The 72,089-nt window shown below is 34.4% G+C and overlaps 1 protein-coding gene across 2 annotated transcripts; it reads left to right on the top strand.

Annotated features, from left to right (window-relative positions):
* Positions 1 to 17,877: 17,877 nt before the first annotated feature.
* Positions 17,878 to 42,102, top strand: LOC124919680 (bromodomain and WD repeat-containing protein 3-like). Of its 2 annotated transcripts, none has more exons than XM_047459992.1 (24): positions 17,878 to 18,026; positions 19,965 to 20,308; positions 21,542 to 21,696; positions 22,651 to 22,887; positions 23,244 to 23,353; positions 23,448 to 23,525; positions 23,603 to 23,703; positions 23,781 to 23,875; positions 23,954 to 24,081; positions 24,200 to 24,300; positions 24,375 to 24,452; positions 24,661 to 24,739; positions 27,522 to 27,690; positions 30,743 to 30,813; positions 34,189 to 34,269; positions 34,358 to 34,428; positions 34,767 to 34,863; positions 34,952 to 35,011; positions 35,164 to 35,218; positions 35,293 to 35,660; positions 35,817 to 37,130; positions 37,555 to 38,115; positions 38,213 to 38,271; positions 41,688 to 42,102. In XM_047459992.1, exons 2-24 carry the CDS (start codon positions 20,043 to 20,045, stop codon positions 41,881 to 41,883), a joined length of 4,530 nt encoding a protein of 1,509 aa, XP_047315948.1. In that variant the 5' UTR covers positions 17,878 to 18,026; positions 19,965 to 20,042; the 3' UTR covers positions 41,884 to 42,102. The 2 variants fall into 2 exon arrangements, with proteins under 2 accessions (XP_047315948.1, XP_047315949.1); XM_047459993.1 differs by having other exon boundaries at positions 17,892 to 18,026; positions 19,973 to 20,308.
* The last annotated feature ends 29,987 nt before the right edge of the window (positions 42,103 to 72,089 follow it).

Here is a 72,089-nt window from a genome sequence, read left to right as displayed (position 1 = left end):
CATACAACCTGATAGAATCCTGGAAACCGAGATAACATCTGACATACCCTCCAAGACCAAACAGCTCAAGGAGCCAGTTCAAGAGTTGACCGAGGAGGAAGATGCCCAAACCCAATATCGAATAGCCGCATAGAAAAGATCCAGTGAAATGGTGAACAGAATGTGTAGTTATAATAGACACCCTAAGTGCATGTTTGGTCTCGGATACAAAAACAACAGATCCAACAACCGGAACCACTTCGACAAAATGAGGCTCACAAAGGATAATCTCCCCTTTGTAAGCTTTGTCAAGAGTTCCTTAACCGAGGAAGAGGAACTAAGTGCCTCATATCCGGAAGACAAACTAATCTATGTAGGTCCAACTGATTCCGAAAAATGGCTTCACCCTGAGAAAAGGAAAGTCAACCGGTCCAAAGGTAGGCAAGCCAATTCACGACCGCATAGGATAAACCAAAGACCACCTCCGAGTAAGGCCCTCTTAGGGAAGCAGAAAGACTCCAAACCGAGTGTAGGAAAACTAGTTAAAACCATAACCGGGAAAGTCGTCCGACTTATTAAAGTCTGGATACCTAAGGGACTAATCACCTGTGGACCCAAGTAAATGTGGGTACCAAATAGTTGTAAATATGTATATTTTACAGGATATGAAGAAACGGCTAGGAAACTCTGAATGGTACCTGGATAGCGGTTGCTCCAGACACATGACTGGAAACAACAATCTTCTAACAGACATCAGAATAGAAACCGGTGCAATGATTACCTTTGGTGATAACTCAAAAGGTAGAACTGTGGGCAAGGGTAAGATTGTCCATGGTAACTTAACAATTGATAATGTACTCTTAGTTGAAAACCTTCATTTTAACTTGTTAAGCATTAGCCCGATGTGTGATGCTGGATACACTGTAGAATTTCTTAAACATGCATACTTAGTTAAAAATTCCCAAAGTATCATACTGCTAACCAGAAATAGGTTAGGAAATATTTACAAGGTAGATTGGAAAAATGAAGTAGAACATCCTGTTTGCATGGTGGCTAAAACCGATCAAACCTGGTTGTGGCATAAAAGGTTAAACTACTTAAACCTGAAAACCTTAAACTATATCCGCGGTAAAAAGCTAGTTGAAGGAATTCCCGATATAGTATTTAATAAGGATAAGGTCTGTTCATCATGTCAAATGGGTAAACAAACTAGGTCAACCTTCAAGAGTAAAGGACACATTCAATCTAATCGATGCTTAGATCTTCTTCACATGGACTTATTTGGACCGATTAGGGCCGTCAGCCTAGAAGGTATGCTTTATACTATGGTAGTTGTTGATGACTATTCTAGGTATACATGGGTAATATTCTTGGCATCCAAACGTGAAACCGCATCAAATTTGATTACATTGCTTAAACGTTTGCAAAATGAAAAATCAACACGCATCAATAGCATTATGAGTGATAGAGAAACCGAATTTACAAATAGTACACTGAATGCATTCCTTGATAAATCTGGTATTAGACACGAGTTGTCTAGTGCTAGGACTCCTCAACAGAACGGCCTGGCAGAGAGAAGAAACCGAACTCTCAAGGAAGCCGCAAGGTCCATGATAGCCGATTCGGGTATTGCTATGAAATTCTGGGCTGAGGCTATCAATACTGCATGTCACACATAAAACCGGTCTCTGATTAACAAGTTCCACAACAAAACACCATATAAAGTATACTTTGATAGGATTCCTAATCTTAAGTATCTTAAAATCTTCGGTTGTAAATGTTACATTCACATAAATGGCAAAACCTACTTATCTGCTTTTGATGCAAAATCCGATATTTGGATCATGTTAGGTTACTCAGCAGTTAGTAAAGCCTATAGAGTGTACAATACTAGAACTTTAACCGTGGAGGAATCACTTCATGTCGTTTTCGATGAATCGGTTGAAAGAAACATTGCATCATCTTTTGATCTACACAACAGATTAGAAAACAACAATATCCATTATGATAGTGAAGATGAGATTCCGGTTTTCAGACGGTTTGTCCATGACCAAATGGGTGACAATGAAACCCAGCCGGATCAAGCTGTCATACGGCAGGAAGCTGATACCTCGGTTCAAACCGATGAAATCGGTCGGTCTGACACTCCTGTTCAGCCTACCGATATGTCTATCATTGATCAAGTAAACAGTGATTTGGTAGACACCCCTGAACCGAATCTCAAAAGAAACACAAATTATCCTCCTGAGCTAATTATAGGTGACCCTTCAAAACCTGTTCGAACTAAGAGACAAATTCTGGAGGAATACTTTAATTCCGCTTTCATATCCCAGATTGAGCCGAAAAAGGAGGATGAAGCATTGTCAGATCCGGATTGGATCTTTGGAATGCAAGAAGAGTTGAACCAGTTTGAGAGTAATAAAGTCTGGTACCTAGTCCCTAGACCAAAAGATCAACCAGTCATAGGAACAAGATGGGTATTTAGAAATAAACTCAATGAAGACGGTTTGGTCACGAGAAACAAAGCCAGATTAGTGGCACAAGGCTACAAACATGAAGAAGGCATTGACTTTGAAGAATCATTTGCCCCTGTAGCTAGGATTGAAGTCATACGGATTTTTCTGGCTTTTGCTGCTTTCAAAAATTTTAAAGTTTTTCAAATGGATGTCAAAAGTGCATTTTGAATGGTGAACTACGTGAAGAAGTATATGTTGAACAATCACCCGGTTTAAAAAATGCTGACCTGCCCAACCATGTATATCGCTTAAACAAAGCTTTATACGGTTTAAAACAAGCCCCTAGAGCCTGGTATGATACACTAACCGCATTTTTGTTAAAACATGATTTCACCATAGGTTCGGTAGACAAAACCCTATTTAAATTTGAGAAAAAGGAACATATCCTACTTGTTCAGATATATGTAGATGATATCATTTTCGGTTCAACCGATCCCAAGCTATGTGATAAATTCTCAACTTTGATGACTAACAAATTTGAAATGAATATGATGGGAGAATTAAGCTTCTTCCTAGGTCTTCAAGTTAAGCAACTCGAAGAAGGAACCTTTATAAGTCAACCTAAATATACAAAGGATCTTCTAAAGAAATTTGGGATGGATACATGCTCGTCAGCCGTTACCCCAATGAGCTCATCGGTCAAATTGGACAAGGATGATGATGGTCGGGCAGTAGACTTGACAGCTTACCGAGGAATCATCGGTTCTCTCTTATACCTAACAACAAGTAGACCGGATATACTATTCGAGGTCGGTGTGTGTGGGAGATTCCAGGCTAATCCAAAACAGTCTCATTACACAGCCGCAAAACAAATCTTGAAATATCTAAAGGGAACCCCCGAAGTCGGTCTATGGTATCCAAAGGATTCATCTTTCAACCTCACAAGTTATTCGGATGCAGATTATGCAGGTTGTAAAGTTGACAGTAAAAGTACCAGCGGAACATGCCAATTCCTAGGTGATCGGCTTGTTTCATGGCACAGCAAGAAACAAACATCGGTTGCCACGTCAACCACAGAAGCTGAATATCTGGCAACCGGAAGTTGTTGTTCACAACTTTTATGGATTCAACAACAACTGAAGGATTTCGGTATCACAGCCAAAGAATCTCCGATATTCTGTGATAATACAAGTGCCATAGCAATCACATACAATTCGGTCCTACATTCTAGAACCAAGCACATCAACATAAGGCACCACTTTATCCGAGAACATGTCATGTTGAAGCATATCCGTTTGGAATACGTCTCAACAGAACAACAAGTGGCCGATATCTTCACAAAGCCCCTGCAGGAAGCTAAGTTTTCTCACTTCAGAAACATACTCGGTTTAACCGATCTTAGTCAGCTCATCTCTTCACATGCCTAAAAGGGAAATCGGTTCGAACAGACAAAACCAGTAGTTCTTCCTAAACTGTCGAAAGCCGAATTCACCAAGGTATCTATTGAAGAACCGCTTTGTCTATCAGTCACAATAAACCGACTGGTTACTTAGTGCATGCACCAATTAACCGCATCGGAATGAATGACTGAAAACCAACCGGTTTGGAAATAGTTTACTTTGGATTATTTGGCCTCCGAATAAAAGTGGAATAATTATCTGTGTTTAAACTTATCTGTTCTGAAAAATTACCATTTCAAAGCAAAATGGTCATACCTCAAAAGACGTGAAGATATGATATCTTTCACCGTCCAGACCTATGACTCACATCCTAGGTTGTAGACATGCTTATTTCATGCAATATGTTTTACCCTATGGTTAATGGACCTTATCACATGCTATACACTGGATAATAATATCATCCCTCTACTAATATATAAGTTAGGTAAACCTTAGTCAAAACATTCACAAATATCAACCTACCCTCTCACTAAGACAAAATGTCTCAGTTTCCAAACATCCTTCAAGTGGATTTCGATTCAGCTCAAGGTACAGATCACTATGAAGTCTTCAATATGATTAAGTCACTTGATGACACCGGTCTAAAATACTTTCTAGATGACAAACATGTCATCTTTCCAGAAACAGTCCTGGAATTTTTCTACAACGCCAGGGTTTTCTGAGGTACACCTCACTTCGATACCCACATTCAGTCCAAGGTCGGAGGAACCGTGTTTGATTTCACAGAAAGTGACTTCGCTAGATGCTTCAATCTTCCGAAGCAAGGGCTCACCGACCTAAACGTTCCGGCTGAACTAAAGGCCGAAATTTCCTTAAGCTTTTCTCGGTCAAACCGTCCGGTTAGTGACCATGGCGCTAGGTCATCGCTGAGGGCTGAATACCAGCTACTCAATGACATCATCGGTCGAGGCATCCTAGGTAAGGATGTGACCAACACCTACTATGCTACAGTTTTTAACATGATGACTGTCATTATAACGAATACGCCAGTTAACTGGTCCAGATTGTTGTTCGATGTCCTGATCTGGATGATCGGCATTCGCCAAACCGGCCTCATTCCCCAGATCAGCTGCCTACTTTTGGAACTTGGGGTTCCACTTTGTCCGGGTGAAGGGTTGAACCAGGCCCAGGTCATAACCTAGGAAGTTGCCGACTCATATTATGAACGGTTCGAGAATGCATGGAAGAGGAAGAACCGACACCTCAACTCCTCCGACAATTAAGTCACTCCTTACTACAACCGGTCATTTTGTTGTACGCACCGGTTGTATTTTTATCCTACTCCATTATGATCATTTCAGTTTAGTCTATATTCTTCTCAGTTTTAACTATGTCCCTTTCGGTTTCGTGTACTTCCCTTTCATTAATGAAAAGTAACTTTCAACTTCCAACTACATGGGAAATTACACAAACTTAGTTACTTTCTAACTAGATTATCTACCTCGAGCTCCGCAACCGGACAAAAGTAAATCCTTCCCAAGGAGTTTTTGAAACATAAATATTCCCTTCATAAATAAGACAAAACTGAATTTCAGCATTAAATGCCCCTACTTTCCCTCCAATCTTAATTCTATAAGGAACCTCCCCTTAACAATTCAACATACCTCAAACAAATCAGAACGTCGTAAACTCTCTCTCTTAGAAAAAATTGAAAGCATGTCGAGTCGCACACTAAGAAACTATCTGTGCATTGATTTTGACTCAGTCCTTCAACATGATGATCTGGAAACGAAGGAACTTATGTTTGAAACACTAATCGACACCGGCCTTCGTAACATTCTCGAAGAATCTGGACCTATGTTAATTCCAGAAGTACTGGAATTCTTCAAAAATGCATCTATGAGTGGCGATCTCATTGTCTCCACGGTGAGAAGACGCACCGTTTTTCTAAACGAAACCGCATTTGCTCAAATGTTTAATCTACCCACTAAAGGGTTTTCCGATTTCCCATCCCGGGTGGGAAGCACAGCAACTGATTATTCGGAACTGTTCTTTGGAACCGAGGTGCCGGTGGAGAACCACGGTCTGAAAACCCGCCTTTGACACCACATCCAACTTCTTCACGAGATTGTCAACCGATCCATCATTTGTCAATCTCCGAACCAACACTACTCTAAGCGAGTCTTCGACATGATGACCTACATTGTCAGCAACACTCCCATAAATTGGTCATCGGTCCTCTTCCAAAACCTGAGGACTATGGTCGAGACAAAGAAAGGTCTCGGCTACGCCCCCCACATAAGCCGGCTCCTTCTTGCACACAGTCCAGACTTTGGACCGGGTACACCGGCGTGCCCATCAAATGTTCTCACTGAGGAAGGGATGGAGGACAAGCTCTCTAGAATAATTATTACATAAGTTATAATTTTGTATCTTGTGTATCCTAAACCGATCAATGTATCGGTCTCTGTCATGTTCCATTTTCATTAAATGATTATCTGAATTTCTAAGCTTGAAAACCGGGTCAAAATCGCACTGTTAGAATATCTATCTAAATAACTAAACGGCTAAAAACACTAACTACCTCATTGAAAGACCGATCAAAATCGCAAACCGCTTGATCATCGGCTACATAACCGCTTCGCTTCATAATCGGTTACAAGTCCAAACCGTCTCATCGACGGCTAACCACATCTTTCGGCATTGTGTACTTTCCATTCATTAATGAAAAGTAACTTTCAAATTCCAACTACATGGGAAATTACACAAACTTAGTTACTTTCTACCTAGATTATCTACCTCGAGCTCCGCAACCGGTCAAAAGTAACTCCTTCTCAAGGAGTTTTGGGAACATAAATATTCCCATCATAAATAAGACAAAACGGAATATCTGCATTAAATGTTCATATTTTCCCTCCAATCTTAAAGCTATATAAGGGACCTCTTTCATCCATTGAGCATACCTTCAAACAAATCAGAATTTCTTTAGCTAAACTCTCTCTCCCTCTTAGATTTAAAAGTATGTCTAACCGAACTCTGAGAAATTATCTATGCATTGATTTCAACTCCGTCCTCCGGACTGGTAATATTGCGGTGAAGGAATTCCTCTTCGAACCCCTCATCAACACCGGCCTTAGTGACTTTCTCGAGGAAGTCGGACCCGTCTACATTCCAGAGGTAATGGAATTCTACAATAATGCAATCATATCCGACGATGCCATTATTTCCATGGTGAAAAATCACCATTATGTTCTTCGCGAAAGCGAATTCTCCCGGATGTTCAGACTACCGACTGAAGGGTTCTCTGATTTCCCATCCCGGGTGGGGAGTGCGGCAGCTGAATATGCCGATATGTTCTCCGGAACCGTAGTACCGGTTGAGAACTACGGGCTAAAAACCCGACTCGCCCGTCCCATCCAACTCCTTCACGAGATCGTCAACCGATCTATAATTTGCCAATCTCCGAACCAACACTATTCTAAGAAAATCTTCGACATGATGACCTACATCATCAGTGATACCCCCATCAACTAGTCATCGGTCATTTTCAACAATCTGAAGACAATGGTCGAAACAAAGAAAGGTTTCGGATATGCTCCTCACATTAGCCAGTTCCTTCGTACACACAATCGACATCTTGGACCGGGTACTCCGGTGTGCTTCTCAAGTGTTCTCCACAAGGAAACGGTGGAAGACAGACTCTCTAGAATAGTCATCACATAAGTCTATTCTTTTACGTACTGTAAACCGACTCTGTATCGGTATCTGTTCTGTCGTTCTTTTTTTTATGAAATGATCACTTAAAATGTGCTCCAAATTTGTTTTGGTTCGGAATTGCGAAATTAAAAAAAGGTCTAACAGTTCAACCGATTAAACATAATTCAAGTCATTTTTGGTTAAATAACCGTCTCGTAAATAGAACGGTCACATTACATAACCGCCTCTTCACGGTTAAATAACCGCTTCATAATCGGTTATAAGTACAAACCGTCTCATCGACGGCTAACCGCATCAAAAGCCCGCTCAAAGTTTCCCGCCCATCACTTGCTGCCCAAACCATTTTGGAGGGAAAATTCCCGACCAATCCTAATGACGGTTCGCGGCGATTGAAACTCCAACCCGCGACTATAAATAGGGTCCTTAGCCATTTTCTTTCATTCTCACGCAAATCGGCTTTCTCTCTCTAGCTCTCAAACCTTCAAACCTTCGATCTCTCGCTTCATTCAAGCTACAATGGGTCACGAATCAGTGCTCTTCAACCACATCGTCCAAGTCGACTTCGATGAAGTTCGAGTAAATGGATCGGCAGAGGCAAAGCGGGTGTTAACCCAGATCTCCGAGTACGGTCTCAAACATTTTCTGAACGGGCCATTCGTCTTATATCAGGATGCGGTCAACGAATTCTTTCAAACCGCCATCCTCACCGAAGGGACAATCATTGCAACTATATGCAGACAACCGCTCAAACTGACGAAGAGTCGGTTGCTGAAGTACTGCATTTGCCAACCGAGGGGAGCGACTTCTCGGTGGTCACAGACGAGGAATCTTTCCAAGCGGCTTGCCGGGATCTTTCAGATGCGGAGGTTCCTATCGCGGTGTCCGGTAAGAAAACCTCACTTAACCTGGAGTTTAGACCACTATGCGATATTTTCACCAAATCGGTTCAAGCGCGAGGAGGCAACTATGATAGCCTCACCCGGATAAAAATTGAGATGATTGTCGGTTTGGTCAACGGCATCAAAATTAACTGGGCGAATGTGGTTTTCACAAACTTATGTGAGATGGTGGATCCGACATCTAAGCGGTCATGGGGATACGTCATCCCACTCGGTAAACTGATGCGTCACTTCAACATTAACACCGGCCTTGGTGTCTTCCTCGCCCCCAACAAATTTATAAAGTCCCATCAATTTATTAAACCAAAGAACAAGCAAGGCAAAAAGAAGGCCTTCGGTTCTACAAGCGGCCGAAAGAAGAAAGCAGCTAGTAAGAAAATGGTTTCGGCCAAAGAAAAATCCGGAACCAAGGGGGATAACCAACCAACCGGATCGGTTAATCCGTGGTCTGACATCCTCAACACTGAAAATTCGGTATCCAGCTCTGGCCGAACCGCTTCACAACACACCGGAGAAGATCAAACTGGCAAAGGGAAAGGACCGTTGGTCGAAGAACAATCGGTCCGACATGATGATGTTGATGCCGACTTGAACAGACTACAGGAGGAAGATGATTCCGCGGATGAACACACCCGACAAACGGCCGAGGAACTCGTGAACCGAATCATGGAAGAAATTCATGAGCAGGCTCACGCGGCAACCGACGTCTATTATCAATGGGCCTTGAACCGGCACGAAGTATTCTACAACAACATGCTACCGGATCTGACTATTGACCGGAAATTCGAGAAGCTGGTTGAGATGGAGGCGGAGGTAGTCAACCTCACAAAGGCTCAGAGCGTCATGACCGCCCTACGACGAAGTAGGATGGTCGAACCGCATGCTCGGTTACTGGGGCTCACCGAACACATCCGACGTCTCCAAGGAAAGCATGTCCCAGGGACAACGGACTCTCAGCTTGAGCTCTTGGTGTTGGACATGCTAGCGGTCAAGGAAAGGGAACTGACCGAGGAGATGACACAGCTAGAAGTAGAGCCCGAGCACCAGGAGACGTCGAACTTCTCCAGATCCCCATCTTAGGATGATGGCGGTCCGAATCCGACTAATAATGAGCATTCCTCTCCTCCACCGGAACAGGAAATCAACACCACCAACCTTGGAACGGGTACATCGCCCACCGACCAGCGAGTCTCTACTCAAACCGGGGATTCGGTACCAGTAGTAACAGAAGACAGAGTAAAGGCCCTCATCGAGGAATTTGTCAATGACGCCATTCGGTCGTGGCAAAAGAAGATCAAAGAAACCGCGGTTAAATCCATCGAGATGGTTGAGTCGACAAATAAAGAGCTAAAAACCGCGGTCGACTGGATCACGTCCGTTGAAGACAATTACGGCATGACCGATAAGTTGTACAGCGGCAATATTGACAGAACTAAGGCATTGGAAGAGGCAACTAAGAAGCTGGTGACCGACCTCGCTCTTATCAACCAAAAGGTCGGTATGACGGAACAAACCCAATCAACAACCGATGAAAGGTTGAAGAAGATTGATGGGGATCTGGCTCAATCCGGTGTCCAAGCCGACTCTACACTTGAGAGGGTGGTAACGCTTGAAGAAAAGCATGCCAAAACCGAGGCTGAACTAAAGGCGGTCACAGAACAGGTGGCGGAGTTGATAGCGGCAAAACTGGCAGCCGATAAGGCACTTGAGGCGGCAAATGAGCTTGCGGCGGCAAATGAGCTTGCGGCTAAAAAGCTTCAAGATGCCTTGGACGAGTAAATCCGACTTTTAAAGGAAACGACGGAGAAAGATGCGAACCTGGCCGGACGACTACAGACATAAGAAAACATGGGACCGGCCATTGCGGTTCAGCAAAATGAAGATGCGGCTCGACTAATCGGCCAACAGACTGCATACAATGATTTCGCCGAAGCTCATCACAAGTCCAAAGAGGCTGCTCCCCCGTCCGGTCCGACTACAAGAAAGAGAAAGAATTCTTCTAAGAGGGTGGTGGTTTCAAAGTTATTGGACAGAGTTACTGACACGGTTATCGAATCTCCAAGCAACCCGGTTTCGCAGGAAAATGTAGATCTCGAGGACGAAGGCGTACCGCTAACCAAAAGACCGCGAGGTCTTGACGTAGCTCCAATCAGATCATTTGCTCCACTGGCTTCTCCTTTCACCGGCACTTCAGGTGGTCAAGGATCCTCATCCAGGTCGGTTCCAGTAGTCAAAGGAAAAGCAACTGATGAACAGCTGGAAAAATTCTTGCCGCCCAGATCAAAGAAATAAGGGCTTTCTTTCCTTATATTTCCTATGTTTATTCTAGCTTAACTTTATATATCTCAAGTATTTTTCCTTCGTATATTTCTATATATATATATCAAGTATTTTTGGAAACCGGCCTACATTTGCATTCTTACATGGTTTTGAATATTTAAAATAAAATAATCAAAAAGGGAGAAATTGATAAGATAAAATATAAAAAATTTCAAATTTTTTTCTCAAAATTTTCCAAAATTTTTCGAAAAATTTCCTAATTCAGTTTCCAAAAATCCGGCCAAATAAACTCTTAAAAACAACCGGGCTACATTTGCATTCTTACATGGTTTTGAATATTTTAAATAAAATAATCAAAAAGGGAGAAATTGTTAGATAAAATTAGATCGATTAAATAGAACTTAACAAAAACAAATTTCTTGTGCAGAAACAGTTAAAGAATTCAACCGGTAAAGTTACTCAACCGGTTAAGAAACTCAACCGGTCAAGCAACCCAACCGACCAAAAACCTGACCAAACAAGAAGACAAGACCGGTCAAATCAGAAGGCCAAAATCATTGAACATTCGGTCAATCTGAAGTTATGAAAAAACCGGAAGTCATCCGGTTAACATAAACAACCGACCAGTACAAATAGATTCTTCGAGTATCTGTTGAGGATGATACCGAAGGGACAGACTTCAGTATTGCCATATTCATATAAGTCTGAAGACAGTATGCAGGCTGCAGAAGATCGTCCGACAAGATCTTTCCACTCCAAGATAAATCAGAGGCGCAATCCTCCAAGTACAGGCAACTGTCCAACCGACAGTTGCCATATTGAGTAAAAGACAAACCTAGCCGCTTTGACCTACACACTGGAAGCCTAGACCGTCAGGTCTGAAGACTAGACCGCCAGGTCTGAATCACTAAACCTCTACTCAACCAATCAGATTCAAGGAAATGAAATGTGACCGTTGGCACATTTCACCTATAAAAGAAGGAGCTGAAGAGGAGTAAATGCAGTTACCAAGTTCTAAGAGTTTTCAACAACCCAAGTTCTGATTGTACGGTTAACAGTTTTACCAACCACAAGCTCTAAGATTTATTGCTCTACAAGATTTAGAGCTTAAGTGTCTATTTGGAGTGTGATTACAATTTCGGTGAGAATTATACGAGTGTTTATCGAGCAGAAAATAAGTCTCGATCGGATTGTGTTTGTGTATTCATTAGTGAATATCCTTCTCGCGGTTTCGAGAGGAAGGAGTGACGTAGGAGTTTTATCTCCGAACATCCATAAAATTCTGCCTTGTTATTTACTTTCTGTTGGCCTTGTATTCTAACCGATTCTACTCAAACCGACTTACATCATCCTAACCGAATTACCGAATCCCAAAACCGACCCACCAAATTCCAAACCGACCTTATCCAAATCCGGTTCCATTCATCCTGTGTGTGTGCCGCTTCAACCTGAAACAAACCACTTCCGCACTTGAACTCGGTTCAAGGGTTTGTGACAGTTTGTGTAGTATTGAAACTCCGGTGTTAATCTCTAACCGGATTAAACACTAAACCGTTGAGTGAAAGGCGCTAACCGGCCAGACCCCGGTCCGCCAGCCGCGACCTAGATCCTAACAAAAACATTTGGATAGAACAATGTGAACGCACACATGCACCTTTTTTAGTGTAATATATTTTGAATCTAAACAGACACAAAAAAATAAAAATAAAAATAAACACAATAAATCTGAAGGACATAAATAAATTGAAAGGGATTCATTCTCCAGGTTCGTCATTCTTGAGCAGAGCTCAATAACAGCTTATCGGGTTTCAATTTCGCACAGATTTTCTTCCCTAAATAGCACTAGGATTAACAGTTGATAAACCAATAGGTAAAACAAGTATACATAACTCTAACTTAACAAGTTGTTAACAAATTCAAATATTAACAAAAACAACCAAACTCAATCCAATAACAAACTTTCAAACAAAACAATTATGATAGATAAGTAGTGAATATAAATTCAAAGGAAGACAACAAAAATTAACTTGAAAACTGATATTATATAAGAAAACAAATCTTATAGTGAGTTTTCAAATAGATTTGAACAGCTACAAAGGAAAATCTAAGCTAGTACTCTCGTTCCTGAAATCTCACAATCACTCTAAAAAAAGGGAATACTTTTAGAAAAGCTTCACTGTCCATAAATAGTGAAACCTGCGCCGAAAGTTCTTGTTGGTTCGGGATCTCTCTCACTCCGAGAAGAAAAAACTGAAAGAATCCTCTCCCTTTCGATCTGGCTCTATCTCTTTTTTATAGGCATGTTGAGAGTTGGTTTTTATTTGATGCGGTCTTCTCAGCGGCATTGGGAGACCAGATCTACCAAGACGTGGCTTGAGGAAGTCGTCGAATCTATCAGAATACCAGATCTACCGATCATGGCTTGAGAGGGAAGTTGCTGCATCCGCCCTTTTCACTGCTACATCGTCGTCTCGTCTCATCGGCCAATTGAGGTGGAGGGAGACGGAGTTAGAGAGAGAAGATAGAACATCGCTCTCTCTTTGGAAGCGGCAGGCGAGAATGAGGGGCGGACATGAGATAATTTTTTTTTAATTATCTTTAGTTATCGTCTGAACCTTTTCGAATTGGGCTTCTCTAATTGGGCTTTCTTTGTTGGGACTTATCTCTTTTCTTTCTGTAAAAATAAGATGAAATAATCATAATAATATCAATATATATATATATATATATTATTTGTTTGGATTTTGTGTATTTTTTAAATTAAATAATAATTAATAACAATAAATACATTTACCTTTATTATTATTTTTAATTATTATTCTATTCCAAAATATATAAATAATACCAAACTAGCATGTATCCCATGCATTTGCACAAGTAATAATATAAAAACAGTGAGAAAAATATTACGGTAAAAATATTTATGGGCGGATCAACCCATAATCTGACCCCAAGTATCCATTTACTCTCACATATATATCCAAATTAACCACAGCTCTCGACCCGACAATCTGGACATTTTAAAAATTAAGCATCATTATATATATATATATATAGATTAGTTAGTTAAAAAGTTGAACTTATATTGTTAAAATTTCTCGCACTAATCAAATTTTGTGTTGAATTTAAAATATAAAGTGTTATTTGCCTAGTTGGTTAAAATGTTGTACTTGTTTTGTAAGGTTGCAAGTTCGAACCATACCTATAACATTTTTAGTTTTATTTTTAACCGTTTTAAGTTTATGGGCGGGTCAACCCATAATCCGACCCAAGTATCCATTTACTCTCACATATATATCAATTCTCGACCCGGCAATCCGGGCACTTTAAAAATTAAGCATCATTTTATATATATATATATATATATATATATATATTATTAATGAGTTTAATTTATTTAAACTAAACTCATTAATTAACTTTATATTATTCTCCAAATATATATATATATATTTTGTTTTTGAAAGAAATGACATGGATATATTTATCAAAAATTTCTTATTGTGAAGAGAAAAACGCCATATTTCTCATTAAATTCTCATTGTATTAAATGATAAATTCATGGACATTAAATATCAATAAGAGAAAAACGTTAATTTAATAAATGATAAATTAATGGACATTTGACATAGATAAGAGAAAAATATATAATAATGCTTAATATATATATATATATATAATGATGTTTAATAATGTTTTTTTAAATTTTATATACTTCATGAATTTAAAAATATAAATAAACATTAAATTTGAATTAAATTTAATTTTACAAATTAATGATTAATTTAATATATTTATATATTAGGTTTTAAAATTATATTTACTTTAATATTTGATTCAAATTTCCAAATAATTTATTAAAAAAATATTTTTATACCTTAACTGTATACTTATTATTTATATAATTAATTAAATTTTCTTTTATTCATTATATATTTTATCTATTATTAATTAACCATGATTAAATATTTATACATACATAAAATTTTAAATTAAATTCAACAATTAAAAGAGGTCTAATAGTTAAATTTTTCATATTTAATATTTGAAACCAGAGTTCGAGTCTCAATTAATGCAAATTTATAAATATTAAAATGAATGTGATGTTAAATGAGGGTGTGAATTGTAAATTTGAGGGAAGGGTGAATAATGGTACTTATTGAGAGTGGATACATACTTGATGTGATGGCATATGTGAGTCTTTACGTAAATACGTGTGTGAATTTTTGGCCGATGAGAAGGCCAAAGTAAATGTAAAATGGCATATGTGAATCCTTACGTAAATGTGTGTGTGAATTTGTGGTTGATAAATGTGTGTGTGAATTTGTGGTTGATGGGGAAGGCTAAAAGTAAGAGTAAGATGACATATTTGAGTCCCTACATAAATGCATGTGTGAATTTGCGGTGATCCGGTGATAGAGAAAGTTAAATGTAAGAGTAAGATCACTACAAATAACTCATCGAATGGAGGTCTATAATGAGAGATTTATTAAAGAATGCTTAAAGTGAGATCTGAATATTAATAAATCAAAGTTTATTTTGGTGAAATATTAGTTGTTTTTAAATGAAAATTTTAAATATAATAAACTGTTTCTAGATTTTTTGAGATGATATAGTGGAAGCTGAAACAATTATGCACGAGATTGAAAAACACAAACATATATTTCGTTCAAATATTATTTTCGCCAATTTGAGATGATATTGTGATAATTCACGTTAAAAATAATAAAAAAAATAAAATTAAATCAATAGAACAAAAAACTAAAATTTTGAACAAAATAACCATATTTCCAGATTTTATTTTAGTTGTCTTAATCTCAAAAACAAAATTATAAAAAAAAATTTATAACAAATGTAAGATTATATAACTTCACAAAATATTAAAAAAAAAATAGAACAATAAAAGAACAACATACACACAATATTAAAATTTCTCAAACTTATAGATTTAGTAAAATTTATGGAATAAAATTGAAATGATTATTAATTTTGTATAAATCATGTGTAAAATTGTAAATTAAAAAAAATAAAATTTAAATGTGTCATTTTTTATATTACAAAATTTAATTAAGGTGAAAACAATTTTTATTGTATTGGATTAATTTTTTTTTTAAATTATTAAATATAACCACCATTGATATATTATATTAATATAGATAATTTTTTTAGATGAGAATTTATAAGATTTTTTTCATTTGTAATCTCATTTACTCAATTGTCATTTTATATTTTTTCATGAAGAAGTTATGGATTGTTACAATCTACATGTAATATTTGTTTTTACAAACGAAACTTATATAAAAAAGACTAAATAGAAAATTCAAAGTAGGAGATAAAGTATATCTGTCACATTTACAAAAGAAAACTAAACACATTATATATAAATAATATTTTTTTTTATATCCTTACCGTGCTAAATTCTCTAATAATATCAAGTGAAGAACTAAAAAACACTCAAAAAAAAATACTCATAAAGATAATGAAAGAATTCTTGAAATTCTAGAGTAATAAATGATAAGATGATTTTTTTTTTTTATAGAAATTTAAGTAAATGGATATATATAGTTAGAAATTAAATTTTGAGAAATGATTGAGAGAGAGAATTTGAGGGATGAAATGATGTGACGCAATTTGATTAACCAAAAAAGTAATAAAATTTTTCTCTCTTCTCTTTCTCTTCACTTTTTATCATTTTTCCAACTAGTGATAGTGACACATCATTCTCTCCCTCAAATTCTCTTTTTCTATCGCTCCTCTTAAATTTTAAACCATTTATCAATTTTTTAATCCAACGATCACTAATCTATCATCCAACCATTAACATTTCTTACCTCTTTATTTTTCATTTTCACATCGTTTACTGGTCATAATTATTAATTATCAATAATAATTGATAGTAGCAATAAATTTATAATTGTTACAATAACAACTATGGTTAATTGCCTCCTGTAATAAATTTGTTAATTATTATTTATATTAAATTTCACTATTAATTCACATTTAAAATTAGTATAAATTTTATTTAAATTAAATTTGACCTTAATTCAAATTTGAATTTGGTGTGAATTTCATTGAATTAAATTTTTCAAAATTCTTATTTTTATTTAATTAATAGAATAAGTTTAATTCAATAAAAACAAGTTTAAAACACAATTAGTGACCTCGATCAAAAAGATGATGTCTAGTGTTAAATTTAAATCTATCTTGTTTGTAAAAGAATGCTTCTCGAGCATTTGCAACATTGCGGGAGGAGGAAGTACCAAAGAAGGGTTCTCGGCAAAGTTGAAATTCAGCTAGAGCTAACGAGGATTCTTGAAATGATAAATTGAAGGAAGAGAAAGAGAACTGTGAAATTATTCATCGAGAAAGAGTTAGAGAATAAAAATAGAGGTGAAAATTAAATAAGATTTTGCTTCATTTTGATAAAATTAAAGATCTTTAAGTTAGTTTGAAAAAATGTGTAAAAAATAAATATATAAGGATTCCATTAATGAGTTGCAAATATGATAAATATATTTAAAATAAAATAATGAAGGAAACTATTTTAATAAATGTTACAAATATGACGTCTATCTAAATAAAATTATATATATATATATTAAAAATTAATTTATCACATTATATTTTTAATTATTCAATCATTTAATTTATATTTAATATATCTTAATCAGGAAAGAGTTAGAGAAAGAGAATAAAGAATAGATGTGAAGAATAAGATTATGCTTGATTTTGATAAAATTAAAAGTATTTAAGTTGTTTGGAAAAAATGTGTGATAATATGTAAAAAATAAATACATTATGAGCCAAGGATTCATTAATGAGTTGCAAATATGACAAATATATTTAAAATAAAATATGAAAGAATCTATTTTAAGAGATGTTACAAATATGAATACTATCTAAAAAATTATAAATATATATATATTAGAAACTTATCTATCATATTATATTTTTAATTATTCAATCATTTAATTTATCAATTAAATATTAAAATAATTTTATTTTATTTATATAAAATTTAAAAAATTTAAAAATTATAATAATTTAATTATGAAATAATCTAATTTTTATAAAAACAAGTTATATTTTTTTTTAATAAAAATGCCCTTTGAAACAAGCTTACAGACAAACAAATCTGGTGGAATGCTAACAGCTGGTATGGGTTTGAGCCGGAACTGTGAAATGAAACCGGTTCATCTTCTTCATTCTTACTTCTTACAACGAATCGAACCAAGCAATTGTCAACCCGGACTGGCGAACTAGGACCAATTTTCTCTACGGTCTCTTCAACGCAGGTCTCTCTCTCTCACACACACACACACGCACATACATCTTCCTGGGTATTCCTCGTAGATGGATCTTCATGTCTCAATTTTCATCCATAGCTAAAACTGTAGTTTTGTTGTCAACATATTTTTATTTAGTCACAGTTATGTTTTCCACAGTGATTCCATCATGTGATATGTATTTTGTTTGCTTAAAATTAATCCAACACCATTAGATGATTTATTACATATATTAGGTGCCAATGGTGGTAAGCATGGGTTTCTTCCTCTTAACACAAAGTTGTCATGATATTATACTTGCCAAATGATATATAGACACATTTTAATTTTTTTTTGTAAGTCAACCAAATGAATTTCAAATAATGGCACATAACTATTACTGAGGAAAGACCATCAATCATTTGCATACACCCAAGAAGTGCACAATGCAATGTCCCAACAATGTAATGAACTATCATGGGTATTGCACAGACGATTGGGCCTTAGCCTAGCTAGTTTTCATGAAGAATTCTAGAAAAGTGGATATGCCCCATTTGATTAAATACTGAGAATTTAGGTTTTACACCATATTTTTTCATGCATATTACAATACTATGTGTCATCCCCTTATTTATTCATATACCAACTGTTGTTTCTTCTAGAACTACACGACTAGGCTAAGGCCCAATTGTCATTGTTGGTTCATCACACACTCCAAGTCAAGGAGTATTTTCCTTTTCTGATATTTATCGTATTCCCACTGTATAGTTTAAGCCATTTCTAGATCAAAAGCATAAATAATGCTCCATTAGAGCATTGATAGATTTCCATGTGAGCAAGTTCCGTAACGAGTAAGTGTTGAATGTTGGTTAGATTCTTCTTCATGTTTTTAGTAAAATATTCAAAACGTTGAGAGGGTTAGCACCTGATTAATTTTTCTGGATTAACTTATGAGTTAAGCTTCATGGATCCCAAATGAATGGGGATCATCACTTTTAGATCATTACACAAGTCTGTAAAATTTGAATCCAACGTGCTCTATGTATGCAATAAGCAGTTATCTAATTGACCAAAATGCATAGTTTCTTTATAAAAATTATCTCTTAAATTTTGCATTAACATAAGTTATCTCTATGGGTCCTTGTAATCGGGGGATCAAATTCCCTGGTTTTATACGTTTCATTTGAAATGGAATCCGAATTCAATGTTTAGGTCAGAGGTTACTAAAATTAGTGTTCATTGTATAGCGGATCTTTTTGTTTCTATAATTCTAGACTCTGATAATCATCTGCTTTTGCCACTTGTCCAACAACCCACAGCACTTCTGTCTGCCTTATTTCCTATAGCCAGCACTGACTTGATATCATTCTTTTTAGCATTGAGTATGATCTAGAACTAATTAAGTTACTTAACTGGCTGCTCATCCCTAAGATGCCTTTTGGATCGAGTTGGTCACCATAATCTCCACTATTTCTCCTTAATGTTTTCAACATGTCTTTCTTTGCATTGCTCTTTTCAATCTGTACTTGACTAATTTCCAGTCTCAATCTGTGATCTTTTCTGAAACACCAAATATGAAGACACCAATTAGTTTTTCACTTTTTCTAATTGTCCCAGGAGTCTCAACTAGAATTTCAAGTTGGGGCTTAGTTTCATTGATTGGCTGGCCAAATGAACCCTAAGTTCTCTAGAGCTTCATTTGATTGAATTTATTGTATGGTAATTGATATATTTAATCTTTCCATATACTATATGACTTTAGATTATATTTTCTTTTGTATTTCCTTCAAGTCTTAAGTTGTCAACGTTTATTTGTGTATGGCTATAGCAATTTGGCTTCTTTTCATTATGGCCATAGAAATAGAACGTCTGCCTACTAAATTTAGCACACAAAATTCTTGCATTTTCTGACATTCTTGCATTGAAGGGCTAATTTTGACCGGTCTTTATGTTTGTGCATGGAACAAGGAATGCAGAACTGCATGGTTGGCTGGGACAAGTTTTCTAAGTGTAGAACCATTGAACTTTTATAATAAGGTTCATGCAATGCCTGAGGTTGGGGAGCAGGATGCAGATGATCGTGTCCTAGAAGATATAGATATTGATCTTAGGGAGCTCTACTTCTTGATTCTACATTTTTTAGCTAATGGACCATGCCAACAATCCTTTGATCAGCTGTGGAAGGAACTTTCTGAGAATGAGCTCTTACCACGGAGATATCATGCTTGGTACTCCAGGAGTGGTAGGCTCAGTGGACATGTTAATGATGATGGGATATCTTTTCCTTTATCTTATGATAAATTGGTTGAAAGGTAGACTTCATTTTGCTATTGTTTATCTGATATTGTCACTCCAAAACTAGGAAATTTCATTGGTTATCTGGCCTAACATTTTATTTCCATCATTGGAATATTTTGGTGCATGGATTTTATTTGAAAATAGTCTATTAATCGCAATGGCTTGTTTGTTTAGCTAAAGGTCTTGCAAAAATATGAAATGAGGAGATGCAAATTAGTGTGGAAATATTATTATCTTAGAGTGGGAAGAATAAAGAAAGCACCTAACGTGGATAGCTCAAATGGCAAGAGAATTGGACTGAGGGGGCTTACCACCCTTATTTCTTAGGTTTGATTTCCTTTGAAAGTACCGGGATTAAAGTGGGGTCATTGTGGTGGTTTCTGTGCTAGTCTCTCAGGATTGTTCAACTAACCCGGACACAATGGTAATCACAAATTAAAAAATAATGAAAGAAGAAAATATCTTGTTGAGATGAATTCCGAGGTTAAATAAAGTTCTGCAAAGTGATTAACTTCTGCAGGGCAATACATCTAATATATTCTTAGGCTATTTCCAAGGAAATAAATGTTTGATTGACTTGAGCTCATATTTCAAATGAACATGTGTATTACAGGTTCCATGTCATCTCCTAAGAAGGCAGGAATATTTCAATCATTGTAACTTGCTTGATATCACATGAAACAAAACTAAAGGACGATCAATATTTTCCCTTATTCGTTCATATGTGACAAAAATATACAACATTATATTTATAACTATCATGTATATGTTTATGATATATGCTTGTAGTCGTGATTATCTATGATATTATCTTTTTCTTTTTACTGTAGCTGGACCAATCATGTTTCATGAAAATCTCCACGATCTTCACAAATACTATTGTAATGTGTTCAATGATGCTGGATTTTCTTTCTATTTTATTCCTTAAACTCTTGTATATGCCAATAGGTAATACTAAATGCAATCCTCATCAAATTCCAATAATAATATTTTTTTGAAAATCTTTTTATTAATATTTTTGATAGCTCAGTTGATATTTATTTGAAAGGAGCCAGATCTGTAAATACAAATTTTAATTGACTAGAAGCCATTAATGGAACATAAAACGGTTGTAAATTCATATTGTCTTAAACTCTTTCCATGGCTTTCCCTGGCTTCCCTGCTTTTCTTTTCAAGGTTATCGTATAACATCAATGACATTGATTATTGTTACAGATTTCAACAAAATTTATGCTTGCTTCTTATAGGAATCCGCACATTAGGAAAGATCATTTGTTAAAGTTGCTGAAGCAACTGATGTTGAATGTGGCTCCTTCAATGCATAGCATGGAAAGGTATGCTGCTCCAAGTGCAGCAGATGTTCCTACTTTGCTTGGAGTTGGAGACTTTTCACTTGTGATGTGTAAGTGGATTTCTATGTTGTTTCAGTTTTTATTTTTCTCCCACAAAATTTTAATGAGCTAGGCACTAAAGAAAATATATTATCCAGACGGTGAGGAATGATCTGTGTTGCAGGGATACTTCAAAAAAAAAGTTTGGAGTATCGGATACGGATTAGATATGACAATATGTGTATCGAATATAGCAAAACACGTATCGTTGACTTTTCGTAGGGTTGACCAATCCGATACGGTTTGGATACGGCTTGGATACGTTTTGGGTAAAAAAAAAATTAAGTATCAAAATCAATAAAAAAGAGAATTTGAAGGACTTCAATGTTTGACCTAATTAAAACCTTTTACCCTTTCTCTGCCGCCATAAGTTAAATCGTAATCCATTTTCTTACTTTCTTCCTTTCGTAAACATCCATTGTAATGGTTATTATGAAAAATGAATATGAGTTTCTATTTTTATTTATTTCAATATTAAATTTATTTAAATATTATATATATAATTTGCGTATCTTAAACGTATTGTATCCTATATTTTCAAAATTTGCCGTATCGCCGTATCGTATTCGATACGATACCCGTATCCGTATCCGTGCAACATAGGAAATGATGGTTGTATCTTGAAATAATTAGATTGGAAAACCTCCATAGCAGATGAGTTGAGCTCTATCTTGATCTGATCTATGCTATTAAAGTTGAAGTCATTACTTGTATGATTGTTTATCATGAAGAGCTTCTGCCTTTACATAAATTTTCTATAGTGTTAATAAATACTTAGTCCTCCGAGCCTCAGGATTTGGTTCTGGGTCATAAAAGAAACTGGTTCTGGGTCATATAGAAACTATATGAAGCTACTCAATTCATTATCAGTAGTTTTATGATGCATGGTTATTTTTTTATTTAAAAAAAAAATAAAACAACATCTTCTCTGCTTTTTCTTCATGGTGTTGTTTTACATGATAAAGCTGGTAGGACAGAAGTAAACAGTCAAGCAAAGCCTCCTGCCTACTTACGCTGGCCACACTCGCGGGCAAATCAAGTTCATGGACTAAATTTGCGAGAAATTGGAGGAGGTTTCACAAAGCACCACCGCGCTCCATCCATTAGACATGCATGCTATGCTGTTGCCAAACCATCAATTATGGTACAAAGGATGCAAAATATAAAGAGATTGAGGGGTCACAGAGCTGCTGTTTATTGTGGTAATCTTCTATCTAAATATACAAGCGTTATCAGAAGCATTTTCAATGTTAACATTTGTTAACTATAACAATTTGAGGTTTGTTGCAAACGTAATGTGATGAAGCAATTTCTTAAGATTTTCTGCCTTGGTCTATGCGCGATTCTGCTCTTTTAGGGAAACATCATCTTGCTGCCAATAATTGTATTTCAGCCCATTTAGAAAATTAGAATCTGGAGAAATTGATCTAGTTTAGATGTCTAGCACATTCATCCAAAGAAAGGATAGTTAATAATATGCCATTCTTTTTTGTCGCTACTGTTTAGGATAGTAAATTGACTGTGGGTTCATAATATAATATATTTCTTTTCATCGTAGCAATATTTGACCGGTCAGGGAGATATGTGATAACGGGGTCAGATGATCGCCTGGTCAAAATTTGGTCTATGGAAACTGCATTTTGCCTTGCTAGCTGTCGTGGACATGAAGTGAGCATTGAGTATACTTGTCTTTTATTTAGACGCTAGTTTAACATACAAACATTTTTCCCTTCTGCTGACCTTAATTTACTCCTGTCCAAAGGGTGACATTACTGACTTGGCTGTTAGCTCAAATAATGTTATGGTGGCTTCGGCATCAAATGACTACAGTATCCGAGTGGTAGTCATCGTTCTTCTTGGTCAATTTGTTTTTTCTATTACAATGAATAATTGGATAAGGTTCTTGTTGGTTCACAGTGGCTCTTGCCAGATGGCCGTCCTATTTCTGTTTTACGTGGACATACTGGAGCTGTTACTGCAATTGCATTTAGTCCTAGACCTGGCTTCCAGCTTCTGTCGTGAGTTAGATTTATGTATAATCATTTGTTTCATAGTATAGCTGCGACAATTCTCAGTCGTTTAGGCATCTTTGTAGGTCATCTGATGATGGTACATGCCGCATATGGGATGCCAAAAATCCCAAGAGCAGTCCTCAAATTTACAGGCCAAAGCCCACAGATACTAAAACTGGTTAGTTTATCATTTGTGTCATCTGATTGTACGAACAGTGGTTGTAGAGTACTAAAACTTGAATATGATGAAATGCAGGCAATAAGAATGGCACGTCATCTGCTATTCTAACTTCCAGTGATCCACCGTCTCATCAAATACTATGCTGCGCTTTCAATGCTACTGGATCTTTCTTTGTTACTGGAAGCTCCGACACCATTGCACGGGTGATTTAAACAACAAATATGTTGTTGGATTTACTCGAAATATTCTCCTTGTTCTCCTCTTAGGTAACTTATTTGGTTGTGTTGTTCAAGTAGAATCCTAAGAAATAACTGGTTGCAGGTTTGGAATGCTTGCAAGGTTACAGATAACTTTGAACAACCCATTCATGAAGTTGATATATTGGCTGGTCATGAGAATGATGTCAATTATGTTCAATTTAGGTTAGTCAATAGTGGCAAATAACTTAATTTTCTAGTACACGATCACTTATTTCTTTTTTTATATTCTCTTGTAGTGGCTGTGCCGTGGCTCCAAAGTTTTCTTCTCCCTCTCCTTTTACAGAGGATACTAGAATGAAATTCAAAAACTCCTGGTCTGTCAATATCTTCCTTTCCAACTTTCTTAATGTGGTTTGCACCCGTGGCAATCTTCCTATTTTGCTCATGTGTTCTACCTCTACAATGCACCTATACTTTTTCCTTCACTCTACTTGTTTACTATACAAAAGAAAATTCAAGGCTTTGTATCTTATATATGTTTATTGTCTTTATACAACTATTATTGCTGATATGATGCTTCAGGTTTAGTCATGACAGCATTGTTACATGTTCTCGCGATGGTAGTGCAATTATTTGGATTCCCAGGACAAGGCGATTTCATGTAAGTTATTTCAGATAGTTAACTACTTATTTCAGTATGCTCAATTGCTCCTCCCATCTTCTCGAGTGAGTGTGAGAAGAGAAATCGACTAGAATTGTACCTGGATGAGAAGAGAATATAATTCTTAGTTGAAGAACTAAAAATTCAATGTAGAAGAAGTAAGATGAGAAGTAGAAGAAGATGACATGACTGAAGAAATTTGTAGAATATTGAAAGAGGGATAATATTATTGAGATGTTGAGTTTTGGTTTATATGAGAAATTCATAAATTTAAAGGACATTGAGTGTAATAAAATAAGGACTGACAACAAACGACATGTTGAGTGTAAACAAAATTGCACAAATTTCAAGGAAGATGGAGAGATAATTCAACACTCCCCCTAAAGTTGGGTAATAGATATTAAAAGTGCCCAACTTGCCACATATTTCTCGAAATCCGACTTGGTAAGAGATTTGATGAGTATGTCAGCCACCTAAGAGGAAATGATGATGACAGGGAGTGGCGTTTGAATCGCCGGAATGTCGCTGGATGTTGATGACAGCAAGTGACGTTTGAATCGCCGGAGTGTCGTTGGATGTTAATGACAGCGAGTGGATTTGAGTGTCTGTGTCGCTGGATGTTGATGACAGCGAGTGGTTTTGAATAGCCGGAGTGTTGTTGGGTTTTGATGACAGCGAGTGTCTTTGAATCGCCGGAGTGTCGCTGGATGTTGATAACAGCGAGTGGTGTTTGAATGACCGGAGTGTCGCTGGACGAAAGCATAGTTGTCAATAGCGTATAGCGCTCAATAGCGTCAAAGCTGCTCATAGCTATAGCGTAAAGCGCATAGAGGTTATTTGAAGATGAAGCTTAGAAAACATATAAATATCAAAAATAAAAAATATAACAAAAATAAAAGTTCAAAACATAAAAACCATCAATTCTTAAAATAGAAAAAGTTCAAAACATAATCTAAAATTCATTGTAATCATTTTCTTCATCAAGATCGAGATCATCTTCTACATTTGAAATTATATAATGCTCGGCATCATTCTCTTATTCTATTTTTTCATTGAAATCAAATTCATATTCTTCATCTAAAAGATCAATGTGCTGGATGTTCCTATTATTCTTTTCCCCTAGACTTAGATGTGATTCGTCTTTGAGCATCTTAAAGGTGTAGATGAAGTTGTATTTGATTGCCTCATGTATAAGGAATATCGGCAACATCTTGCCAAGTCAAATCATCACCATCATGAACAAAGTCACGCTCTTCGTTTAGTATCCCCATCAACCATTCGTTGTCATTATCTAAGTTCACTTAATATGATAGGATCGATGATATCACGACTATCATATCGACGCTTCAAAACTTTATTGTACTTAATGAACACCAAATCATTTAGACGTTTTTGCTCAAATCTATAACTTTTCTTGGAATGAAGCTACATTTATTTATATATGTTTATCAAGACATAGTAACGAATTCTTAAATAAGTGATAGAGGAAAGAAGAGAAAAGAAGAGGAGAAGGGATAAGAAAAGGCTAGAGAGAAAAGTAATAAGAGAAGAAAGGTGAAAAGAGGATTAGAGGAAAGAAGAGAAAAGAATAGGAAAAGGCTAGAGAGAAAAGTAATATGAGAAGAAAAGAAGGAAAAAGAAAAGGAAGAGTCAAAATATATTTTTGAAAATTAAATAAGTGAGAAAAATTTGGGGAGATGAAAAGTCAAACAATTAATATTTTATATATATATTTTTTAAAAAGCATCGCTTTTTGGGGCAATAGCTTTCGGGGCTATATGAGCTATAGCAACAAAGAGGGGCTATTTGAAAGTGTGTATCCTATTGCGCCTTTTAGCTATATATGGTCGTTATGCTATAGCTAGCGTTATGTGCGCTATTGACAATTATGGACAGAAGTGAAAAGTGATAATTTTTTTTTTGGATTTACTTCAACTAGTGGTTTGAATTGCCGAAGTGTCGCTGGACGGAAGTGAGATGTGATAATTTTTGGACAAATTATGCCGAAAAAAATTTGTCTGAGACATGAAGACGAACAGATTCAGCCGATAAATTTCCATCTACCTCAATTTTAACGGAACTTGCCAATTCGAGGTAGTTGTCAAAGTTGAATCTAAGGACAGTGATTAGAGAATGATTCACCTAAGGGATGGTGGATGAAATAGAGATAAAAAATACTTAGAAAATATGAGATAATTGAATCAATTGAGTTCTCCTCCAATGGTTATTTCTACTATTGGAAGAGGTAGCGGAAAATTGTGAACAGGTTTCTTCAAGAAATTTTGCTATGATACCATGTAGAAATATTAATGAGATGTTGAGTTTTGGTTTACATGAGAAATTCAGATATTTAAAGGACATTGAATGTAATAAAAATGACTAACAACAAGCAACATGTTGAGTGTAAGCAAAATTGCAAAAATTATAAGGAAGATAGAGAGATAATTCAACAAAATTAGATCACACTAATGAAATTGCATAACTGCCTCCATTCCAATCGAGGCAATCACAGGAAGCTTATTTAATAGTAGGTAGTTAACTATTTAGGAGCCTTGTAACTGCCCTAGTAACCACTTATTATTCTTTCGGCTCAACGGTTTCCTAGGGTTAATCACCCTCCTAACCCTCACCCTTATTACATTGATTTCTGATTTTTGTTATTCAAGAATGAGTACTTATTCTACTCTCTTGCTATCTTCTCTCTGTCAAGTTATTTGTGCTTAAGATGAGTTAAGCTGATTACCATGTATCTATAGTTGTGATTGCTGTTCATTTTATTCAGAGTAAAGCTGGTCGTTGGATGCAAGCTTACCATCTGAAAGTTCCTCCTCCTCCATTGCCACCTCAGCCTCCCCGTGGAGGTCCCCGTCGTAGACTTCTTCCAACTCCACGTGGTGTTAACATGATTGTATGGAGCCTTGATAATCGCTTTGTACTTGCTGCAATAATGGGTAAGCGACTTATCATTTGCTGATTATAGAACTAACTACAGTACCACTATATCAAATTGTTTAGTGATATGTTTAAGGATCATTTTATTTAACCATCCCCTTACAAATCTTTTAACCATTTTATTTTTCAACTTTGTTGATACAAGTTAAAATATACAGAAACATTTGTCAATGTCTGTTAAGACAGAGATAAAGAGCTAGGGTTGAGAATAATTACTACATATTGCAAGTAAAAGTGGAGATGATTCTAATGAAGAGGGGAGAGAGCTTGATTGGATATATCGAGAGATAACAGACAATTACATCAAATTCAACATCCTAATGAACATAAAGAGCTATTCCTTATATAGGCTGGCGTAACAATATTGCCACCTCATCTTATCTGATTAGCAGGTAGAATGTAATAGTTGTGACTAGGTCATCTGGCTTACAAGCAGTTACTGAGATATTTATTGACTACCCACCCGTAGTATATGCTTATTCCCTGCATTCTTATTAGTTAAGAATCAATAGAACTTCTCCCTTAACTGATGGGACTAGTAAGAGATTCACTGACATGGTCAACCAGAATAGCAGGTTTGGCCGACATGCTGGCAGGTGATACCGGAATATGCAGAACAACTATTATTTCTCCCATTCGTTTCTTCATTTGCGAAATGTGAAAAGTATTATTAATACAAGCTGAGTCTAGTAGGTTGAGCCGAAAAGCTACTGTTCCTACCCATTGAACAAGTCCAAAGAAATCTAGGGCTGAGCTTTGAAAACTTGAGAGTGCAAACTGTGTTGTTTGAAGGGCTTTAGTTTAACAACAAAACTAGTTGCCCACATGAACTCAAAATCTTTACGCGGTTATTGTAACTAAAGAGAGATAATTTTCTTACTGGGCGTGTTTAGGCTCATCCATTTAAATGAACCTCTTTCAGATAAGAACCACCATTTAAATGAACCTCTTTCAGATAAGAACCAGCACTAGTCAGGAGGACTGGCCAGAAGAATTGTATTAGTATAGATCTATAATGTATAGAGAGTGTGTTAATAGGAAAATAATGCTTTTGCAAGAATGTGATATGTCAGTCGTCTATTTTGAACTAATGAAGAGGTGACAAGAACAATTTGTAAAACTTGAAAGATTAAGATAATGTATAGAGTTTTTTATTATTATTATGGAAATGTTTAAAAGAAATTTGTTAGCCTAGCATGTTATGTGTGTATGGAAAATGACATGCAGCGACTGCACGCCTCATAGCTTGGTTTAGCTTGGTTTGGGGCGTGACAGTTATCAAAATGGTTCATATGAATTTGAGCCATTTGTAGATAGAAGTTCAACAGTTGTATCATCTCTTCTCTAGCATATAGACTTTTGTACAATAGCGTCGACATTATAACCGCCCGCCCACCAAATATGGAGCATGAACAAAGAGTTTAGTCAATTGACAATTTTGAACTTGATGGTTTGTATAGTGAAATGAAAATAGTGGTGTACCTCCATTTAACCAATGAGAGGTGGTTATTCCAATAACACAGTTGATCGCTACACATACATCGGATATGTCTCCAAACATTGATTCATACACAACATTTTTCTCATTAATGAAAAGTTTACCCTTTAAAAAAAAACTCTCCATTCCATCTAATTGAAGCACAACCCAACTTTAGGGGAGTCTTGACACATTACTTTAGCCTAGAATTAAGGAATAGAGTTAATAAATATATATAAAAGAATAATTATCTAATTAATACAATTTAATTTATAATTATTCCTAAATATCCCTCTACTCTAGTCCCTTAATTGTTTTCTGAAAGGATAAAACAATTTCATTGATCTATGAATGTCGCAAAAAAGATGGTGAAAAATCCATCAAAAACATTTAAGCACAAGTTATGACCATATTAATCATATCTTATTAAGATACAACTCAAAACACATCGAAAGATCACAAACACTTGGGATCAACCATCTCCATAAGTAGAACATCATGCTAATAACTCAATACACCAGTGAACCAGAGGAGTCAATATCATCGTCTCTATTGGTGCGTCAACCCACCCAGTTCCAATTGTAGCTTACGTCGCTGTGGATATTATATGCTTCCTTTTCAGCACACACTTTTTTTGCCCTTTCCACAATTCACTCAATGTGTTGAAATTTTCCATCGGCAATCCTTTCCGAGGTTCCCAAATTAAACGCCTTGACCAAAGTTGTGAGGGTTGTAAGTTTTCTATCTTTGAGCATCTAGGCCACTCTTTCTTGGGTTTCCGCCTCTGAACAGATTTTGACCTCTTCCTCAGGACAAATCCTGGGATCAATCGTGACCAAAATTTGTTTTTCCACATGCTCTTCTCAATTGTATGCTATTAAGTCCTCCAACAACTATGTCAACATCAAGTTGTCTAGTTCTGTCTCATTCTTATCGGAGTCTTTAGCTATAAGATCCTCCGGCGACATCGATCCTGGTCCTCATCCACTGCAGGACCCTCTTTCCCAACTCTATGTTCCCACGACACATCTTGATCCTCGGTGTTATTTATAGCCTCAACTTCGACTATACAAACAAAGCATGACATGTGGTTATTTGACTCTCTGGAACCCATATATTAGTCCCCTAATATTAGGATACAATAATTACCTAAAATACCATGATTCTATAGAATCCATGCCTAACAGATCCTATGATATACTGGATTGAATATATTGTAATTAGTGTGTATAAAAATAATCCCCTTTTTACTCATAATTTCCTCCGAAGGCAAAGGGAATTAGAGACAAGAGAATACAATAAGTATCATTATTATTGCATAATTAAAACTGTAACATAGGTTCCCTATTTATTATAGGGTAATCCTACTAGGACTAAAATACTAATAATACTACTAAACCTATCTCCTAATAAATAATAGGCCAAGCTCTAGATCCACTAACAGGTATCCCTAGATAAGCCCATTCCCAAACCAATTAATTGACATGAGGTTACAAAAGACTACGATTTTCTTTTTTATTTACATATTGAGCTGAGTGGCTTATAAATTATTCATGTAAGCATTTCTAGTGCAGATTGCAGAATATGTGTTTGGAATGCTAGTGATGGTAGCTTGGTACATTGTTTGACTGGCCACACAGAATCTGTAAGTGGTGTCAACTTTTTATTTCATTCCCATGTTGCTGTTATAACAAATTGTATCATGTGAATGTCATTGCCTCTTAAATGGTAACTAAATCTATGTAGTGTTATCTCCAACTTAAATTCTGTCAATTAATGTGTGTAAAGACTAGATCCCCCCTCACCATTTCTGAAGAAAGAAGAAGGGAGGAGAATCAATCAATTTGAACATTAGCTTGATTTTAAAATCGCCATTTAAAAAGAAAAACCAAAACTAAGAAAGATTGGAAGTTTTGACTTCTTTTTGGAAAAAGGCTATTTCATATTTTTGTTATTCTAAGTCAATGTCCAGTTACCATTAGGGAAGGAAATAATGCGTCCATAATCTAGAAATTAAATTGCCAAAAAGTATTTTCTTACTCATTAAAAAATCATTTGTCCGTTGTGAATTTAAAATGCGAGTAAATGGATATTTATTTACAAAATTATTGTTTCCTTTTTAGTTTTGCGTCTGATGCCCCGAATAGGCACCCTGGAATAGGAATGCAAACAATCATAAATCCAGATTCATTAAACAATTCCTTGGATTATTATTAACTTAATTATTTTTTTTATTTTTAGATTTTGTGGTATCATAGGATTATGTGTGTAATTTTTTTTTTTTTGTATTTTTCATACTTTTCTATTTTGTTTTTGGGTATTTGTGGGTTGAAAACACGCCAAGGATAAAAGTATTGAGATTTAACGGAAAAATTGGGTGAGAATATTTATTGGGATGTTAGACCTTAATTGTTCTAGGGATCTTGTAAAAAGCTTAGCCATAGACTAATTTTGTAGCCTATCTGAAAATTTTATGTTGGAGAATATAAAATAAGTAGAATTACATTTATCATGCTATCTCAGTTAAATCTGAAAGAAGTCCAATCTTTGTAAAATTAGACCCAAAACTCTTGATTAGTCTCACTTTAATATTAGTTGCACTTAAACCCATCGGGTAACTAAACTGACTAGAGTTTTACTTATGATCAAAGGTTCGATTCTCACTAAAAACACTCTGAGCTAAGGAGGGTCATGATTGTGGGGTCATGCTAAACACCCAGGAATAAACGCGGGTCAAAAATATAAGAATATTAAATATCAAATCAAAGTTCATTGAAAAGGTCAACATTTCATTAGAAAAACGAAGAGCTCAATGTGCATTAATAATAACTTATAATGAGGGGAAACAAAAAAATGTGCAAGCACAGACAAATATATATATATGACAATAAGATAAAAAAAAAATTCCCTGCAAGTCCCTCTTTTACAAATTGATGCAAATTTGTGGAGCATGAAGCTGTTGATTTTTTCAAATCTGTAGCTTTTTCTCAAATCATTGAATGATCTTTTATTCATTTATTTCCGAACCTTCCACCACATAGTAAGGGAAATGGACTTTCGGTCGTTAGAGATGGTGTTGCTACCGAATTCCCAACCAATCCATTGATCCCAGAAGTCGGAGACTTAGCATCACGATCAAGTTAAAATTGAAGATATGATGAAGGAGAGCCCACATGTCCTTGCTAAGATCATAATGAAGGAGGATGGGGTCAATACTCTATTCGCTCTTCAAGACAACACCTGAAATAATCCCTTCCTTTTGAGCTTCGTTTGTTGTCAAAAACGCCCCGAGATAGAAGATGGAATTTTAGAATTTCATACTTCCTTCCAAGGAAGTGTAAATTATTTGGCATGAAAACTTATCAAATCCAATCTTTGGATAAAGTCACATGTATCAAGAGAATCCAATTTTTTTTTTTTAAATTTGTTCTTAGAGTTCATCCAATCATATACCAAAACAATGTTCAGAAAATTTGATATGAACATTAGGGCAAAATTTTTTAAAATTAAACAAATCATCTTGCCAAATAAATAGCCAATCTAACGAAATATCTAACTATAAATTTACATATATTAAAAATAAAAAATAAAAAAGCACTTGTTTCCGAAACAAGGTGCTCATTTCAAATCATGGTTGGTCTAGGGATCTTCAAGCAACGACGACAAGCCTCGGTGATGGGCGATGCTTATATTGGTAACCTATAACAGCTAGACCTCCTAAAGGAAATAAGAATGCTTGGATTCAAACCACTTCGATGGATGTATCATATAAATTGGATATGGAGAAGATCATGCACATATAGACATGGGGAGATACCAACACGTCGTGTTGTAAGCCAACTTCTCTATTTTCCACACAACCAAGATTGGATTTTCGGTTAGTGCAGTAAGTCAATTCACAGTAGTTGCTTCAAACAGTGCTGAAGCTTAGTACAAAGCCCTTTCTCTTGGAATGTGCGTAGGCATATGAATCTTGAGAATTATGACTAACTCATAATCTTCATAAAAAAGATTGTGAAGCTTCTTCGATGCGACAAACAACTATCAACATAGCCAAAACCCCGATTCATCACTATAGAACAAAGCATGTTGAAATCAATGACACTTCTTACATGAGAAGGCGTGACAAACATAATTATAGAACTCTTATACAATTCCATTAACACATCACATAGGTGACATTCTCACCAGGGCTTTCTTGTCAATCAACTTTGAGTAACTAAGTGGAAAGTTGGTCATGTACAGCTCAACTTGAGGGTTAATATAGAAAATGTGAAACAAAGTTAACAAATCTTCTCACATGAAGATTTCAGTTACAAGAAATTCTATTGATTTGATGCTAGTTATGAGATAATTTTATTTTAATTTGATATGATGTGATTGTCTTCATTACCTTATTTGATGAGCAAATATGTGTATATAATGTAGCCTACCATTTTCATTCATTTGAAATATGAAAAGGAAATTTAGTGAGTTGTGTGCCTCCAACTCTCTCTCTCCGACACATGACAGCCTATTTATTCCTTCTTTTGCAAAAGCTTCAAATTTAAACATTTTCGGTTCCAACGGTATTTCCTTTGGAGAACCTTACCCAATAGTTCCTCCAACTCTCTTCTCCGACACACGAAAACCTATTTATTCCTTCTTTGGCAGACTTCAATTTTATTCAAATTTGAACATTTCTGGTGCCAAAGATGTTGCTTTTGGAGCACCTTATCCACTAGTTACTTGTTTCTGGGGATTAGTTATCGTGTTTATTTTGTGTAGTTGCGCCTTCTTGATACATTGGATCAATAATAAGAGTCTCACTTTAAAAAAAATACAAAAAGTTTTTATACCAAGTTGTGGCCTAATATTGTCCCTAGAACAACCATCTAGCCATGTCTACTTGGTAACCTTTATTAATCTTTCTATGTACTTAGCAATTGATTAATTAAAATTTCCTTTTTAAATTGTGCAATAAAAAATGAGTTATATATGATAAGTTACTCTTTTTTTTCTTAACTTTCTTTTGTGACAGACTTATGTTTTGGATGTTCACCCTTTTAATCCTCGGATAGCCATGAGTGCTGGATACGACGGAAAAACGATTGTGTGGGATGTAAGTTTTTGGTTTTTCGGTTTTCTGGTTGATGTTATTCTTTATTTCATTATTCCTATTTTCTCAAGGTGCATATATGTTGTACCAGATATGGGAAGGGACACCTATTATGACATACAAAATTGGACGATTTAAGCTGGTTGACGGAAAGTTTTCTCAGTATGTGATACATTCTTGCTTCTAATTATTTAATATATTTTTTCAGAAGCCTCAAATGTTTCCTGCTTTTTAATTTTTTGTATTGGGCTCTGGATGTTTTCTATCACTAACCTACCATCCAGGTTGATGCATGTATATAATCTTATGGCCACATCTTATTTTCTCCTCGTTTATCCTTGGGTTGTAGAGAAGTAAATAGTTAAGATTTTATTGTGGACTGAGCAAAAATAATTTCCACTTAACTGGTATATGTGCATGTAATTTTCATATGAAACCATCAATTTTCAAACCTCATGTAATTATACTATTGATGTCTCATTGCCCCCTCTTTTGTGCAGGGATGGAACATCAATAGTACTCTCGGATGAGGTTGGACAAGTTTGTCTTCTAAACACAGGTGAAGGGGAGTCCCAGAAAGATGCACAATATGACCAGGTACAAGAATCTTGCATGGATTTCATGAATCAGTTTATAATGAGATCTTCTATGCTTGACATATGATGTTTTATATACCCGTATACAGTTCTTCCTTGGTGATTACCGGCCCCTTACCCAGGATACACAAGGAAATGTCGTTGATCAGGTGTTTATTCACTATTATCAAATTGTTATGGTTACTATATATGCTTCTTTTCATACAATTAATTTTATAATTTTATGGTCAATGTGTAGATAGTTCTGTTAAGTTGTGTTGTTTTATGACATGTTTTGTTTTCTAACTTATGTTTATTACAGGAGACGCAGCTCGTTCCATATCGGAGAAACATTCAAGATTGTCTCTGTGATGGCAGTATGTAATTGGATATCCAAAGTTATTTTCTATGGATTATTTTTCTCACTCATGATTTCAACGTGAAATTCTAGGTATGATACCATATCCTGAACCATATCAGAGTATGTTCCAGAAACGGAGGCTCAGTGCACTCGGTATTGATTGGCATCCTCCCTCCATAAAATTTGCCATTGGCACAGATATTGGTTTAGGCGAAGAGATCCTTCCATTGGCAGACTTAGACACACTGTTTGAACCAATTCCTTATCTTGTGGAGACTTTGTACTTGGAGCCAGATATTGAAGCCATAAATGGTGACACAGATTCTGAATACAATCTCACTGATGAAGATCCAACTGAAAGTGAGAGAGGTAGTTTGAGCTCCTATTCTCTCAGCGATTCAGAATACATTGAGGACTGTAGGAATGTTCACATAAGAGGGAAGAAACGGAAAACTGATGTAAGTTTATCCTAATGATTCTGTTATCCAGAATCTTTTTTGCAGTCTTGCAGCAACTTCAGGAGGATGGACAATAATTTCCTTTTCCTTTTCCATTTTATATTATTTCTTATACCCTCTCCCTGTTTTTGTTTAACCAGGCTTATTCTTTTTCAGGTTCTGATTGCTTCCTCAGGAAAGCATAACAAAAGGAGGAATTTGGATCAGTGTGGTGGTAGTATATCTAGAAATAAGAGAAATAAACAAAAGAGTGCAAATACATTCTCAAGAAGGAAGTCATCCAGAGCAAAGTCACTAGTATCTCAGCGATTTGCGCGCATTCCTCGTGGTATTTATGCTCAGATAATTGAATCGTCTACAGATGGAGATGATGAAGTTAGCTCTGCAGATGGCTCCTCAGAAAGTGAGATACAGCCGGATTATTCTGTTAAGCATCCTGAGTCGTCTAGACCTCATGTAAACAGAGGGAATGATAGGAAATTAGTGTTTAAGTTTTCACTTCGTGACTCAAAGAAATTATTGTCCTCTGAAAATTCCAATTGTGAAAGTGCTCATATGGATGATCTGATCCCTTCATCTTCCATAGCAAACCAAGAAGCTTCTAAAGACAACCAAATCGTTCTATCATCAGATGTTCTAGTGTCTTGTTCTGCAAAGTCTACTAATGTCCTGCCATCTGGAGAATGTGCTGGAACTCAGACACTTGACAATCATCTGAAGATTGACAGTCACCTGAAAGCTTCTTCAAGTCATAAGCGGATCAAGATAAGATTTGGGAAGGGCAAAATGCAGAGCTTGAATGGCATCAATGTAAACATGGAAGGCCAACGTAATCATGGAGCTCCACAAATTGATGATTTTCATACAGAAGATGCTCACAAACTTCTGTTGTACGAGTCTGCATCCCTTAATGATCACCAGCCAAGTACAGTTTCTGCTTGTGATGAAATTCATAAAGAAAAACATAAGAATTCTTCTGGGCTTGATGCAGGCAAAGATTTTCAGTTGATCAGAAATGTCTCTCAATGTGATGAACCCGAGAATCAAATTAAGCCAACTAAATTGAGAATTAAACTGAATTCCAAAATCTCAGTAGATAACTCTGCCCGTGGTTTAATGGATTGTTCCGAATTGACAGAATTTAAAGGAACCTTGGGGAATACAGATGCTGCAAGTCACATCCTTAATGTGAGGAAAGGCTTCCAGCTAGAGCAAAACTCAAGAAATGAAGGAAAGTTGCCCAAGAGAGAACTTAATCAGATTTCATCAAATGAATGGATGTCAAATTCAGAAATGAGTGTAAGATCTAGTGCCATCCAAAGCAAAAGATATGTGCATTGTCATAATGACCCTTTAGTTGTAAATGAAGGATATCAACCGCCACAAAAAGCCAACTGGTTAATGTTGTCAGTACACGAGGATTGTAGTTATGTCCCTCAACTTGGCGATGAAGTTGCATACTTGAGACAGGTGTCTTTATTGTTTTCTATGTACTGTTAACAATAATCTTTCTATGCATATAACAAAGTGATCATTTGCTCCCTATCTTTGTCCCGGTTTTGTTTTTGCCTCTCAAACCCAACCTCGTTTGATTTCCCCCCTCAAACATATGGCTTTTTATTACTCAAAACTAATGGACTAGCAACATTACATCAATGTTTTGATCTTTTACTAGTTTACGCTATTTATAGCAGTCTCCTAGTTCTGGGCAAAATAAATAATAGAATAAAATAATTTAAGGGGGGAATTTCAACGAGATTGGGTTTGAGGGTGAAAAATGAAAATCGGTACCAAGTTCAGGGACAAAATACCAATTATCTTTGAATATATTCTTCAAGGCGTTTTTTTGTTCTCATTTGTTTTTCAACTGACTCTCGTTCTTTCTTCAAATTAGGGCCATCAAGAATATATTGAAAAGATGTGCTTATTGGAAGAAGGCCCTTGGATAAGGCTTAAGAAAGAGATCAGATCTGTTGAGTTTTGTTTAGTTGAAAGGCTTGACTATGCTACATTTCCAGGTTCTGGGGACAGCTGCTGTAAAATCACACTTAAGTTTATGGACCCGTCCTCTTGTGTGTATGGTGAAAATTTTAAATTCACACTTTCTGAATTGACGGGGTTTGCTGACTTTGTTGTGGAAAGGACTTGGTATGATGCTACTATGAAGAGAAACTGGACTTCGGGGGATAAATGTCAGGTGTTATGGAAGGAACTTGGTGAAATCGGTAAATGGTGGGAAGGAACAATTGTTGCTTGTAAGGATAAATCTAATGAGTTCCCTGAAAGTCCATGGGAAAGATATTCTGTGGTATATAAGGATGGTCCTGATACCTTTTTCCATAGTCCATGGGAGTTGCATGACCCTAACAATCCGTGGTTGTATCCTCATATTGACTATGAGACCAGAGACAAGTTGTTGTCTTGCTTCAATTACTTGAACGAGAGCATAAATCAGGTTAATTATGCTATTCCGTGTCAATAAATATTACCATGGGTTTGTTTACATATATCATGAATATTCTGATGTTAGCATCTGTGTTTCTACTTTGCAGGATCATTATGGAATCCTAAAACTGAGAAATGTCGCAAGGAAATCAGATTATATGAATGGGTACATATATATCCCTTGCTTTTCCTTCAATCTCATGAGGCAGTTAAAGAAATTAATGACGTTATAGCTTTCTTTAACTGTCATGCATTTTAACGTAGTTCATGATAAGAGGCTTGAACTGTCTATCTTCTGCATTTTTAAAAGTTTCCAGATGAATTAGCAAGGAATATATATGTTCTCAAACACCCTCCCCAATTGAATAGTTTTCCACATAATAAAATCATCTATCCTCGTATATTGGCATTTTGGTTTTGTTCGAGTTAGCTATAAACTAACATAAACTTTCTATGCCAGTCTTTGATCTCATTTTTGGTTAAGTGAGACTAGAGTCTTCTAATCTCTTCTTGTAATCAACATATAAATTGAACAGTGTCTTTCATGTTCACTCTAGAATAGTTAAATACTGTAAATACTGAAGTTATTCTTGTTAGAGTGGTGGGGTTAGTAATGTGCCAGTGGTAACCATCCAACCCACTATTCTAGTTTTTTTTTTTTTTTGTACAAAGTGTAAACAATGCATCTTCTTTTTCATTATTTGAAATATAAAAAAAAGTTCAGATCAAATCCTCTTAACGTTATTCTTTGTTTATTAACATGATATCAGACCTTAATTGGTCTGATCGATCTTCATCTTCTTCCGCTGATTATCTGGCAGTTTCTTTTCTCTTCTTCAACATCTTCACCGATCTCCTAAAAGAAGTCTGCACTTTCTTGTTCTTCCTCAGTCCTTACGCCGCCTCCAGTTCCAATTGCAACTGTCGTTACGACTGCCCAATCAGAGAATTTTCTGATCTGGTCACATTCTGTACATATTTCATATGCAGCAAAGGGAAAGAAAGACTTGTCACTGGCGTTTCACCTCTTCCAACAGTTGAACATCCAAGTATAAGCTTGAGATATCGAGAACCATTCTGGTCATGTCTGGGTTCTTCTCAATTCAATGATGAACGATGTGGGTGAGAATTTCACCCTTCCTAAGACTATAAAAGCTATTTGTGATGCGACTAATCCCCATACTCACTCACCCAAAACAGTTCAACATTGTTCGGAGTTGCATTTCTTGTACACGATTTGTGTTAGGGGGGCATGAACTTACATGTTTCTTTAACACTCTTTCATAGAATTGGCAATTGGTCGATTCTTATGAAGTGACTGGAAGTGTGCTGAAACCATTGCCAAAACACTGAACATGTAACTGTTTGGACTCAGTTCCAACTTGGACCCAATCCGATTAATTCTCGGCACCAAACCAATGCCTAATCAACTCTGTGGGTCTTCATTGTGGGTACCTACTTCTACTAATCAACCCAATGCCTTGTTTGGAAACAAGATACTGGAAAAGACAATAAAAAGGTAGCCCACTTTTCTTCTAAAATTAACAGATTCGGTTTATTTAGATCATCGATTCTGGAGCGTCGGATCACATGCCCTGTAACAAATCTCTATTTAGAAGCTATGTTTCATGGAATGACTGTCTATTAGTATTGCAAACGGTTCTTTTAAAGTAGCTGGTTTTGGATCAGTTATCACACCAAAACTGTACTTGAAAACTGTTCTTTATGCTCCTCAATTGGATTGTAATTTTCTATGTATAGAAAAGTTGACACATGAGTTGAAGTGTTGTGCTAATTTTTCTCCAATGTCAATTTCAAGATTTGGGTTTGGGGACGACGATTCAATGCTGAGTTGTGTTCCGTTCTGTGTATATACGCGACGGTATAATAATTCACAAAAAATCTCATGTATTTCCCTCTTCAGCTTTTATTTCTTTTCTAACAAAAAAGTCATCTTGTTATGGCATTCTAGATTAGGACATCCCAACTTCATATATTTCCCAAAAATGTTTCCCAAATTGTTTATCAATGAAAATGTTACTGTGTGAAGGTGAATCTTGTAAACAAAGCAACATGTTGAGTGCAAGTAATTGCATAATTCTACAATAAGAAAGCAATTGGGTGTAAGTGGATTTTCAAAGTTAAACACTATCCAGATGGATTAATAAAGAGATACAAAACACGTCTAGTAGCTAAAGGTTTCTTTCAATCTTATGGTATTGACTACCAATAGACATTTGTTCCAGTTGCTAAATTGAATACCATCATAATCCTATTCTTGTTAGCAGCTAAAGGATTGGCCCTACACCAATTAAATGTGAAGAATGCTTTCCTAAATGGTGATTTGAAAGAAGAGGTGTACATGAAAATTCCTCCCAACCTAAACTAATTTCTCAAAACAAGTTTGAAAATTGCACAAGTCATTATTTAGACTCAAACAATTTTCATAGGTTTGAGAAGTTTACAAAGTTTGTTATGCAGTTTGGGTATAGTCAGAATCACGCAGACCATACAATGTACGTCAAGATCTCATGGGAAAATAAGTTATTGGTTCTTTTATTGTGTAAGTTTATGACATTATTCTGACAAGAAATGGTGAAAAATAGCTCAATTCTGAAAAAGTTTTAGCAAAATAATTTGATACCAAACTAAGAGGTAGTAGAACAATAAGAATAAAAAGATACTGGAATCGAAGAAATAAGGAGAAGACCCTGGTTCAATAAAATTCATGAGAATAAGGACTAAACCAATTCATTCATAGGGATACAACAGGTGTCACTAACAAACTTACAAGGGAATCTAAGCTGGTTAGAAATAAGGACAGCTGGACTTTATTTGTTATTCTAACGACTAAGTGATTATCTTCCACTCTTAGCCACATAATCTTCTTGTGTCCCTTCAATTTAGTCATGACTTGATGTAGTTGTGAAGTGGATGATGGTTAACAACTAAGTAATATATGAGATGTGTGAAACTAAGTCATGAAGTGGGAGTTTTGCTTTGTATTGTTTAAGGTTTACAAAATTTTATAACCTTGATAGGTAGGTGATTGATTAAATAGGTAGCAGTAAGGATCTCCTCATCCTAAATTTTTTTGGAGCACAAACTTGGAAAAATAAAGATCATGCCAAGAGCTCTGTTGAACAATGCCATGAGATTTGAGATGAAAACCCAGACATGAATTGAAGAAATCTTGGGCATTATTTGTTTTTGATGACTTGAATATTGGGTTTGAACTATGCCATGGATGTTTTTGAATATGGGTTTGGTTGTTAATTTCTCTTCAATTAGAATGTCCAACACATGCTAGCATGATCATCAATCAATAATATGAATCATCTTGAACCTATGAGACTAGGAATTTGAATTGACATCCCCAACTATCACTATGGATCTGAGTAAAAGGACAGTTATCAACCAACCGCAAAGGTATTCTTTCTTTACATTGGAAGAGGGTTGGCTGGAAATAGGTTACTACTGCAATATTAGAATAAGTCATCTGTGATTTCCCTTTTCTGTTGTTAAAGCAAAGTTATTCTGAATCTTTTGTATTTGACTGACTAATGCATGGAATTCCTGCAGGTTTTCTGTTCCATTGTCTCTTGATTTGATCAATTTTCGGTTGAGAGAAGACTATTATCGGAGGTTGGAGGCTGTGAAACATGATATCAATGTCGCGTTATCAAATGCCTATTCCTATTTTAGGAAGGATACCCGGCTTACAGCAAAATTGAGGAGCCTTTCAAAATGGTTTTCAGAACAATTATGCGACTTGTAGAACATCTAAAACTTGGATAAATTACTTCTTTTCTCTTTCTTCCCAAATTTTGAAATGTGAACTTGGCTGGGAACATATAGCTTATATATAGTTAATTATGGTTGAGAAATGTGCTCCTAATTCCTTTGATTGATCTGTTGTAATTGAAATGTTGTGTTGATAGTATTGGAGAGATTCTATGAAGCCTTTTTCTCATTTGTATTGTCATCATTGCAAGATGGTCGAAATATTTATCTGAGAAAGTTACATCTCTTTAAATAGTTTAAAGACAATTTATTTGCAAAGTTCAGGAATCAGGGGCAAATAGGCTCTGATCTATCCTCTTTGTTTAGTGAAAGAGACAAACAGGATCGATCCCTCTGTTAATAACTTCAGTTTTTTTCTTTTCATATATTTTTTTTTGTTAGGACAGGAAGTAATTTTTTTTAAATGCCAAACTTTTCATTGAAATTAAAAGTATAATGCAAAAAAAGTTCATAAAAACTTTGCAGAAAACAAGAGAGGGAAGAAAAGAAAAAAAGAAAAGTACAATAAAATTATATTCTGATCTCATCCATATTTGTACATCCCCTTCTTTTTAATCAATGCAAAAATTTGAAGTAGAAAATATTTAAGAAGAAAATATTTAATCTTAAAAGTCTCTATTTTTAATATGATTAAGCATGACTCATAAATAATTGATAGTTTTCCCCCAAAAAAAAGTCCTAAATGAGGATATCAGGGGACAATGATGGAGAATATGATTGGCCAATTCTTCGGTTTAAAGACAAAAGCTGCATCTGTTAGCAAGGAAAAAATATTTTATTGTAAGATTGTCGAGAGTAAGAATACGTCGGTAATGCAAATAAAACTTTTTTAGCGAGAATATTGGCTTTCAAGCTCCTTCTAAAAATAGTGCTCATCAACCCATAGGGAAAGAGGCGTTATAAATAATTCAACTAGAATTTAGGGGATCTTCAAGGAGAAATTGTCCATGAAATCAGTAGAGATTATGGTATCGATAAAGGGCGAAATAAACATCGACAACTTTGTAGCCTTATTTGTGGAAAAGTCTATGGTTGAAAGTGGGTGACCGGACAATCTGCCCACCAATGAACTGAACTTCAACAATTGTGGCTCCTTTTGTTAGAAAGCTTCATATAAATCGGAAAAAACAATAAAGAGGGTGCCGCGAGAATGCCACTGATCATTCTAAAGAGAATCTTTTTTTTTTAGTTTTAGGCATAAAAGTAAAGGATGGGATGGAGGGATCCCCATAGTTTTGCAATTTGACCTCAAATGCTATAACAACTATTAACTCTATTGAATAAAAGGATTCATTCGAGATCTCTAATACTGTATTTGGATGACATTACTTTAGTCCATAAATTGTTATCATCGTTATGGTATTTCCACCATTACTTGCAAATGAGTGAGTAGTTAAAAATCTAAGGTCTTTAATTTTGAGTCACCCCATGCTTACCCAACTTAATATTGCTCCAATTAACCAAGTGAGATACAAATGAAGAGTTAGAATTACTTCAAAGGTAATTACCCATAATTGTCTTTATTCTTTTTACCACAGCCACTGGGATGGGGAGAATAAACATCACATAGGTTAGGATATCCTAGGTTGGGATATCCGAAAAAGTGCTCTGGATAAAGGTGAGTCTCCGCCTTTTGATAGAAGTTCACTCTTCTAAAGGGCCGGATAACCTTTGTTTCATCTTCTCAGTAATGGGTTTTGAAGTATCCATCCTTCTAATCTTTGCGCCAAGAGAAGGTCAAAGTTTTTAGATGGCAGGGATCCGGTTATGAAGACCAATGTATTTACCAATACTTGGGTGTTAGGAATATTGCCGACAAAAGATTTGTCTGTGTTAATCCGGAGTCCCGAACAAACTTCAAAAAGAACGAGAATTCTTTTGAGGCAAATAAGATTAACATTTGTGTGATTTTCTAAGCAAAGAGTATCATCGAAAAAAAAAGAAGGGGATGACTGTTATTACAATGCCTCCTCGTAGTTCCGACATTAATGCCCGAGTAAGAATGGAGTGTGGAGGCTCGTTCGAAAAGTCTAGAAAAAGGTTCACAATTATTGTGAACAATACAGGGGTAGAGAGGGTCGTCTTCACGAATGCCCCTCGAACTCTTGAAGAAACCAGTAACTTCCCTGATGATAACTAAAAACTGAGGCTCGGTCACACATCCACATTTTCGTTTGACACCAAAGCTCATTATGTCCAGTGGCGGACCCAGAAATGTTTTCTCGGGAGGCCAGATACATAGTAACGTAACATTTTTTTTGCGATCAAATAAATGCATTTTCTAAGTAAAATTTTACTTGGTAATTACATAAAAATATTAACAAACACAATTACAAAATATTAATAAGCACAATTACTAAAATATTCTTGTCCATGAGTCGGTACAAAAGAAGACAAATTTATTTTATGAGATTTCATTTGTTTAAAATATTGCAATATTGACTCATTTTCAATTGTTAAGAAAATATCTTTATCCATATACAACTAAACTATCATTCATCCATTCATCTCCCATTCGATTACGCAAATCAGTCTTCACGGTCTTCATTGCAGAAAAAACTCTTTCAACGGATGCAGTTGCAACTGATAAAACTAAAGTCAACTCTATCAATCGATAAACCAATGGAAAGACTATATGTTTTTTCTGTTGCAACCAATTTCTGAACAAAAATTCTCAAGTCTTCAATTGAAAAAAATTGAGGATCATCCCGCAAATTAAATATGTAAGCCCGAAGTTGTTGTTCCAAAAATAAATAATCACTGCCTCTGAAATCTTCGGAATAAAGTTTGGCAAGACGAATGAGTTTACGAATATCAAATTTAGAGAATGAATTTCTGGGATGAAAACATGATATGCAACCAAGTAATTATGTATTAACTTCTAAAAAACGATTATTCATTTCTTGCATAATCAAATCAACAACGTAGCATTAAATAATAAATAATAACTATTAATAGATAATAGATAAGAAATAATAACTATTAATAGATAAGAAATAATATTTATTATACCTGACAAAAGATTTCCACACGATAATGATGAAGATTAGTGATGAGTTCCCTTTTTTCTCTTCGCCTACCATTGCTATCAATTATCATATGCTCAATAATATCAAGTATTGAGATCGAGTGTAATTGACAAAAACTGTTAACTTGATTCAAAATATCATGACATCCATCTTCTCTAAATTTTTGTAATTGATTTTTTAAACTCGCAATCAATGACATGGCTTGAACTATATTTTGATCTCCTCTTTGTAGGCAAAGTGATAACTCACTTATAATTCCCAATAAATTTTTCATCAAATGCAACAAAAAAACAAATTCATAAAAAACTAACTATATAAAAAAATATAAAAATCTAATTTAATAGATTTCAGCCTAATTTTATGAAAATATAAAAAAATATATATAAATAAGAACAAAAATATAAAAACGTGATAAACATATATTATCAAGTGAATAGACACTCGAACTTACGATTATAGAATATTAATGAATATACAAATAATATATCAAATTCTTTATTTAAATATCGAACAAAACCAATTTAACTATTTTAACTTGTTTATTAATATTAATTTATATTTTCTTATAAAATTTTGAAATAGTTTAAAATTAAGAAATATAAAACACTATTATTATTTTAATTTATATTTTATCCTTATAAGTAATTTGTATTATTAATTATATTGAAATAAATAAAAAATAATGTATAATTATTATATAAATATAATTTTAAAATAAATAATATTATTATATGATTTACATTATTTTATATATTTTATTTATATAAATAAATCTTATTTATATATTAATTAAAATTTATGTATTATTATAAATACTAGTAGGATACACTACGTTGTTGTATGGGAAATTAAAATATTCTTACATAATTACTAATTATAAAATAATTCATCCAAGTTACTTCTTTTTTTTTCTCTAAAATAAAATTGCAGAGAAGTTGAAAAAATATTTTTTCTACTTTTGTAGCCTTTGAGTGTCATATTTTTTTAAATTACATAGATTTGAGTTGATATTATATTTTGTTTGATGTAACATCTTATTTAGTCGGATCAAGTTTTTTATTTAGAAATTTTTTATTCGAATAATTCTCATAATCTTTAATGAATCGTTTACTGTTTATATCCTCGAAGTTTTTATAAAATATTTAATTTAGTAAAAGAGAATATATTTATATGAAGAGAAAATATAAATATAAATATATATATATATATATATATATATATATATATATATATATATATATATATAATGAGAAGAAAATATAAAATAAAAAATTATTATTAGTAATTGTTTATTCGTATAGGTAAATTGTATAAAATATTTAAAATATATATATATATATATATATGGAAAAAAAATTATGAAACAAATTTGCATGAATCAAATATTTTTATATATATAAATATTATTTGTAATATTTATTTATTTATTTTTATAATTTTTTTTAATATTAGATAATGATTTTTTAATATAAATTTAGTGATATTTTTTTTGAATTTAGTCATATAAATTTTATATATATATATATATATATATATATATATATATATATATATATATATATATATATATATATATATATATATATATATATATATATAAATATATAATATATAAATAGTGGAAAAATTTTACGTGAGGAAAAATATATTTATATAAAATTAATTATGAAAAATAGAAAAAACAACTAATTCTCTTATTGATTTAAACTACTGAAAACAAAATAAAAAAATTTAAGTTAAAATAGATTATTCAATATGAAATATTTTATAATTTTAAAAGATCATATATAAAAATTGAAAGACAATAGCTTAAGATATCATATATTATCGAAAAAATAATACAGGTTGAATTATATATTAATAAAAAACAACTTTCATCAAATGAAATTAGAGAATGTAAAATAAAAAAGAGAAACTAAATCTTCTATCATTTTCGTCCTAGTAAATTGTCATTCGAGCTAGTATCTCCAAATTTGTTTGTATTTTTAACAATCTAATTAAGAAAATAAAATATTAAACAATAATAAAATATAATTTATTTGATAAAAAAATTAAAAAAATACCTTTTCAACAACTTTTGTCTGAAATAAAATTTAATTTAATATATAAACACGTTTTATAAATCTAAATAAGACATTAAAATAAATAAAAATAATAATTTATTTGAACTCAAAAAATTGAAAAAATATAACATAATTAATATATATATATATATATATATATATATATATATATATATATATATATATATATATATATATTTCTATTAAACAAAGGACCAAAATAAGAAACAGAAAAGAAGTTTCTTATACAAAATTTATTTAGGATAACACAAAATCCTTGGAGGATTAAATTATTAAATATTACCATTATCTTCAAGCCCTTCATGGAAGATTGACTTCAATCTTATGTTTATTAAAAGTATTCTCGCCTTGGTCATCTCTAGCATCACAGAGAGAGAAAACTCCAGTAGTGTCAATGGAAACCATCTCCACCTTCACCGGCCAGCTCCATCCAAAATCTATCACATACAACTCAAAACGCGGCAACCCACCAATGCCATACAATTTTGGACCGACAAAGGCTAAATCCGCATCAGATAACCATGCATCAGATAACCAGTTCTCTACCCCCTTCATAATTCCTTTAGCCAATCTTACAATCGCCTCTAGAATCGCAGCCGACGCCATCATCATCGCCAAACCTTCTCCCCTTTCAAAGATGCAACCTTTATCGTTGCTATCTGAAACTTTACGCAGTTTCCAATGTAATTGGCCAGAATCGGATGATCCAATCGTGCTCAACAATCCATGGGGACTCCGAGTTGAATATTCTCGGTTGTAATATCTCCCCCATCTACTTTAACCAGACACAAAAAATTAAAAAAAAGAAGAATAAGAGAGAGGAGGGAGAAAATATCAATTTTGATAATTCCGGAAGCCGTCTAAAGTCTTCAGCGTTCTCTCCTTACTTTGACTCTTTACCTCTAGAATCGCAGCCGCCGTCATCGCCAAACATTCTCCCCTTTCAAAGACGCAACCTGTATCGTTGCTATCTGAAACTTTACGCAGTTTCCAATGTAATTGGCCGGAATCGGAGGTTCCAATCGTGCTCGACAATCCATAAGGACTCCGAGTTGAATCTCGGTTATAATATCTCCCCCATCTGTTTTAACCAGATAAAAAAAAAATTTAAGAAAAGAAAAGTAAAAGAAAGGAAGGAGAAAATACTAGTTTTAATAACTCCGGAATAATTCCATTATGCTTCCTTGTTCTTGTAAAATATTTTTTAGATGGTGTGTCTAAGTCTTCAGTGTTCTCTCCTTACTTTAACTCTTACTTTTCACTCTAACTGTCTTTTAATCATGTATTTTCTTAAGCTTCTCTATACTAATCTTTTTTCTGGTCTCACGAATTAGATTTGAATCAATATCTCCTCTAGGCTACTTTCATTTTAGCGTCTCGAAAATTTCAAAATAAGAGGTTGATCATCAAGATGCGAAATAACATACAATTTGATGAATTAATTTCAAGATATAAGGTCAATCTCAATCAAGTCATATGAACCACCGACTATTTTATTTAGGAAAAAAGATAAGAGTGGTTGTTGAAAAATTGGACTTTATTGATTTAAGATTATTTATAAGTTGAAAAAATATTTACGTGAAAAAAAAATGAAAGTCTGGTTTAATTGAGAGGTTTTATAATTAATATTTAATGCTAAATTAATAAGAATTCATATTGTTGTAGGTTTTATAATTAATATTTTATTTTACGTTTTTGTTAGAGGTTTTATAATTAATATTTAATGTAAATTTATTTAATTAGAAATTTGAATTAATATTAATATAATTTAATTAAGAAAAATAGATAGGAGAGAAAATAACTATAAATTATACTTTGATGTGAATTTTTATGGTTAGTTTAATAAATCATATTAAACGTTATTATATTATATTATATTATATTATATTATATTATATTATATTATATTATATTATATGGTTGAGAATAAAATGAAAGTCTGATTTAATTGCAAGGTTTGCTAAATTAATAAGAATTTATGTTGTTGGAGGTTTTATATTAATATTTTATTATACGTTTTTGTTGGAGGTTTTATAATTAATATTTAATGTAAATTTATTTAATGAAATTTTTTAATTAATATTAATATAATTTAATTAAGAAAAATAGAGTAGGAGAGAAAGTAACTGTAAATTTTTATTGATGTTATTATATATATATATATTATATGAATTTTTATATATATTATATGGTACTATTTTGTATATTATATATATAAAAAGAAATAAATATTTATTATTAATAAATTTATTTAAAATTAATAAAAAAAAGATAATATATTTATGAGAGATAAAACAATAAAAATATTAATTAGAAAAAAAATATTAATTATAGAAGGAGAGATAAATTAGTAATTATTATAATAGAAATTTTGGGGATTATTATTATTATTAGAAATATAAATATTTGTAAAAAAAAATTAAGAGAGAAAAATATATATATTAGGTGAGAGAAAACAATTAATATAGAGTATGAAAGAAAGAACAAAAATAATTAATTATATTAGGTGAGAGAAGATATATATATTATTATTATATATATGATTATTATCTAGGAAAATAAAATTTATAATTTTATTATCAGTTTAATAAATTATATTTATATAATAAATATATTATATTATATTATAAATATATTATATAGTATTATTTTGTATATTATAAATATTTTTTATAATATTAGTTAGGATAAAAAAATAGTAATTTAGTAATTATTATTAGAGAAAATTTGGGAATTATTATTATTATTATAAATATTTGTAAAAGAGAAATTAAGATATCTATATATATATATATATATAGATAGAAGAGAAGAGAAGAGAAGAGAAGAGAAGAGAAGAGAAGAGAAGAGAAGAGAAGAGAAGAGAAGAGAGAAAGAATTAAAATTATTAATTATATTAGGTGAGGGAATATATATATATATATAATATATATAATATATATATATATATATAATATATATATATATAATATATATATATATATAATATATATATATATATAATATATATATATATATTATATATATATATATATTATATATATATATATATATATATTCAGATAGCAACCATAAAGGTTGCATCTTTGAAAGGGAGAAGGTTTGGCGATGGCGTCAACTGCGATTCTAGCGCGATTGTAAGATTGGCTAAAGAAGCTGTGAAGGGGGTAAAGAACTGGTTATTTGATGCAGATTTAGTCTTTACCGGTCCAAAATTGTATGACATTGGTGGGTTAATGCGTTTTGAGTTGTATGTGACGAATTTTGGATGGAGCCGGCCAGTGAAGATGGTTTTCATTTTACACGGCTGGTGTTTTCTTTCTATGTGATTCTAGAGATGACGAAGGCGGAATTGTTTTTAATAAATATAAGATTTAAGTCAATCTTCTGTGAAGGCTTGAAGATATTGGTAATATTTAATAATTTAATTCTCCAACTTATTATTTTAATTGATGGATTTTATGTTATCCTAAATTAATTATGTACAAGAAACTTTGTTTATGTTTATTATTTTGTTTCTTTATTTAATGGAAATATATATATATATATATATATATATATATATATATATATATATATATATATATATATATATATATATATATAAAACTCAATCTTAATTCAAATAATTTTTTTTTAATCTATTTTTGATGTACTCGTCATCATCAATTATAATCCACGTCATTGTAAACCCTAAACCCTTTTTCATCAAGAAAGAAATTTGTAATTTTATATGGTACAATGACGTGGATTATAATCGATGATGACGAGTACATTAAAAATAAAGAAAAAAATAATTTATTTGAATTAAGATTGAGTTATATATATATATATATATATATATATATATATATATATATATATATTTCCATTAAACAAAGAAACAAAATAATAATAATAAAAAAATTCTTTTACAAAATTAATTTAGGATAACATAAAATACATCAATTACAAATTAAATTATTAAATATTACCAATATCTTCAAGCCCTTCAAAGAAGATTGACTTCAATCTTATATTTATTAAAAACAATTCCGCCTTGGTCATCTCTAAAATCACATAGAAAGAAAACTTCAGTCGTGTCAATGAAAACCATCTTCACCGGCCGGCTCCATCCAAAATCCGTCCCATACAACTCAAAACGCATCAACCCACCAATGCCATACAATTTTGGACCGGCAAAGGCTAAATCTGCATCAGATAACCAGTTCTCTACCCCCTTCACAACTCCTTTAGCCAATCTTATAATCGCCTCTAGAATCGCAGTTGACGCCATCGCCAAACCTTCTCCCCTTTCAAAGATGCAACCTTTATCGTTGCTATCTGAAACTTTATGCATTTTCCAATGTAATTGGCCAGAATCGGAGAATCCAATCATGCTCAATAATCCATGGGGACTCCGAGTTGAATATTCTCGGTTGTAACATCTCCCCATATACTTTAACTAGACAAGCAAATTTTTTAAGAAAATAGGAGGAAGAGAGGAGGAAGAAAATATCAGTGTTGTAGTTGGACTTTGTTGATCTAATATTATTTATAAATAGAAAAAATATTTGGGTGGAAAAGAAAATGAAAAGTCTAATTTAATTTGTTTAATTGCAGAGATTTTATAATTAATATTTAATACTAAATTAATGAGAATTCATGTTGTTGGAGGTTTTATAATTAATATTTTATTATACGTTTTTGTTGGAGGTTTTATAATTGATATTTAATGAAAATTTTGAATTAATATTAATATAATTGAATTAAAAAAAATAGAGTAGGAGAATTATAGTGAATTTTTATTGTTAATTTAATAAATCATATTAAACGTTATTATATATAAATATAAATAAATATTTATTAATATATGATGAGTTTGTATATAAGACTATCCACAACTGGGTATCAAATTTTTTCATTTAATACCCTGCCACGTCAGCTTAACACCTATTTTAACACCCACTTTTTAGCATATTCTACAGAATACATAAAAGTGTTATTCAAGGTATTAAAATTACTTTTTCATTTTCTCTCACTTCCACATCATTTATACATAATTTCATTTTTTTAACCATGGGTAATTCATCATGTTTTGGTTCAAATGTTGTATATTTGAGTTTTCAGCTTGATTTGGGAAGTAATTTGAAAAGAAGTTGTAGTTTTGTGAAGGATCCATGAAAGAGTTTGAAGATTTCAAAAGAAAGTTGATACAAACAAGGATGACAATATGGTGGAAAATTTCAGAATTTTTTTGGTGTCCAAATGACACAAACCAAGTCTTTATTTATAGATCTCGAAAAATAAAAAATAATAATATATATATATATATATATTTTTGATAAATTATTATGCAAAAATGTATTTAAAAAAGAAAACAAAAACAAAAAAGTAACCACCAGCGCTGCCACTTGGCACGCTGTGATTGGGCCACATCAAATTTGGTCTCGTATCCAAATTTGATACTCATATTTTAACACTTAATTTTGATACTCTGCTGCACCATTTGATATTATTTTAACATTCATTTGATACCTTATTTGACACCCTAATGTGGATAGTCTAAACCTCCATATTAATACATTAAGCATTATTATATATATTCTTATTATTAAATATATTATGTAATATTATATATTTTAATATAAAAATTATTGATAAAAAAAATATTTTATATTATTAGTTTGAAAAAAAATATAAATATTTATATGGTAAGGAGAGAAAAAAATACTGAAATATATATATATATATATATATATATATTATGAGAGAGAAACTAATTAAGATAAATAAATTAGGGAAGAAAAATTACTTAATTTGTGGATGATGGTGGAAAGAGCGTGTAGTAGACCTCAAACATTTTAAATTAAGCGTCATTAGTCATTAGATATATATAGATTAGAAAATATTGTTAGTATAAAATAAAATATTAATAATAATTATTTTAATAAAATTATATTTAAATTCAGTTACAAAGCCAACTGGACTAAGAGTTACTTGTCATATATATGTAAAATCAAATTATTTTAAGGTTGGGGGAGGCCCGGGCCCCTTTTAAGTCTGCCACTGATTATGTCCATTACATAGAAGAGGAATCTCCATTTACGTGACCGAAAACCTTTTTAATATCGAGTTTACATAGACAATTTAAGCCTAGAAATAAAGTCCAAACATTCGTTAAAAATGAGTGATACTTCAGTAATTTGTCTCCTCGACACAAAAACCATTTGATTAGGAGAAATAATGCGAGGAAGCACAACTTTAAGTCGATTGGCGAAGATCTTGACGATTAACTTATAGAAATTTATAATCAACTGATAGGTCGAAAATTCTTTAGATCTTTTGCCCTTTGGATCTTTTTGATAAGCACAATACATGTTAAATACTAGTTTCTTTCTAAGGAAGGTGTAATGTAAAAGTGATTGAAACACCAGATAACTAAATTGAATCAATTATCAAGAATCTTGGATGAAATCAAGAATGAAACTGTCGGGACCAAGAATCTTGGATGAAATCAAGAATGATAATACCTAAATCTTTCACGTCCCAATACTAAAGAAAGTAAATGATTTAAACCATGAATTCATCATAAAAAAAAATGTCACTGAATTGCAATTACTTTACATGATTGTGCCAAAAAGAAGAAGAAACTTACAACCAGAAGCAAGAAGGATTGATTCCTATGTTTGACCTTATTTTAAGGTTTATAATTTTGTTAAGATAAATTATTTTTAAAATATTTGTATAAATAACCAAAAAAAGTAAACGGTTAGTTGTAACATCATCTATTCTTTGATATTCTTTTACCTCTCTCTTCTTTAATTTTCTAATCTTTCAGTTATGCCTAGTCGAATGGATATGACTATGTTATTTGTGCAGCATAATAGTTAGGCCCATAGTTTTTGTCAAATTTCGTTTAGGTTATTTGTGAAAGATTTCTTGGAATATATTATCTATAATTTAATTATTTCTTTTATTATCTCCCCTATTTTTGTATTTTGTTTCTTATTTATTGTGTAATGTTGTATTTAGGTTATGTTTTGTACATAGGATTAAGATGGGAGAGGATGGGAAAAAGTTTCAATTACATGTTTGTCTCTTTTTTTTTATTTATTTATTTTAAAGTTGGATATGTTAGTTTTTTTGGATTATTTATTATTTAAGTAATGATAGTCCTTTTCAATTTTAAATTGTACATATTATAAACAATTTTTTATAATTATTAAAATGTTTTTTAAATTATATATATATATATATTTTTTGTTACCTATATACATTTATTATTTTATATATATATATTAAGTTTTTTATTTATTATATATAATATTTTTATAATTTTAAAACAATATACATATATATATATATATAAATTTAAAATATATATAAATAAAGTGAAACAATTTAAATATTATACCATTGAAAAGGATTTTCAAATGTGTGTAAATTAAGAGTCCTAGTAGACAAGAATCCAAGGTGTTAGATTCTCGCTCACGTGTCAAGCAGCGTATTGGTAATCATTGAAAAGGGAACCAGGTTAGTATACTTATTTTGGTTTAATCGTTAAGCACGATGAAACAAATTAGAGTTTGCGACAAAAAATTTGAATGCTGTTTCCATTGCGCGGGCCTAACCGAAACCATGACAAGTTGCCTATGTATTCTCATAAAAGGAGAAATCAGGCCCAACGTAGTTCCGCTTACAAAAGAAATGTTTTTTTTTGTTTTTGGTTTTATTGGAGACCGAACCTCGTGAGAGGTTGCCCACGTACTCTCATAATAGGAAAAAATCAGGTCCGACGTAGTTCATTGTACAAAAGAAGTCAAATTATCCTTGTTGTGAAATGTTTTTCTCCTTTGGTCTTATGTTTCTTGATTTCGATGTCGTTGACGTGTAACTCAAACCTTGATTGTTTGTTGTATGTACTTGACTCGACTCGACTCTTCAATATTGTCACCATAGATATCAGTAACGACTATCAATTTTTCATCTTCAACAATCAAACCTGGCGGATCACTCCCGTCTATCAGATCTTCACGCATCTTAATTAGATTCACTATATGAGTTAGTAGGGGATTCAACTTTACCTTTGGGGCTAGGATGATCTTATCGTCGATAAAATTTTGAATCACACCTCTTAGTGAAAGGCAATAATTAGTTCCATGCCCTTTAGTCTGATGGAATTCACACCACTCATTCGTAAAGCTCTCTGATTTAGGCATATCGGGATTCAGGGTCAGGACCTGGATTAGGTTTTTTTACTTTAAAATCTCGAGAGCTTCAAATAGTGTCATGCCCAACTCGTCAAACTTCCTGGGTGGCTTAGGTGTAAACGGAGTAGTTCCTTTAGACCAGTGTGGGATAAACTAGCTGTCAACTAGCGGATGATCCTTGAAGGTGCCCTTGCCCGACATTCATGATTTCCGATGTTTTACACATGTTAGAAAAAATAGATCTGTATGAATACGATAGAAAAAATTAAGTTCCACAAACAATTATAACTAAATAAACATGTATGAAAAACTTATCAAAATTTAAGTTGAGGCGTGCTGGGCACTGTCCTTAGAGAGATTTCGCCTCCTCGAGTAGGTTACTTGTTGTAGTAGGATATTAGTGACGCTCCCTCTCAGGATTCACTCTTTTCGTTAATGCCACAATCTTCTTAACGAGGCTCAGAGGATAATAGTTTTGGGTGCTCTCGAGAATATGAATTGTTCTTTTGAAAAGTATATACTTTCTCTTCTGGGAAAAACCTACGACAACAAAGAGACAGTCGTCAAAACGCTAAGAGCGCTTCCCAACGCTTGGGATGTCAAAACAATGGTGATGAGAGAATCCATGAGTCTTCATAAGATGCGACTGCATGATGTCTTTGAAGATCTGAAAGCTTATGAGTTCGAGATGAACTCAAGAAATAAAGATGATCCATCATCCTCGAACGTGACAAAGGCATTGGTGTCCCATGCGGAGCCGCTGCTCTAGTACCTGTCAAGTCAGCCGAGCAGTTCAGCGACGATGCAATGGCTATGCTTTCCAAGAAGTTTGGAAAATTCATGAAGAAGAATCAACCCAACAACTCATATAACTACAACTATTCAAATGGTAATAAATCTAACGTTCGTTGTTTTAATTGTGATACATTAGGTCATTACAAGTCGGAGTGCCGAAAGCCAAGAAGAGATGACAGAAAGCCAACTGATTAGAAAGCAAGGGAGGATTATCAACCATCCAAACACAATAAGGAGGTCCAGAAAGCCTTGCTATGATGATGACGGAAGCAAGTGGGCTCAAAGCAATTCAGACAATGACAATGAAGAAGTCAAATGCTTCATGGTAAATGACGAAGATATATTCGACTTTGCTTCTGAGGAGTTCACCCAAGAAGATCTGATTACTACACTCAATGACATGGTCATTGAGTACAAGAATTTGTTTAATCTCGTATCAACTCATCTAGATAACCAAAATGATAGAACATTTGAACTATCCTCTAAGAATGAAAAGTTCAAGGAGACAGTTCAATTGTTAACTAAGGAAAACGAAAGAACCAAGTATGTGATTGTTGCATGGACAAGATCTGGAGATGCTGTGAGCTAGATGACGAGTCATCAGAGACCTGCCAACTACAAGTTCAGTCTAGGCTATGACAACAACAATCCAGATAATTCATGCAATGAGTTGAAACCCAATAAAGACAAGTTTCATTTCATAAGCTTTGTCAAGGGTACATCAACCAATAATGAAGCAAGTCATGATACATATAAGTCGGTAATTAAAAGAGAACCAAAATACGTTGAGCCAACTAATCGATCACAATGTCTTAGTCCTGAGAGAAGGAAAGCCAAGTAGTCGGATGGACCGGAACGTGGAAAATATTCAAATAGGCACTCTCAAAACATTACGACTCATCTAGAGGTAGACAGGGAGATGCCAAGCCCAATGCATATAGAATCATTAAGACAAGCACTAAGAGATCCATCAAAGTAATACAAGTTTGGATTCCTAAGGGACTAATTAACCATGGAACCAATTAAATGTGAGTACCAAAAGGTATAAATAGTTTTATTATGTAGGGTAAACAGGTCAAATGCTTGGAGGATTTGAAATGATACCTAGATAGTGGATGGTCAAGGCACATGACCGGAAACATCAAGTTGTTAACCGATATTATGAAAGAATCGGGCTCAAGGATCACTTTCGGTGACAACTCTAAGGGTAAGGTTGTGGGCAAGGGTAAGATTGTCCATGGAAACCTAACTATAAATAATTTCCTACTTGTTAAAAACCTATGTTATAACTTGCTTAGCACAAGTTAAATGTGTGACATAGGATACACTATTGAATTTCATAAACAAGCATGTTTAGTTAAGGATCAACAGGGAAGTACCTTGTTGACAGGGCATATGATAGAAAATATTTATAAAGTAAACTGAAAAAAATAAATGTTCTAATCATGTTTGCATTATTGCTAAAAATGACCAAAACTGGCTTTGACATAAAAGACTAAATCATTTAAACTTTGAAACGATTAACTCCATTTGTTCTAAAGAGCTAGTTAAAGGTATTCCTAACATGAAGTTTTCAAAAGATAAGGTTTGTTCTGCTTGCCAAATAGGCAAACAGATCAAATTAACTTTCAAAAACAAAGGAAATATTCAATCAGAAAGATGTTTAGAGCTTTTACATATGGATCTTTTTGGTTCAGTTAGAGTAACCAGTTTAGGAGGCAAGGAATACACTTTAATAATCATTGATGACTAATTTAGGTTCACTTGGGTTACTTTCTTAGCTTCCAAAAATCAAACTACTTGTAACTTAATTAAAATACTTAAAAGGGTACAAAATGAAAATTTTGTAAGTACTGAATTTACAAATAGAACCCTTGCATGTTATCTTGAGGAATCTGGTATTAGACACGAGTTGTCTAGTGCCAGAACCCCTCAACAAAATGGCTAACTGAAAGGAGAAATAGAACCCTTAAGAAAGCTGCCAGATCAATGATAGCCAATTCAGGTGTGACTTAAAAACTTTGGGCAAAAGCTATCAATACAACATGTCATACTCAAAACCGGTCTATGATAAATAAACGATTTAATAAAATACCTTATGAGATTTACCATAGAAAAGTTCCTAACATCCGATATTTTAGGATCTTTGGTTGTAAGTGTTATATTCATAACTACGGAAAAAACTATTTGACCGTTTTTGATGCCAAATCTGATGTTGGTATTATGTTAGGATACTCGAAAGTAAGTAAAACATATAGAGTTTATAATAATAGAACTCTAACTGTTGAAGAGTCATCCCATGTTGTATTTGATTAATCTGTAGAAAGTAACACCTCAATATCCATTGATTTATCTAACATAATGGAGAATATCAATCTCCAGTCTGATAGTGAAAATGAAGTTTAGGTCTACCAAAGAATTGTTTATGACCAAACAGTTGACAACATTGAAGTTCAACAAGATCAAGCCGCCTCTCAGCAGGCAGTTGACACCTCAGATATTGCCGAGGAAACCGGTCGCTCTGACATTGATCAGCCTACTGGTTAGTCAAACCTTGATCAAATAATCGGTCGATCAGAAAGTATTTCGGGACCAAACCTCAAATGGAATAAAAATCATCCTCTAGAGATCATAATAGGTGACCCCTCTGCGCCCATTAGGACCAGACATCAACTATTAGAAGAATATGCAAATTTTGTTTTCATCTTACAAATTGAACCCAAGAAGGTTAATGATGCATTACTTGACCCAGATTGGATCTTGGCATTGTAAGAGGAACTAAACCAATTCGAAAGAAATAAAGTATGACATCTAGTTCCAAGACCAGCTAATCAATCTGTCATTGGAACTAGACGGGTCTTTCGAAATAAACTCAATGAAGATGGTTTGGTCACGAGGAACAAGGCTAGACTATTGGCCCAAGGATATAAATAAGAGGAAGGTATTGACTTCGAGGAGTCATTTACTCTTGTTGCCAGACTTGAGGCTATTAGAATATTTTTAGCTTTTGCTGCTTTCAAAAACTTCAAAGTTTTCCAAATGAATGTTAAAAGTGCATTTCTTAATGGTATAATTAATGAAGAATTTTATGTTGATCAACCCCCTGACTTTAAGAATCCTACATTGATTAGTCATGTTTATAGATTAGATAAAACACTTTATGGTCTTAAACAAGCTTATAGAGCATGGTATGATACCCTTATAAAATTCGTATTTGATCATGATTTTATTATAAGACTTTATTCAAATTTGAGAAAGATGATCATATTCTACTTGTACAAATCTATGCTGATGATATTATGTTTAGGTCAACTAACTCTAAATTGTGTGAAAAGTTTTCCAAGTTGATGACAGACAAATTTTAAATGAGCATGATGGGAGATTTGAGCTTTTTCTTAGGCCTTCAAGTTCGACAGATTGAAGGAGGCACTTTCATCAATCAGGACAAATATACAAAGGAGTTGTTAAAAGAAATTTGGCATGGAAAGTTGTTATGCTGCTTCAACACCAATGAGTTCCTCAATCAAGCTTGATAAGGATGAAGATGGTCAAAGAGTTGACGTCACTGCATACCGTGGGATCATTGGCTCTCTTCTTTACTTAACAGTCAGCCAACCGGATATTCTGTTTGTAGTTAGAGTTTGTGGGAGATTTCAGGCTAATCCTAAACAATCTCATTATGTAGTTGCTAAGAGAATATTGAAATATCTTAAGGGCACTCAAAATGTGGGACTTTGGTATCCGAAGGATTCTAGTTTCAATTTGATAAGCTACTGTGATGCAGATTATGCAGGTTGCAAAGTGGATAGGAAAAGCACCAACGGAACTTTCCAGTTCCTAGGTGACCGACTTGTCTCCTGGTACAGCAAGAAACAAACATCTATTGCAACTTCAACAACAGAAGTAGAGTATCTTGTAGTCGAAAGTTGTTGTGCTCAACTGCTTTAGATCCAACAACAGTTAAAGGATTTCAGTATTACAACTGAGGAGTCTCCAATATTTTATGACAATACCAGCGCCATTGCAATAACATACAATCCAATGCTGTACTCGAGGAACAAGTATATTGATATCCGACATCACTTCATTCGGGATCATGTGATGCAGAAGCATATTCGGCTAGAATATGTGTCAACCGACCAACAAGTGGCTGACATATTCACCAAGCCACTCCAAAAGACTAAGTTTTCCTACTTTAAAAATATTTTGGGTCTTACAGATATTAACTATTTTTTTTAAATACGGCATGCATTTAGGGAGAACTCTCTTCTTTTTCAAAATGATCGCATTGCTTATTTTATCATATAAAACCGAGAATGCATTGAGGGAGAAACAATTACTTTTTAAAATTATTTGTGTTAAAAAATAATTTTCATAAAAACACTATGCACGGATTTAGGGAGAAGCCTTTACTTCTCAAAACGTTTTTTTAATAATGTTATGAAACACATGTGTGCATAAATTAGAGGGTAAATAAATGAACAGACAGATAAAATCAGACAATTTTCTCCTTTAAAACCGATTAGACCACTCTACCGATGAAACTGTAGATGAACCGAACAGTGTAAGTAAAACTGGATATTAAGCCAATCGGTTATTTCAAAGAATGAACAAATATCACTCGGTTAAATTTTTACTTCACGTAGAAGCGGTTTTTCTCCAGGCCTAAATAACTGATCCCTTAAATATCGAATTTGTAGACAAACGATTGGTTATTTACTATTAAGCTTATTCTCAAAGAAGTTGAGACCACTACCAGTGTAAAAATTGATCGGTTTTACACATAGGCAGACAAAAGACTTGGAACGAGCTTTAGTGAGTTATTCCTAGAAGTTGTTGAGGAAAAGAAATGGTCTGAACGTCTCATTTTGGAAAAGGCAGTATTCTCCATGTCCAAAACCAAATTCGTTGAAGAAGCCCTGCGAATGAGCGAATTTGTGAAAGAATATGCGAGAGGGTGAGTTTGTTTCCCTTCCTTAAATGATGGAAGAAAAATTTTAATCCTTTGGGTGCCACTGCGAAGGCATACGGGGAAGTAATTAAACATTTGGAGGGCCTTATGGATGAATATATGTCCACCACTTTGAGATTTGTGGATGGCGGGGAAACGTCAAACACAGAGGAGACCAGGATTCCTTGCCCTCAAACCGACTTAAATCACGATGACGGGAAGGAACAACTGGATTTTGTTGAAGAAATGTCATTTTCTCAATGCCAAATCAAATCCATACGAACCAAGCAAATGTTGTTGGGTCAAATTATTTTGAATAAGGGTCAAAGTATTCTGACTATTGAAATTTTGATGATAAGTGTATCAAAAACATGTTACATTAGACTAAGTCTGAATGAGGTTTATTAGACTGATTGACCATTAGATGCATTGAGTTAGACATGTAGTCTAACAGATACGTAGTTAGACGTGTAGTCTAACAGACGTAGTTAAACGTGTAGTCTAACAGATACGTAGTTAGACATGCAGTCTAACATATACATAGTTAGACGTGCAGTCTAACATACATAGTTAGACGTGTAGTCTAACAGACGAAGTTAGACGTGCAGTCTAACAAATACGTAGTTAGACGTGTAGTCTAACAAATACGTAGTTAGACGTGTAGTATAACAGATAAGACGTGTAGTCTAACATATACGTAGTTAGACGTGCAATCTAACAGATACATAGTTAAACGTACAATCTAATAGATACGTAGTTAGACGTGCAGTCTAACAGATATAGTTAGACGTGCAATCTAATAGATACGTAGTTAGACGTGTAGTCTAATAGACGTAGTTAGACGTGCAGTCTAACAGATACGTAGTTAGACGTACAATCTAACAGACGTAGTTAGACGTACAGTCTAACAGACGTAGTTAGACGTACATTCTAACAGATACGTAGTTAAACGAGTAGTCTAACAGACGTAGTTAGATGTGTAGTCTAACATATACGTAGTTAGACGTGCAGTCTAACATATACGTAGTTAGACGTGCAGTCTAACAGACGTAGTTAGATGTGTAGTCTAATAGATACATAGTTAGACGTGCAGTCAAATAGACGTAGCTAGACGTGCAGTCTAATAGACGTAGTTAGACGTGTAGTCTAACAGATACGTAGTTAGACGTGCAGTCTAACAAACGTAGTTAGATGTGCAGTCTAACAGACGTAGTTAGACGTGTAGTCTAACAGATGAGAGTTAAACGTGCAGTCTAACTCCTTCAGATTAGTCTAAAGGGAGAGGTAGTTAGACGTGCAGTCTAACAGATGAGAGTTATACGTGCAGTCTAACTCCTTCAGATTATTTTGAAAGGAGACGTAATTAGATGTATCGTCTATTCCCATTAGACCAGGTGGTCTAATGGATCCTGCTATTAGACGGGGGCATCTAATTTCATTAGACGAGGTCGTCTAAGTGAAAAACGTCTAATTCCATGCTTAAGCAGTTGCTTGAAGCTAGCATCCGTCTACCCACGATCAACTAGCTGTATGCTACTCCTGCTCCACTTTCCAGTGAAGATTAGTACGACAGCCAATTGCAACCAATTGATTAATGCCACATAAGAAAATATTATTCCCACTACTTGTTTCTTGTAGAAATATCCTAGAAGAATATTTGGCGCACCACCAGATTGGTATGACCACGATCCTGGTGCTCAGAGTCTTCTGTGTACTATGGAGGAGTTCCAATGGAAGTTAGCCACGTGTCATTATATAAGATTCGACTGGTTGTACCTGCTCTCTATTTAAAGATCCTCAAGGACAATGGATGAATCATTGATCTATCGATACTTAGAGAATCATACACAAACTTACAAGCTGATATAGGAAAGAGCTGCTTTCTTGCTTTACTGTGTGTTTATCAAGAGAGAGTTAGAATCAAAGCACTGTTTAGCTGAGTGATATACTTTAATATATTGTAAGTTGTACAGAGTTTGTTCTGTTCAACAAAGAGCTAGTCGTGCAACTGTATTTGATTCTAAGAAACGTATAGTGAATTCTTCCGGTGGTTGGAAGAAGGGGTGACGTAGAAGAGTTTGTTCCGAACATCCAAAAACAATCTACTGTGTTATTTACATTCTGGCATCTTCTCCGTCTTTGGTTCTTAGCTTCAAACCTGAGCAAACGTTTCCGCACTTGAATCGTTGAAGAGTTTGCAAGGGTTTGTGAAGAATAGAAAGTGATTTAAATCCCTAACAAGATTTCTATCAAATCGTTTATCCGAAGTCATCATCAATAGTCAAACCCTCGTCTCTATCGATTACGCCGATCCTATCAAATGTCGGTTGAAGAAGGAGGAACATCACAACAACGATGGACAAGCTCTGAAGAACGAGAACTATTTGATGCATACGAAGTATGGGGACCTTGTATTAAAGAGAAATAAGGAGGTATGTCAAGACAGGAATGGGAACAAATTGCAAAGAGACAGAAAATTACATTAGCTGACATAGAAGAATCATGTCTACTAGGATCATCCTCTAATGAAGACGTAAACAAGGATAGGCAGGATACAACAAACTCCTTTATCCTCGGCTGACAAGGTTCCTGCCTCTCCTTATCAAATCGAGAATATTGAGTCGACCAATAACGAAGTCCCCCCTAGAACAACCAATCATTGAATAGGAAATTGAAGCTCCACATGCAAAGAAGTCTACCCCTGCGCATTCTACATCGGGTAAGTCTTCTAAATCTAAAGGAATATCAGATCATAGTCATAAGAATAGGGATGAACACATTGAAAAACCAACTCGTACGAAAATGTCTCTCCAATTTAGCTCACATCACGCTCAACCTCTCCAAGAAATTCCCCTTGCACCCCATGTATTAACTCGATCTGAATCCAAAGAAACACCCAGGCAAGACATCCGATAGATTGTCATGGATGTGATTGTCCCGTTGAAAAAATCTATTCAGAGCCGTCTAGATCAAATGGAGAGAATGCACGCTACGTCTTCCCATTAACGAAGCATGGAACTAACAAGGCTGAGGCAGGAGATGCGATAGGAACTAGGCCAAATCATTCATATGCTTAGTTAATCTCTCACTGTTCAAAAGGAGACCAAGGTTACGGTTGAGGTCCTTACCTCTCAAGTTATGAAAATGGTTAGATCTCAAAATGCTGTTGATGCTGAGAAATTGAGGGAACATGAAGAGGCAACTCGAAAAATTCAAGAGGAGGAAAATGCAAATACTGAAGCTTCCAAACAAACTGATGCTGTTAAAAAGATTAAAGTTGTTAAACGAAAGAAGACTAAGCAAACTGAGGCAGCGGAGGATGATATGACATTATTCCAATACACCACTCAGGTTACGAGTTCTCGGTCTCAAAGAAGAACCTTAACCGGAAGTCTCACGTAGTGCTCGATCAAATCGAAAGTTACGACGAGGTGATGGGAGTACCATTGACGACGTACCTGATCATCAAAGGAATCGTGAGACTAATGACACGGGTCAACCAAGTTAGGGTTTTATAGCAAGATTCATAAACGACATGACAAAACCGACACCAAAAGGGAGACACTAAACTCCTCTGTTTCATTAGTGTTTCTCCTCTATATTTATGTTTTCATTATGAACATATTTTACTATTTTGGTTGAATGTTTGAATTTTTTTTTTGACTAACTACTCTTCTTTTCTTTTGATTATTAGACAGGGTTAGTTAAAATACTTCTGCTCATATTGGCTGGTTTTGATAGTTTTAGGATAAAATAAACAAAAAGGAAAATATTGATTGCTAAGAAATAGACAACTGGTTTTGAATATTTATTTTAAATAATCAAAAAGGGAGAAATTAATAAGTAAAAATAGTTAATTAAGTAGTAGTATTAATTAACTATTTAAATTTGCTAATCAACTTAAGAAAATAGCCAACGATTATAAAATTATAAGGTTTTGAATATTTATTCTAAATAATCAAAAAGGTAGAAATTGTGAAGTAAAAATAGGAAATTAATTACTAGCATTAATTAATTATTAAATAAGAATTTAACTGAGTTAATCTTGTGCAGATTAAAACCGGAAGGAAAGCTGATCTGTTTCATACTTCCGTATTTAAAAAGATCGGTTACATCAAGAATCGGTATGTTACATATCGGTTTTGTGAAGAAAGTGAAATCGATATTTACATATTAGTTTTATGAAGAAAGCAAAATCGGTATTTTAGATATCGGCTTTATGAAGAAAGCGAAATCGGTATTTTAGATATCGTTTTTATGAGGAAAGTAGAATCGGTATTTTAGATATTAGTTTTATGAAGAAAGCGAAATCGGTATTTTAGATATCGATTTTATGAAGAAAGCGAAATCAATATTTTAGATATCGGTTTAATGAAGAAAGAAGAATAGATATTTAGATATTGGTTTTATGAAGAAAGCGAAATCGGTATTTTATATATCGGTTTTATGAAGAAAGCAAAATCGGTATTTTAGATATCGGTTTTATGAATAAAGCCAAATCGGTGGTTTAGATATCAGTTTTATGAAGAAAGCGGAATCGGTTTTCGAGATATCGATTTTATGAAGAAAGAGAAATCTGGATTTTAAATATCAGTTTCACGAAGAAAACAGAATCGGTTTTCTAGATATCTGTTTTATGAAGAAAGTGAAATCGGTTTTCTGAAATGCGTAGCCAGTAGTTTACCAAATCGGTTTTATGAGACGCGTAGCCGGTAGTTTACCAAATCGGTTTTATGAGACGCGTAGTCGATAGTTTACCTAATCGGTTTTATGAGACGCGTAACCAGTAGTTTACCAAATCGGTTTTATGAGACGCGTAGCTGGTAGTTTATCGAAGTCGGTTTTCTGCCAAAGCGAAGCCGGTAGTTTGCACTTTAGCATTGTATGAATTGGTTCTCCATAGAAGCACATCCGATATTATCCTTACAAACACATTTCCGATAGCTGTAGATATCAGTTTTATACTACATCAGTATTTTATTTCCATTTTTGTGCAAGTTTGTGGAAGACGTCTTGATAGCAGTTATCTGCCAACACAGTTTAGATTGTCAAAAGTACCAAAAGACAAATTATTCATGTTACACGTTCCTAGGAAATTCTAATCCGATTAATGTCTTCTTGGCTTATTATGATCAAAGGATATCTCAGCCAATGTACTACTCTGAACCTCAACCAATCAAGACCAAGAAAAATTTCATATGAAGAAAATATATTCGTTGAAGAAGCAAAATATGTCCGTTGACATTTGCTTATTTAAGAGAACAAAGGACGATCGACTGAGTATAGAGTTCCAACACAAGTTTTCAATCAATCCTTGCCTCAACCTTAAGCAATCACTACCGATCAACTCTTTCAAGCTCTAAAAGTTTCATAAGTCTTTAAGTGTGTTAGAATTTCAAAAACTGTATTACAATACTACATAAAATGTATGAGTTTGTTAACATTGTAAGTTGACAGAATCCGTTTCTATTCAACAAAGAGTGTGTGCTAGGAGTTCGAAAGCAGATAGTAACTAAGTTCTGGTTGTTTGACTAGGTTGTATACGAGTGTTGTATTCAATAAAATCTTCTATTAGATATCCTTCTCAAGAATGGTGACGTAGGATTTTTTACTCCGAACATCCATAAATATTGTGTTGTGCGTTCTTTCCTTCTCTAGTCTTCTAAACCGATTATCTGTTGCTTCAAACCGAAACAAACAATTCCGCACTTGAACTCGGTTCAAGAGTTTGTGATGGTTTGCGTAGAATAGAAACGAGATAATCAACCTTTAATAGGGTTATTATCAACCGGTGTGTGTGTGAGCGTTCATCTTTGTGAGACTCCAATCTCCTTTGGCGATCCCGATTCTAACACAACCCCTGCAACTTCGGCACGTTTAGGAACCGCTACAGGTTCCCTGATCTCGATTCCTTTAACTCGTCTCATCTGGGCAAAGGAGGAAAAGCCTCTTGGGATTGTTTTTGTTGGAACAACATTAGTGACATCTTCCACTTCTACGTTGAAAGCAACCGAAGAGTGCAATACCTCTTGCTAAGTAGAAGGGATAAGAACTGATTCTTTATCAATGGCTACATCATCCACCTTATCAGCATCCTTACCAGTTGAAGAGACCACAACCAGAGTTAGAACATCCTGCTGGATAATTAGAACAATATCAGGTTGACCGACTACTACATCCTCTGGTCGGTCAGTTTGAAGAGCATACGACCAATCTGTTTAAAGAGAATCCGACCGATCGATTATTATATTGTTGAGCACATCGGTTTGAACATCATCAACTACCATTTGAACCTCTAAAATTGTGGGTTCAATCGGAGTGATAGTAGGCGTCGCAACCTTTGCTTGGGATGAATCTACTATAGAGCCTTCTATCTATTAAAAAGAAGAGGCAACAAAGAGAGGAGGAACATGAATATTACCTCAAACCGAGTCTTCTTACGGGATGAATTTATTTCACCAGATTCTCCAGGTCTGTCTCTAATAATTTTGTTGGAACTCGCAGCCGATTCAACTCTAAAGATTTTGAGTCTCTTTATGAACGTCGCGCGGCTATAGGTATTTATGCGTTTAGAACCGCCCGCCGATTTTCCGCCTGCCAGTTTACCACTACTAGATTACTGTCCAGAGACCTCGAAGTTAGACTCTTTGCCCTTCTTTATTCTAGTGATATATCGTGCAACCGATTTGAAAGACACAACCTTATTTGGATTAAGGGGAGTACCTGGACGGTGAGCATGTTCATATGTTTCAAGATACAGTCAATCTGGACAGAGAAACTCAAACTCCTTTTGATGCGAGGAGACACTATTTCACAGAGGATGTTGAAAAGAACCGATCCCCAGTTCACTTCTTCACCCCTTACTATCGCAGCCATCATTTCAAACTTAGATTGGGTTATCGAATCGAAGGTTCCTCCCCTCCCTTGGAGTGCTTTGGCAACGTTGTGCATAAAATGCGATACTCGCATTTCAAATCCTTCTTATTCCCGCTGCATCTGATTGGAACATCAAGATCGAAAAAAAAGGTTTGCATTTCAAATAATATATCAGTAGGAATCTCCTTAGAAAAATCCAGGCCCTTCGTCGGAAGCTTTAGAATCTCAGCGAAAGTAGCTTCAGAAAGAATAATATTCGTTCCCTTCACCTTCGCCTATATAGAATCTTCGATAATCTCTGTCGAATCAAAGAATGCCCAGACGTCTTCATCCTAACTAATAAACGGACCTCCTATGAACTTTTTGAGGCCGGAATTCTCAATCGATCGGAAAACTGCTACAATCTCCGTTATCCTAGATTTGTAGATGGATTCAAAATCCACCTACTTCACATTAGTAGAGAAAACTTTTTCTTTAGCCTTAGCAGTACTCTAGAAGAATGAAAGAAGATGAAGAAGTTTTTCTAGAGAGAAGGCAGAGCAGTTAAATGTTTAGGGTTTTAGAAAATCCAATGAGAACGTAAAGTGAAAATTTTGGCATGCACTATATTTTTAAAGGACAGAATGAACGTTTTTCAAACCTCACTAAAAGAAAATGATCCGTCACATTTATGACGCGTGTTTCCCAGACGCTATGATTAAGACAAAAATGGCGCAATTTTTAAAAGATATATTTCCAAGAAAACACATTATTATTTACTACATTAATCATAATAATTTTGTGTTGGGTCAAATTATTTTGACTAAGTGTTGAAATAATTTAACCATTGAGATTTTGATGATGAAATGGCTTATGAGTTTTGATGTAGGTTTATTGAAATCATATTTCATAAGAATTGCTCTAATGAGGGTCATTAGACCGATTTTGGCATTAAATGCATAGAATTATACGCGTAGTCTAACTCAACGGAGTTAGACATGCAGTCTAACTCAACGGAGTTAGACATCCAGTCTAATGAATGCATAAAATTAGACGTGCAGTCTAACTCAACAGAGTTAGACGTGCAGTCTAATTAATGTATAGAATTAGACAAGCAGTCTAACTCAACGGAGTTAGACGTGCAGTCTAATGAATGCATCGAATTAGACGTATGGTCTAATAAATATTCGGAATTAGACGTGCAGTCTAACTCAGCGGAGTTAGACGTGCAATCTAATATAGTTGCAATTAGACGCAAGTCTAATGTACACGGAATTAGACATGCAGTCTAACTTAGCGGAGTTAGATATGCAGTCTAATATATTTGCAATTATACGGATAGTCTAATATGTACAGAATTAGACGTGCAGTCTAACTGAACGGAGTTAGACGTGCAGTCTAATATATTTTGCAATTAAACAGATAGTCTAATATATGTTCTGAATTAGACGTGCAGTCTAACTCAGCGAAGTTAGACGTGTAGTCTAATAGATTGTGAAAGTTAGACGCGAGTCTAACTCCTTCATACAAGTCTGAGGTAGAATCGAAATTAGACGTGCATTCTAACTCAGTGGAGTTAGACGTGCAGTCTAATGGTTATTGGATAATTAGACGTGCAGTCTAACTCAGTGGAGTTAGACATGCCGTCTAATGGTTATTGGATAAATAGACGTGTAGTCTAATTAAGTGAAAGTTAGACGTGAGTCTAACTCCTTCAGACAAGTCTGAGGTAGAACCGGAATTAGACGTGCAGTCTAATTCAGTGGAGATAGACGTGCAGTCTAATGGTTATTGTAATTAGACGTGTAGTCTAATTCTATTTGACCAGGCAGTCTAATAGACTTTGTTATTAAAAGGGGATGTTTGATTTCATTAGACTGATTTTCACAATCCGTCTAACAGAAATACGTCTAATGCTCAACTTAAGCAGTATGTTTGAAGCTAGCACCCGTCTACCCACGTGCTATAGCTGTACCCTACTCCTACTCCACTTTCTAGTGAAGATCAGTATAACAGATATTTGCAACCAACCAACGAATGCCACGTAAGAGAAATGTCCTCATATTACTTGTTTTGCAGGTACATTCCGATGGAATATTCGGCGCACTACTAGTGGTGTACGACCACGATCCTTGTGCTCAGAACCTGCTGTGTACAATGGAGGCTTTCCAATGGAAGAGTTCCACGTATCATTCTAAAAGATTCGACCGTTAGCTCATGCTCAGGACAACGGACGAAGCACTCGTTTTACTTGTTCTTTGACAATCAGCCTTACGAATATTGCTGATCTCGATCATCTTGCTTACTACAGAGAATTCAAGCCTTTGATTATTAAAAAGCTGCTTTCTGATTATACTGTGTGTGAATCAAGAGAGAGCTAGAATCAAAACACCTTTAGCTGAGTGATATTATTCATCTTGTAATTGAACAGAAAGTGTTATGTTCAATAGTGAGCTAAGTGTGTGTAAACTGTATTTGATTCGAATCATATTATAGTGAATCCTTCCGGTGGTTGAAAGAAGGGGTGACGTAGGAGAGTTTCTCCGAACATCCATAAACAAACTGTTGTGTTCTTCATTTCTGTCATCTTTTCATATTTCATCTTGAGCTTCAAACCCAAGTAAACAATTCCGCCTTGAATCTGTTTCAAGTGTTTACAAGTGTTTGCGTAGAATAGAAAGCGAATTAAATATTTAACAGGATTTCTTTCAAACCGTTTTTCATAAGCTTTCATCCATAGCCAGACCCCCGTCTCTATCGATAAAGTCGATCCTATCAATTGGTATTAGAGCCCTGTTTCTATTCTCAAGCCTTTCCTGAAATATGTCGACCATAACCAAAGATGCTAGTGCTACAACCATTCCAACTTTCTCTCGAGAAAACTACATTGTTTGGAAGAAATGATTTCGTGCTCATCTCTCTTCTCTTCATGATGACATGTGGAGCGTTGTCACGGAAGGTCCTATCAAGATTGATAAGAAGAAGGCTGACTGGACTGCTGATGAAAAAAGGCAGAACAACCTCAACAACATGGCTCTTGATGTTCTGTACAGATCTCTCGATGACAGCATGTTCAACTACATTATCAAATGCGATACTGCCAAAGAGGTCTAGGACAGACTCATCCAACTGTGTGAGGGCAACGAGCAAACCAAGGAAAACAAGATCATGGTTCCTACTCAACAGTTTAACAGCTTCAAGATGCGTCCGGGTGAAATAATGAACGATTTCGACACTAAATTCAGCAAGATCGTCTCCTCTCTATCTATCCTAGGGAAGACCTATAGCAATTGAGAGCTTTCTATCAAGGTCATGCGTGCTCTTCCAAGGGAATGGCACATAAAGACAATGGCGATGAGAGAATCCAAAGATCTTAACAAGATCTCTCTCTTTGATCTCTTTGCTGATCTCAAGGCCTATAAGTTCGAGCTGAACTGTAGGATGGAAGAATATCAACCCACATCCGTTATTATTGCCAAGGCGCTGGTGACTACTGAAGAGCCACCAACCGCTCCGGATGTGAAGATGGCAACTCAACAGCTGAGCAACGATGCCATGTCTCTCTTTGTGAAGAAGTTTGGCGACTTCATGAAGAAGAGCAACTCTAACTCAAACTCTTCAAATTCTAATGACAATAAAAAATCTAAAGCTAATGTTACATGTTTTAACTGTGGTATTAAAGCTTATTATGAATCGGAATGCCGGAAGCCAAAGCGTGAAGATGCCAAGGATGATGGAAAACAGCTGAAGGCTCTTATGGCAGGCGACGGAAAGAACAGAGGAAGCAATCGTGGTTCCTACTTTTCATCTAGTGAAAGTGATGAAGAAGAGGTGGCTTGCTTCATGGCAAGAGAAGATGAAGAAAGAACTCAGAAGACTGAGGTATTTGATTTCTCTTCCGAAAGGTTTTCAAGAGAACAACTGGTAGCTGCACTAGATGACATGGTCATCGAGTACAGAAAGCTAGCAGAATCTCTAAATGAAACTAAATCTTCATCAGATGTAAAAAAACCAAATTTGTCTCAAGCTGAAGAGTTAAATGTTTTTGAAAAGAAGATTGAAGAGATCTCATTTGAGAATGAGATGCTCAAGGAACAGATTCAAACCCTATCATCTGAAAACAAAAGGTTAAACTATACTATCTGTGCATGGACAAGGTCTGGAGATGCTGTCAAATATTAGATCAGAATGTTGAAACCTGCTGGATCTAGATCCGGATTGGTGTTTGATAACAATGACCCTAACTTGTCATGCAAAAAGTCCAACTCATCTGA

This window comes from Impatiens glandulifera, chromosome 1 (assembly GCF_907164915.1).
Source record: "Impatiens glandulifera chromosome 1, dImpGla2.1, whole genome shotgun sequence".
In the NCBI taxonomy this organism is placed as follows: Eukaryota; Viridiplantae; Streptophyta; class Magnoliopsida; order Ericales; family Balsaminaceae; genus Impatiens; species Impatiens glandulifera.
The sequence above is the reverse complement of the archived record's forward strand: the minus strand, read 5'-3'. Positions and strand labels throughout refer to the sequence as shown.

Excerpts from the sequence above, each read along its gene's own strand:
- LOC124919680 (XM_047459992.1), top strand. The coding sequence starts at position 20,043 with ATGCCTGAGGTTGGGGAGCAGGATGCAGATGATCGTGTCCTAGAAGAT. Across the intron at positions 23,354-23,447 it reads CTAGCTGTCGTGGACATGAA|GGTGACATTACTGACTTGGC; the intron begins GTGAGCATTGAG and ends TCCTGTCCAAAG. Across the intron at positions 30,814-34,188 it reads TGACTGGCCACACAGAATCT|ACTTATGTTTTGGATGTTCA; the intron begins GTAAGTGGTGTC and ends CTTTTGTGACAG.